The 70,101-nt window shown below is 36.0% G+C and overlaps 7 protein-coding genes, 1 long non-coding RNA gene and 1 pseudogene across 10 annotated transcripts; 3 read left to right on the forward strand and 6 right to left on the reverse strand.

Annotated features, from left to right (window-relative positions):
• The first annotated feature begins 5,617 nt into the window (after nucleotides 1-5,617).
• LOC143574385 (F-actin-capping protein subunit alpha-like) lies at nucleotides 5,618-11,950 on the forward strand. Its single transcript, XM_077059024.1, has 10 exons — nucleotides 5,618-5,751; nucleotides 5,854-5,969; nucleotides 9,041-9,130; nucleotides 9,714-9,778; nucleotides 9,860-10,021; nucleotides 10,361-10,439; nucleotides 10,521-10,598; nucleotides 10,699-10,773; nucleotides 10,854-10,889; nucleotides 11,486-11,950. Exons 1-10 carry the CDS (start codon nucleotides 5,637-5,639, stop codon nucleotides 11,591-11,593), a joined length of 924 nt encoding a protein of 307 aa, XP_076915139.1. The 5' UTR covers nucleotides 5,618-5,636; the 3' UTR covers nucleotides 11,594-11,950.
• Nucleotides 11,951-13,610: 1,660 nt separating this feature from the next.
• On the forward strand, nucleotides 13,611-18,189 carry LOC143574371 (glycine-rich domain-containing protein 1-like). Its single transcript, XM_077059013.1, has 7 exons — nucleotides 13,611-13,996; nucleotides 14,084-14,201; nucleotides 14,744-15,139; nucleotides 15,224-15,472; nucleotides 15,646-16,166; nucleotides 16,258-16,382; nucleotides 17,594-18,189. The coding sequence occupies exons 1-7, from the start codon at nucleotides 13,806-13,808 to the stop codon at nucleotides 18,187-18,189; spliced, it is 2,196 nt and encodes a 731-aa protein (XP_076915128.1). The 5' UTR covers nucleotides 13,611-13,805.
• Nucleotides 18,190-19,918: 1,729 nt separating this feature from the next.
• On the reverse strand, nucleotides 19,919-21,664 carry LOC143574376 (bidirectional sugar transporter SWEET16-like). Its single transcript, XM_077059018.1, has 6 exons — nucleotides 21,482-21,664; nucleotides 21,354-21,390; nucleotides 21,059-21,272; nucleotides 20,524-20,718; nucleotides 20,339-20,458; nucleotides 19,919-20,236 (listed from the first exon to the last, which is right to left on the reverse strand). The coding sequence occupies exons 1-6, from the start codon at nucleotides 21,513-21,515 to the stop codon at nucleotides 19,958-19,960; spliced, it is 879 nt and encodes a 292-aa protein (XP_076915133.1). The 5' UTR covers nucleotides 21,516-21,664; the 3' UTR covers nucleotides 19,919-19,957.
• Nucleotides 21,665-23,451: 1,787 nt separating this feature from the next.
• Nucleotides 23,452-33,492, reverse strand: LOC143574377 (kinesin-like protein KIN-14G). Its single transcript, XM_077059019.1, has 19 exons — nucleotides 33,342-33,492; nucleotides 31,832-31,998; nucleotides 31,593-31,736; nucleotides 31,313-31,501; nucleotides 31,170-31,229; nucleotides 30,990-31,064; nucleotides 30,273-30,335; nucleotides 30,119-30,193; nucleotides 29,533-29,580; nucleotides 29,247-29,459; nucleotides 28,470-29,138; nucleotides 28,312-28,393; nucleotides 27,569-27,838; nucleotides 27,365-27,471; nucleotides 26,484-26,662; nucleotides 26,230-26,391; nucleotides 25,083-25,336; nucleotides 24,658-25,003; nucleotides 23,452-23,799 (listed from the first exon to the last, which is right to left on the reverse strand). The coding sequence occupies exons 1-19, from the start codon at nucleotides 33,490-33,492 to the stop codon at nucleotides 23,721-23,723; spliced, it is 3,333 nt and encodes a 1,110-aa protein (XP_076915134.1). The 3' UTR covers nucleotides 23,452-23,720.
• Nucleotides 33,493-34,998: 1,506 nt separating this feature from the next.
• Nucleotides 34,999-38,871, forward strand: LOC143574372 (importin subunit alpha-1a-like; annotated as a pseudogene). The gene is made up of 10 exons (XR_013142580.1): nucleotides 34,999-35,286; nucleotides 35,478-35,574; nucleotides 36,208-36,299; nucleotides 36,374-36,505; nucleotides 36,610-36,795; nucleotides 36,884-37,047; nucleotides 37,152-37,241; nucleotides 37,286-37,430; nucleotides 37,550-37,677; nucleotides 38,508-38,871. The product of XR_013142580.1 is annotated as an importin subunit alpha-1a-like (transcript).
• A 1,699-nt stretch (nucleotides 38,872-40,570) lies between these two features.
• LOC143574386 (heat shock cognate 70 kDa protein-like) lies at nucleotides 40,571-41,962 on the reverse strand. Its single transcript, XM_077059025.1, has one exon. It carries the CDS (start codon nucleotides 41,858-41,860, stop codon nucleotides 40,571-40,573), a length of 1,290 nt encoding a protein of 429 aa, XP_076915140.1. The 5' UTR covers nucleotides 41,861-41,962.
• Nucleotides 41,963-48,168: 6,206 nt separating this feature from the next.
• Nucleotides 48,169-54,154, reverse strand: LOC143574387 (putative protein disulfide-isomerase A6). 2 transcript variants are annotated; one of them, XM_077059028.1, is made up of 11 exons: nucleotides 53,765-54,154; nucleotides 52,961-53,045; nucleotides 52,769-52,866; nucleotides 52,629-52,684; nucleotides 51,902-52,019; nucleotides 51,767-51,794; nucleotides 51,599-51,690; nucleotides 50,857-51,013; nucleotides 50,690-50,767; nucleotides 50,459-50,527; nucleotides 48,169-48,362 (listed from the first exon to the last, which is right to left on the reverse strand). In XM_077059028.1, the coding sequence occupies exons 1-11, from the start codon at nucleotides 53,905-53,907 to the stop codon at nucleotides 48,297-48,299; spliced, it is 990 nt and encodes a 329-aa protein (XP_076915143.1). In that variant the 5' UTR covers nucleotides 53,908-54,154; the 3' UTR covers nucleotides 48,169-48,296. The 2 variants fall into 2 exon arrangements, with proteins under 2 accessions (XP_076915143.1, XP_076915142.1); XM_077059027.1 differs by having other exon boundaries at nucleotides 50,459-50,558; nucleotides 50,643-50,767.
• Nucleotides 54,155-59,291: 5,137 nt separating this feature from the next.
• LOC143574369 (uncharacterized) lies at nucleotides 59,292-60,293 on the reverse strand. Its single transcript, XR_013142579.1, has 3 exons — nucleotides 60,240-60,293; nucleotides 60,076-60,147; nucleotides 59,292-59,653 (listed from the first exon to the last, which is right to left on the reverse strand). It is a non-coding gene; the product is annotated as an uncharacterized LOC143574369 (long non-coding RNA).
• A 119-nt stretch (nucleotides 60,294-60,412) lies between these two features.
• Nucleotides 60,413-62,348, reverse strand: LOC143574378 (dihydrolipoyl dehydrogenase 2, chloroplastic-like). The gene is made up of 8 exons (XM_077059020.1): nucleotides 62,175-62,348; nucleotides 61,485-61,565; nucleotides 61,331-61,393; nucleotides 61,182-61,256; nucleotides 61,025-61,103; nucleotides 60,829-60,929; nucleotides 60,641-60,754; nucleotides 60,413-60,508 (listed from the first exon to the last, which is right to left on the reverse strand). The coding sequence occupies exons 1-8, from the start codon at nucleotides 62,268-62,270 to the stop codon at nucleotides 60,413-60,415; spliced, it is 705 nt and encodes a 234-aa protein (XP_076915135.1). The 5' UTR covers nucleotides 62,271-62,348.
• Between the last annotated feature and the right edge of the window lie 7,753 nt (nucleotides 62,349-70,101).

Consider the following 70,101-nt stretch of genomic DNA (forward strand, 5'->3'; position numbering starts at 1 on the left):
GTACTAGATTATAATGTTACGCGACAGCGCGACACCATATCATGTATCAACATTACATTTGCGTAACATCAATAAATATATCAGTTATCAAAAGACATATCACAACCTAATTTTCAGGCTGTTAAACTCGCTTGTCGATTTAAGACAAATCCATAGAATACCAAACTTAATTAAGTAGCGTATCACTAAATCGCCATTTGCTATTTAAGATTACAGAGTTGTAACACCGAGCATACATAACTGAAACAAAATATGTAATACATGTTTGTGATGAAACTAAGGCGCTGTTTGCTTTTTCAGAGGTAAATTGTCTGAAGTCTGCGGACCACATCTGCCAATATCTGTAGCAGAAGAGGTGGACCAAAACTCTGCAGTCTGCAACAAGAAGACTGTTTGTTTTTTAACATCTGCAGACTGCTAAAATAAGCTGAAATTTAAATAAACTGAAATATAAATAAAAAAGGTCTTCAACATCCAAATTTAAATAATAGTCAACAACACTGAAAGAATATTCATAATATCATAAACATTTTTAAATCATTTATTCCATACTTTGCATTAACTGCTCAGCAATTTCATCTCGTAACTGAGTCATATATTCCCGATCTGATGCGGTGTCAAGTGCTTCAACCTCGTCTTCATCAGCATCAATTTGCCCACGACTATTTCCAAGCGACACATTGGGTTGATCGTATTGTGTAAACAACTCATCGTCCAAACCCTGCTTCCTAATAAAATTGTGTAGCGCGAAACATGCAATTGTAACGTTCCTTTGTGTTTCCAATGGAAATGGTGCCATCCTTTCAATATAGGGAATCTTGCTTTCAAGACACAAAAGGCACGCTCAACGACGTTTCGAAGTTTTGCATGTGCATGATTAAATTTTTCTTTATTGGTTAACGCACGTCTCCGACGAAAATCTCCAAGCCAATACCTCACATTACGATATGTAGGGGTGTCAAGCGTGTCGGGTTGGTGGGTTGACGGGCTGATGAGTTTCGGGTTGGCGGGTTAGCGTGTTGAAATTCTTCAACCCTAACCCAACCCATATATTTATTCGTGTCGTGTCGGGTCGACCCATTTAGATTCGTGTCGTGTTCGGGTTGTGTTTCGGGTCAACCCATTTTACTTTCATATACGTATACGGGTAATACTTATTGACTTAGTAATAAATTAAACAATTAATTTCTATTAATTATATAAAACTTGTTAATAATTTGTGATAAATCTAATTGTTTTTGTGTATTAATCTCTAATTCTCAATTAACAAACTTAGGTTCACATATTTAGCCTAAGATAAGAACAAACAACAGAAATAACCATAGAATAGATAGTTAGACTTAATAATGTAAAAATATTTGAAGTAAAAAGAAGATAAAAGTTGTATAAAAAAAGTTTTACTTTTAAAAACTGATATATGAAAAATTAAAAATCTAAGTATTTAACTTTAAAATTTAACACTTATTATCTCTATAATCAAAATATTAACTTCTCTAAAGTTGTTAAACGAGTTAACAGGTCAACCCACTTTTTAACGGGTCGGGTTCGGGTTGACCTGTTTAAGAAAACGGGTCGTGTCAGCCGACCCAAAACCTATATTTTTTCGTGTCAGGTTCGTGTTGGGTTTCGGGTCGTGTCAGGAGTTGACACCCCTAACGATATGGAGCCATAAATCCTCGTATGTGTTCATACGCGGCGTCACAAAGATAGTATTTCTCTATAAATATTTCTCTGTAATCCTTGGGGTCAAGCTCCAAGCCTCCAAGAACTCCTTCACTAACATACCAGTGTAACAAACTAAACATGACTGGGTCATCCTTGACATTGCAATTGGGCTTGGGCTAGAAGGTCATGATTCGTATCAATGCTCCCTCCTACAGAAACGACATTGTCCTAAAGGTCGACGATCTTAACCCCAGAAGGAATGGTGTTGTAACATCGTGAAAATTTCGAGTTCAAATTGCAACTTTCCAAAGTATAGGGACTAAAATTGCCAAATTCCAAACTTGAGGGTTAAATTTGAAAATTCTGTTTTTCTGACTCATCGCGCTACGCGATGGATCAGAAGAGAGACCCATCGCGTACCGCGATGGGGTGTCTGACAACGAGATGCGTGACAAGCCACGTGTCCACACGTGGCACACCAGTCGCCACGTGGCCACACGTGGCACGTCGTCCGCCACGTGTCAACACGTGACACACCGTCTGCCACGTGGCAGACCTACTGTCTGACTCACCAAGGCTACGTCGCGGTACGCGACGGGTGCCTTGAAGGCGGTCGCGTACCGCGATGGGACACCAGAAAATGTCTATAAATAGCAAGGTCCGGGATCTCATTTGATGCACACCAAAATCAGTTTCCTTCTCTTTATCTAACATCTCTCTAAATCCCGACAAACGTATACTCAATCCACCTCGATAAATGTGCTATTATTCCTCGTTAAACGTGTCCCGATCCTCGATTTTCGTGTCAACGTTTCCTCGAAATTTGTGCCACCCTCCACCCACACTCAATCAAGAAGGCGTTGTTGTAATGGCGATAAGTCTCGAAAAACGTGCCGACGAGTGTTGAAGTTGGCATACCAAAGTTGATCAAAAAGTAAAGCGGCGTTGGAGTGCTGCTCAATTTCGTAGGGTTTCCAATACGCCAATAAGGTTAGGCGTAACAACGAATTCAATATAATATAATATTATATTAAAGGCTTAAGCCTTGAGTCGAGATTATACTCGATACCTCGATAAAAGAAAAGAGAAACATAACAAAGAAATAAATGAAAGATAAGATATTGAATATTGATACGTATATATGTGTGTAAGTATATATGTATGCTCTTTGTTATGAAAATATTATTTAATGAATAATGAGTATTCTTAAATAATAAAAGAAATGATTACGTTTCTTGGAGAAGAAGAAATGTCGGGTTTCTATATAAACTAAAGGTTTATAAATTACTTTTAAACTAAAGGTTTTCAAGTAAAAAGAAAATGAACTAAAGGTTAATCGAGGTTGAGATATAAAATAAGACTAAAGGTCTTAAGCCGGATCGTGTATCCGACTAACAAATGTTTATACTCGTACTATAGGTGCGAGATAAAAAGGGAAAGACCCTCGGACGGTGAGTGAAGCCGATCCCAAAGCGATAAGGTGAATACGCCCCCATACTTTTTATAAACTTGTTTTCAAATGAGTCAAACATGTTATGTGAAATTGTTTACAAGGAACTACGTGTTCCTAAAATCGTTGTAAATAAGGGTATAAACCTAGCCCTCAGGCTGTGGTATACGTATGTCTGGATCCTTACATAGGTGGTACTACGCGATGAATGGGCACATCGCACCACCTTTGGTCGTAGGACGCTCTCCTACAGGGAGTACGACCTTATGTGTATATTTACGGGTACTTAACTAAGTTGAACGCTGCGGTGTTTGCTGAGATGACCTAGAGTAGAGGCTCGAGTTTATAATGTGTTATTTGACTTTGTTATTCCTAAGCCACGATGGGCCGAGGCAGACGTAGTCACGAGGGGTAACAAAGTAAAATAAATTATTTTTGCGTTAGCGTGTTCACCAGCATTCGTTGTTGACGTATTTTATTTACATTTTGCAGGTGACCAAGTTTAGCGCTTGGAGTGTCGAAGTGCTACCAAAATATCCGATGGCTCGGATTTATTTTATAAACTTAACTATGAAAATGGTGATTTGTAATTATAAACAAGTAATGTTTTGTTAACAACTCTAACGGGTATTTTATAATCCCGTCTTTTGAATATATGTATAAATGTTACATTTTGATCCTTAAAGTTTTATAAGACTTCCGCAAACTAAAGCAACTCTGATCTATTTACAGTTATGGTACCAACATATGTGTCATACTCCTAGGCCATGTTTTGGGGTGTGACAGGTGTAGGCGGTCGGTTGGAGTCATTTCAACCTGATGACAATATTCTTGTAACGGAATGTGAGTGACGCGACAAAGAAGTGATAATCGGTCCCAAGGAACGCAACCAAGCAAAACCCAAGATGAGGTCACTGAAAGCCAACAAGAACAATAGAACCTAAAATGAATAAATCCGATTGATGATTATTTAAAAATGGTTTGATCCAAGAATTAGCGTGCTCTTATATGGACCAACTTGATATGAGTAAAATGAGCTGAAATAGCCAAAACTTAAAAAGGCCATAACTTGGGCTACATGTTGAATTGCGAGGCTCGTTACCAGTCAAGGTCTCGATGAGCCGAACCTTGTGGCAAATGCCGTAGGCGGTTTGGCGAGCTGTCAAACACAAAATCCCTTATTTAAGACTCCAATTTCACCCAAGAAGACTTTTCGTTCAAAATTCACAGCATTCAAAACTTTCCATAAATAAATTGACCTGTTTTTTGACTGTCACCGGTCATTTAGGTTGTCATTTAATATTTCTATTTTTGTTACTAAGTTTTTTTTTTTTTTTTTTTTTTTTTTTTTTTTTTGTAATTTTGGAATATCTGTCAAAATTATAAATCCTTATATATGTAAATGGTCCTCTTGTAATGTTTTTTTTCAGGAGTTTAACAAAAAAAAAATTTAAGGGTCACTTCCTCAATTTATCTTATTGTTTTCGCCCTGTATCATTCTCACATGTTGATGGACCGAAACATAGTTCAATGACTTGCGAGAACTCGGACAAGTGCTCAAATCCTAAGAAAGTAAAAATAAACCAGGGAGATACCGTACGTTGCCGAAGTGGGAGAAAGTAGAACTCAAAATAGTTTAAAAAAATAACATATTAAAATATATTAATTAATTAGTCATTATATACATACGATAAATACTGTATGTTGATGTCACAACATATTGAAGCTATAACTACTAACTAGCTTAGGCAATTCAGTTGATGTGGCTTAATGGCTAATGTATTTTTAAGCATTATTTACTTTCATATGCATGCTCGAATCCCGTATAATGATATGCTATTTTTTATTTGTTTTTATTTTTGACGAGTCTAGACTGTCTAGTAGATGTTAGGCCGTAGTGCATGTGTGTTGTACACAATTTTTTTTTTCAATATTGCAATGGATTTTCTCTCTTTTTTTCCTTTTAATATGTAACTTTACTTTTTGTTTTTTAGTTCTAGTATCATAACAAAAGTAAACAAAGTACGTCAAGCACCCTCGCAACACCTAGCTTTTACCAACCAAATAAATGTAGTTTTTCATGTGTTGTAACCGAGACCGACCGAATTCGTGTCGAGTCACCACCGTGCCACAACGTCCAAGTTTTATCAACCAAATAAATGTCCTTTGAATGTGACCGGATTTGTGTCGAGTCGCCACTGCAACATCCAGGGTTTACTTTTTCGACCGTATAAACGTCATTTTAAACATGCTATTATTTGAATCATAAGCTATACGAGTTTTTTTTAGTTTTTGTACTGTAATGAATATAACCAAACCCGACAAAATTCACGAAAGATGTATAACCAGGTTTCTGCTGCCCGGCGCAACGCAGAAAGAGAAAAACTTGTTTTAAATTTTAATTAATAAGAGTGGAGTAATTTGCATCTTAAGAAACCTCTTTCTTTCTTTCTTCATTACATGATTCCATCTATCTGGTCTCTTCTTTCCCAAATTAATTTTCAAATCCCAACCACCATTCATGGCGGATGGCGAAGAGAATGAAGAAATAGTGCTCACTGATGAACAGAAATTCGACATTGCCAAGTGGTTCCTTCTAAACTCTCCACCCGGTGAAATCCAATACGTTGCCAAAGGTCACCATTTTTCTCTTCATTCTTTCATAATAATAATAATAATAATAATATTCATACTACTGTTGTTATTGATATCTAATAATTATAGGGATGATTTTACAGACCTGACTTTGGTTCTAAATGATGAGAATGTGTATATACGAGCGGCTAAGGAAGCCTTCCCCATTTACAACAAATCTCACATTGTTTGTCTCCAGCTTCCCAACCGAAGCGGCGAGGTACGATTTATCGTATTAATAGTCTTCTTACAATTAAAAATGTATGATGTTTATGAAGGATTAATCTTGAATTATTAGTAAAGTTAAGGGTTTATACTGTTAAGTTATAATTTAGTTATTTGAATTTTAGTAGGTTTAGGAAAGATATGTCTTGGAGAGCAAGTTTAGTAAGTCTATAAATAGGGTCTAGATTATTAGTTTTATAAGTGTGAGAAGTTGAGAGAGAGTCAAGAGAGAGTTAGGAGTCTCATCTCCATGTTCGTTTGATAAGTTCGTGAAGTTCGTTTGGTATGTTCGTTTGATTATATGAAAAGAGTCGAGGGTTGTCACCCCAATATCTCGTGTCAGTTTGTTTGATAAGTTCGTTTGATTTGATTGTTTGATCCGTCTAGGCCAACAGTTGGTATCAAAGCTTAGGCTCGTTGAAGTCACGGTTCGTTGCACGGGAGACGAGTCGCAAAGGAGTTTTGGAAGTCGGTTGGGTTTTGTTCTTTTGGTCAGTTGTAGATCATAAAAAACACCCTCTTGGGAGCCGTGTTGAGAAGTATCGTGGAATTTGGTATGCCTTTTCTATTTATCTCGCATCAATCGTAAAGTGTGGATTAAAAATAACACAACTATCGTGTTTGATATATCAGCCGCCACTTGCAAAATTAGTTTTGCAATTGAAATCAGGTGTTTCGCCTTATGTGAATTAATATTGCAATAATTGTTAGTAGGAGAGAATATTATTCTCGTGAGATTGCAATATATATTGTTTTGTTTCATCAAAAATCAATATAGCAACTTGTGTCAATTGCTTTGTTCGAGAGACATTTAATAGGAGGCTGTTATTTTGTGGGCACTGGAAACAAAGTGGAAGGTTTTACAATTAATTCACATTGTGGTAATTTTTGAATTGGGTTTGTAAGTAAGGTCGGTGGAAGATTCATTAACAAAGGCTAGGCTAGTTAAGCAAAAGAAAAAAATAAGCAAGTTGTTTCTTGCTCGAGTGAAAAGAGAAGTCGAATTAAAGAAAAGTTTGTAGCGTTTGTTTAGTTATTAGAGATTGGTTTTCGGATCGGGTATCAATTCCAACTAAAATAGCAAACCGGAGAAGAAAGTAAAGATAGGAAAGAAACGATAATGATTGGAGGACTTCCAGCATTGACGAAATCGAATTACGAAGTATGGTCGATCAAGATGGAGGGATTTTGAAAGAGTTGGTTTTTGGGAAGTTATTGAACCTACAGTCGGCGTAGCTGTAGATGAAAGGAAGATGTATACAGCGTTAGGGTTCATATGTCAAACCCTACCGGAAGATATCTTGGTACAAGTTGGCATACTTTTGAATGCTAGGGAAGTATGGCGTGCTTTGAAGATTCGATATCTTGGAATTGATTATGTACGAAAGGTAGAAGATGAAAAAGCAGCTCAAGAAGCCGCTAAGAAAGAAAGATTGGATAAGATCGTTGAGAAGGAAAGATTGGATGCTATTGTTCAAGAAGAACAAGCACGTCATAATGAAGCTCAGGAAGCTACTGAGAATGAAGAAGCACAAGCTGTTTTGAGAAGTGAGGGAAAAGAAAGGTTGAATGAAGAAAAAGAAAGAATTTCTTCTTCAGAAGAAGAGAAGATGGAGAATCTTAAGGTATGTTTTTATGACTCAAACAACCTTGAAGATGAGAAAATTGATAAGATAAGTGAGAAAGGAAGCAAGAAATTTTCTAGTGATGATGATGAGAGAAAGGTTATGGAATTGAATGAAAGGAATGATGCAGCTAAATGGTCTGCAGATTTAGAAGTGTGTGTGAAAGTCAACAATCGAGCATTCGTTGATGAGAAGTCAGAACCGAATGAAAGGTTGAGAAGAATTGTTAGAATGAAAGGCCTAGTAGGGTCTGATAAAGAAGGAATGCATAGCCCATCTGCAAGTTTTGATGAACAAAGAATGAAGAGAAAAGTGAAAAAGAAGAATGTGGAGAATGAATAGGTATGTGAGATCAATGTGGATGGTATGAATTATGAACGTGAAGAACTTGTTAAACAAGTTTGTTACAAACAACTGAGAAGAAAGGGTAAAGATGAACCAATGATTAAAGTTGAAGAGTTGAGAGTGCTATTGGGAATTCAAGACCTTGGTGGTACAAAATAGATGAACAATTCAAGATTAAGGGGGTGAATGAAGGATTAATCTTGAATTATTAGTAAAGTTAAGGGTTTATATTGTTAAGTTATAATTTAGTTATTTGAATTTTAGTAGGTTTAGGAAAGATATGTCTTGTAGAGCAAGTTTAGTAAGTCTATAAATAGGGTCTAGATTATTAGTTTTATGAGTGTGAGAAGTTGAGAGAGAGTCAAGAGAGAGTTAGGAGTCTCATCTCCATGTTCGTTTGATAAGTTCGTGAAGTTCGTTTGGTATGTTCGTTTGATTATATGAAAAGAGTCGAGGGTTGTCACCCCAATATCTTATGTTAGTTTGTTTGATAAGTTCGTTTGATTTGATTGTTTGATCCGTCTGGGCCAACAGTTTACATGTTTTCGAGTTGTCGTTTACATTTTGATTGCTCATATTTTAATGAGAGGAGTTGTTAGGTTTCTAGGGCTTAACATTATTGTTATTGTATTGATATTAAATTATTAATCGATCAGTGTTGTAGAACTCGCTAGTCGGATCAGAGTTTTTGTTTGTAAATTTTCAAAATTTTGAATAGTTATATATAAGTGTTCACATAAATACAACGTAAACATAACAAAACAATGAGAAAACCGAGGTCCGATTGCCTTTCAAAAAATTAAGAAAAAAAAGTTAAAACTTTTTTAGAAAAAGGTTCAATTTTTGACCAATTTTGGTCAGAAACGAGTTTGACCGACTACCAACTAGGTGCTGACTAATCACTAATTTTTTCTGATTTTTACAGAATCTTCTATTGTTTTAAAACACTGCAAAGTCAGTTTTATTACTCTGGGTTCTTTTATTGTTTATTTTTTTGTGGCTGCAACATATTGCATTAGCAAATATGTGCTTCCTTTGTGTTTGCATGATTTCCTGTATCGGATTTATGTTTATATTGAGTCTTTTATATCTGCAGGTGCTGTTATCATCATACAGTGAGATTAGTGAGAATGAGTATCTTGATCCGAGGACTGCACAAGTGGGAAAGGTTGACCATGTCAGACAAGTAAGTTCAATAAGATAGTGATTCGTGATTTGGTCTATCTTTTTAGCCTTATTTATATGAACATAATAGTGGCGATCTGCATGATAGGATGCCTAATAGTTCAACAGTTTGAAACTCATAACTGCACTTATCAAACAAACCAAGTTCTGACTACTCCCGATAACTGCATGTGGATACTAGAAGGAAACATTAAGTCCTTATATTAAGCAGGCTTTAGAGGATCCCTTCCTAAATTTAACACAAATGTGAGATAGTTTTATCAGTCAAAACTAAGTGTATGAGTGTATGACCAACATTACTATTTTCCATATGAATCATAGTGAATGAGATCTAAAGATGAAGGCATTTTGAGAAACTCATCATGCAATGAGGAGTTCAGTAAGATTTTGCCTTATTGGTTACTTTGATCAGAATTTACACTTAGCTTAGCTCTAATGTTTGAAGATATTATTTTTAAGATAAAAGTGTTGACTTTAATTGTACCCGAATCCTTTGATTCAGCATCATATGTTTTAATCTAAGTATAAGCTATTAGTTTATAAATGTTTATTGCGTTTTTATATGACATGCTAAATTGGTTCAGGTTTGTACACAAATGAGACCAGCTAAAGACGAGGAGCTTCCATCCCATTACATAGAAGAGTACCGGTAACCTTATTGTTAAATCTTTAACCATCTTTGAAAAATGTGAACTCCATAACTAACTTACAGTTGTGTGATTAACTACAGATCTGCCCTAGATATTGAAATCTCTAAGTATGTTGGAGAAACTTATCCAAAAGGTGTATCCTCGGTTTACTGTACAAGTGGCAAAGATGTTGAAGATTATGGTTCAGATTTTGAGCTTGTTGCAGTCATTACAGCCACTCGACACAGCCCACAAAATTTTTGGTTAGTGAGCTTCGTTTAATTGTTTTCGTTACCACTTTATACCTTATCATATTATATTAAGTAAATTACGCTTTTGGTCCCTGTGGTCTGTTTAACTCTTTCAGTCCAAAAAGGAAGTTTTTGACATATCATGGCCTGAGGTTTATTATTACCCATTCAGTCCCTGGTGCAATCTCGTCCTAAATAGTAATTGAATTGTCTTTCTATTTAACATAAAAAATGGTTAGGTTAGCATGATGGACTGAAAGGGTTAAACAAGCCAAACCACAGGGAACAAAAGTATTATTTACTCTGTTATATTTGTCATGTCACAAAATTGTGTATTTTGATGTTTATCAGTAATGGAAGTTGGTGCTCAATATGGAACATTGAGTTCAAGGATGAGTTACAAACTGTGGAAGTTAGAGGAAAAATGCAGGCACTTTCTGAAACTTAACGATTATTTTTGAATTGGTTGTATAGTAAAGATATCAACTTATTGCTTATCTTGAATGTTTAGGTGGGTGCTCATTATTTTGAAGAAGGGAATGTTCAGCTAGATGCAAAGCATGAATGCAGAGATTCAACTATGTTTCAGGTTACTTACCTTATTCCACTAAATTCTCTAGTATTTTATATTTGTTTAGTGAAATCATGTGCCGTGGGCCACGTGGCTGATCTGATTTACATACGTCCAGTCACCAGAGGATTCTGCTGAGTCGTTGATGAATATTATTCGCCACCATGAGACAGAGTACTCTACTTCATTGCAGGTTTGATGTTTTATTCTCCATTTTCTTATTCATAAAATGTTTTAATGTTGAGTCATTTGCTAACATTTGTGCAATGACAGGCGTCTTATTCCAATTTACCAGATTCTACATTCAAGGTACTTTGTTTCGTCACTCAAATGAATATTGGTACAAAGATTCAATTTAGGTTATATTTTTATTTAGAGTCAACTACACGGATTATCCTGTGTTATGTCTATATTGTGGTTTTGGTCATTTGTTTTCAGAAGTTATGGACTTGACCCTCGTTGTTTACTAAATCATAATACGACTGGTTTTTTTTCACTAACCGATTAAATTTTTTTTTGTTAATTTCATGTTAAACGACATTTTTTTAACAGATTTTAACATCAGTTAGTGAAAAGGACGGTATGGCAAACAATGGGGACTAATTGTGTCATTTCTGAAAAGAAAGGACCAAAATAGCTAAGTGGACGTATCAAAGGGACCATCCATATAATTAACTCTTTTATTTATAACAAATCATATGCGTTAAGCTTAAAAACTCAACGGGTTGAAAATGTATATGTATGATATATGACACCGGTTTATTTAAAAAAACTGAAAAAGCAGTCTTCATAATATGGTTTTTGCAATCAAGATAGATTTTGAGTAGAAGAACCTTGATTCAGTTTTTTTTAAATTAAATTAAAATGAATACAAAGGTTGATGGATGTGCGGGTTGTGAATGCAGGAGCTGCGAAGAAAGCTTCCGGTTACGCGTACGTTGTTCCCGTGGCAAAACACCGTGCAATTTAGCCTCACAAAAGATCTTACAAAAGAACTTGGAATTGAAAAATAGATCTATGTATAGGAAATGGAAATGGTCCTTTAAAATTCACATTCTTTTAACCCGAATCCAGCAGTGTGGCTGATTGGTCCAGATTATACACCTTTTGTTATATGTTATTGATCATTTGCCTTTAGTCATATTCTTTGTTCTACCCTTTTTGGTATATTAAAGTATTGGGTGAGAATGATATGTGGCATGGCTCATGGGTTTGTTTATAAACTGGAAACTGTCTAAACCAAAGCACATCGAGTGGTTTAGCTAGTTTGGGGTTATATGGCTCGACCCATGTTTACGGTAATACAATTCAGGTTTAACCGTGGTTGACGATTTAGGTCTGTAGCTGCACATGTTAACCTTTTTCATATATTCTTTTTTCTCAATATCGTTTGAAGATGCAGTTTATTCCTTTATCAGTTATTTATCGTCTTGGAAAGAAATTTAGAGCGCCAACTTGGGCAGGTGCGCTGAACGACCTATAAGCTAATGCATCTAAAACTTCTGAACTGACCAAGTGCAAATTATCTATGCTGACCAGCTTTTGGTTAGTAGTTTATAGATGTCGTAAAATGCATGTCTCCACACTAAACGACTCTACGACGAGTAAGTGAAAGATGGCAATAGTCAGTTTATACAAAGATGTCTTCACTTAGTGTATATGCTGACTGGAATGCGATTAACATATGACTATTTCTAAGTACTGAGATTATATTTGTTATTGTATAAATATTTTGTAAGTACTGGCGTATTTTGTCGTACTTACAAAACCTAGGGTATTTGAGTTAGTTTTCTTCTAGTTTAGTCAAATAAGGTCATAAGGGTTCTTATTGATTTAGGACTGAATGGTTTACAAATAGGGTTTTCTAAACACAATCGATTTTCACAAAACTGGTAAATTAGATTTCAGTTTCAAGTTTAAATCTCGTTTACAATTGAGCAGTTTGGACATTCGTGGATAGTACCCTTTCAAATTAGTTTCACCGACACGAATAGCCTCATGACTAAGTTGAAATGCTTCCATAACACATGCTCAAATGTTCAAAAAAATATATATTTAAATTGAATAGTTTTAAATGAAAGTGCGTCAAGAGTTTTAAATGAAAGCACGTCAAGAGATTGAGTGAGGACTTGTCCCACATAGAAGGATGTATAATTGTTGGAGTGGTTTTTAAGTAAGGACATAAAGAGTACATTAACTACATCAAAATACTTTAACATCTTTAGTAGCGTTTTTGTGCTCGAAAATCAAGTTAATTCACTAGTGTTGTCCGAGTGTATTAAGGTGAATGGGGGTGGATACAAAGTAATAATGTTTGTTACAATGAATCTCATAAAATCCTTTAACCTTTGATCCATCATTTAAAGTTTAAAGTTAAATTACTTTATAACTTACAATGCCCTATTAAGTGTTTAGACACATACGTGCCATATAGTTAGAGGTGCGGTTTTTTGAGTTTTTGAAGCCGTTCGGTTTCGGTTTTTAGGCCAAACAAAAATTGGCTAAAAATAATGAATTTAAGTATAAATAATTTTGTTAATTGTATAATCATAGATTATTATACATTTGATCAAAAATATTGGAGTTACATATTTAATCAAATTCTTATAACTTTCTTAATATATGAAAAAACAAAAATTTAGGAATTTGGTTCGGTTCGGTTTTTTTGGTTTTTTTTACATGCAAAACAAAACCAAAACCGAACCATTAGCGCGGTTTTTACAAAAACATAAAACCAAACCGTCTGTTTTTGTTTCGGTTCGGTTTTTACGGTTTAGGATAAGTTTTTTCGTTTTCTTGCACAACCCTACGTATAATCATGATTAATGAACAAGTAACATTGCAAGACTCGAGCTTGTTATCCCAATAGAGGCCATGACTCGAGCTTGGCATTAAACGAGGCGTTTTAATGCAATTAGACCGTGTGTGTAAGTTGCCGTTTTAAAAAGAAAAAAATAGAATAAAATAAAAACAATATTAAAGTGTGCAATTGCGTGCGGGTAGTGCGATTTGGTGGCTTTCGTTGTCTGTGAGCATCAGCAATGTTGGCTTGTTACGACCATTATTGAAACTTCACTATCGCACTTCCTCAAAACACATGACACATATCATACTTTGCCACCTTTTACTTTAATTTAATACTTAACAAACACTATTATTTATATATTCTATCTGAATTAATCTTTCTTAAATCCAATGAACACGACCACTCTTGTTGAATAAAACATGTCTGGTTCCGATCACCCATCGCCGTCAACGAGAAGCCTTAGCGAGGCGGCTGAGGAGGAGGAGGAGGAGCTTACGCGGCTGACGATAGATTTGGCTGCGGCCGCAAGACAAAACATTAGTTTCTTGAGAGACGTTGCAGAATCACATTGGCTCCACCATACACATGTTCTTGTAGAAGCTATTCGTAGGTAATTAATTATTATGTAACCAATAAAACAACAACCTTAATTAATATTCGTGCATTTTTTTTTTTAAATTGGTCAAACCAATCATAGATATGATGAACTATGGATGCCGATGATGTCTGATCTTATGTCGGATTCTGGCAAGCCACCGATGATCCTTCCTCCTATTGATATCGAATGGGTTTGGTTCTGTCACACTCTAAATCCGGTATGTCCGGTCTTTCTGTTATTCATCGATATTCGAAACTCAAACTAGTGCCAAAACCGAGCTTGAATGGGTTTTGGTTTTTCGGTTTTCATAATTGGTTCGGTTTCAGTTTTATTATTTTGGCTTGAAACTTTTGTGTCGAGAAAAATTGGTCCTAAGTCTGAAACTTTGTGCCAAAACTTTTTTGTTAGTTGATGATTAGTTGATTATTATAAAATTTGGGTCAAGTTTTTGATACACAATTTATTAACTTTTTTACTATGTATGAGATTTACTGGGTATGATTGCTGTTTTTTTTTTTAAATTTATTAACTTTTTAAAATAAAAGTTATAATACATAAGTTAATATCGAAATTTGACTTTTTCAGCTTTATAGATTTGGTTCATTTTTCCGGTAAAAAAAATCCAAAACCAAAACCGAACCGTAAACTTAATTTTTTAAAAGACAAAAAAGCAAACAGTCGGTTTTGGGTTGGGTCCAGTTATCTCAGTTCATTTATTTCGGCTACGGCCTTATATCGGTTTCATGCACGCCACTACAGGTATCTTACACGCAATACTGTCATTCAAGATTCTCGAAACTCATTGGAAAACCGACCATTTTTAACCAAGAAAACAAGGATTATGCTTTGGAAAGATGTGAAGATATATGGGTTTCCAAATACCCATGTGAATCATTTGAAAATGAAGCCGATTTAGGCGATCTTCATCTTCACAACAAGATCGACACTCCACAAATGGATTATCTAATGGAAGAAGTGTCAACGCAAAGACGTCTAGTTCATGAATTCTCCAAACCGTATATGCTAGAACTCGTGTACTTAATCGCTGCCAGAAATCGATACAAAGGGTTTCTTTTCTTGTTGCAAAGATTCGCCGATAGCTGCAAAACATTTGTTCCCACATCAGATATTCTACTAATGTGGATTACACATAAGGTAATCATAAACATACACACACACAACATTACAATATTCTAAATGTATAAATTTGTTACGGTTTTCGTGGTTTTGATAAATCAGAGTTACCCGATTGCGTATGCTGTTGATGTAAAGGAAATGAGGGACGGATTGGAAAAGGTAACCGTGAAGGGGGATGATTTGGAGATGATTAAGAAGCTTTGGGAGAGAGCGTTTGATCAACCGTACGAGAAAGCTGGCTGTCATGTGATCGGTGGCTCTGACAATGTAAGATCGTCGATTCACTGGGAAGTTACGGATACAGATGTTAATGTCAAGTACCGGCCATTGCTGCCTCGATTCTTGCTTGAGGTCAGTAATCGATTAGGCAAATCACACGTCGCCATGTTCTGTCATACTAGACCATAATAAATGTCACACCTTAGATATCACTAACACGTTTTGGGCTTAATAGTTATAGACGAGAGGGGAACTCATCCATAGTTAATTCTTGATGACGTTTAATGTTGTTTGTTAAAAAACAGGTTAACGTATTGGTAAAGCGAATCCCAACGACGAAAACACCACAAACGGATGAATCAAATGAGTTTCTACGTTTTCGGTTTCTCAGATGTCACCGTGAGGTAAAAATAAACAACCCCGTATCCACCATTCGTTCAGATTCATGGCAAAAGGTGGTGAATCTTCATTGTGAATTCGGGACGAAAGGAATGGTGGTAGAACGAAGACGAAAAGGGGGTGTTCGTGTCAATGGAAGTAAACTACTCGAATCCAACACGTTTATGTGGAACGAGTTGCTTCGAGCACCATCTATCACTTTATATGGAGTGGTTGGTCAAAGATTTAGAGTATTTGTCTCGATCACACCGCCTGCACAGGCCCCGTACTTGTTCAAATCTGTTCCGGACCGAGTGACTGACGATTCAGGAGCTATGGTGTCGGAAGTGATCCTGAAAATGAACCAGTATCGACCTCAAGAAGGTCGGTGGTTGTCTCGTACGGTTCTTGATCACGCCAGAAGAGAATGTTTCGTTATTCGAATGAGGTTACATTTGTTATTTTTTTTAGTATAACCATGAGAACCCGTTACTGAAATACTAAAATCAATAACATTGCTTGTTATATTTCAATGACAGGGTGGGAGGAGGGGTTTGGAGAAGAGGCAGTAATAAGCCGACCGTCTTAAAATGGGAGGATCGCTGCATAGAAATATGCGAAGGCTCGTGGTCTTATGTCGCGGGTTCCATAGGCAAATCCCCGGGTATGCGTTTTCCCCATTATCATCTTTCAATCTTCATTCACAACAACCTGACAGTTGATGGTACCAGCTATCTTAGGGATGTTCACGGTCTGGTTTGACCAATTTTGATAAAAATAAAAGAATAAAAAAATTGTCCCGAGTCTTAAATTATGGTTTTGAAAAAAAGAAAAACTAAACCGGCCGGTTTTCACTGTTTGACGAGTCAGTTTTGATGGTTTAATGAAACAATTACCTTTTTCAAAAGCATAACTTTGTATTAAGTATTAATAAATGTTAACGATTGTTCATTAAAAAAAAATATGTAAATTTATGCTCATGAAATTAAAAGTAATAATAATAAGACAAATTGGATTTTAATAATTCAGCTATTTAGCCGATAATAATGTCAACTTAGTTTATTCTCACCAGTGATCCCAAATTTAAAAAATTGGCTTTCAATGGTCTCCTGTTAAAAAAAAAAACTAAGGCCGCTAAATTTTCCCGAATTTCAAACTGATTTTTTATGGTTTTGATCAGAAGGATGATACGAGTCGATTGGCATAAAACTTAGCTCGAAACGATACTCCAAACACCTTATTTTTTGTTAATTTGAAGTTCAAACACCCGATTTGAAGCACTAATCAAGCAGTCTGGAGCATCCTTTCAAGCTAAATTTACATCAGTCGACTCGTATCCCCCTTCCGATCAAAAACCCTAAAAATCAGTTTGAAATTCACAAAAAACTTAACGCCGTTAGGTTTTTTTTAACATATGACTAGAGAACCAACTTTTTAAAATTTGGAGACCATTGGAAGGAATCAACTAATTTGAGATTATTATCGGCCAATAACATATAGTTGAATTGTTAGAATCCAATTTGCCTAATAATAATAATAAGGGGGTGTTTGGGATTCCTTATTTTGCCTCCTTATAACTTTTCATTAAGTTAATAAGTTACAAAAGTGTAACTTATGGAACTTTTTCTCTCACAATATAAGCAATCTCAAACACCTTATTACTTTTCAAAAAGTTTATAAGTTATAAGTTGGTGAAAACAAGCAATTCCAAACATCCCCTAAATGTCAAGTTTGGTTTACACGACCGGTTTCAAGTTCCAAACCATGGACCGTTGAAATCAAGTCGTATGTATTTCAAACCGATCAACTTTTATTATTTTATAAGGTTCAGTCAGTTTCAACGGTTTATGAACACCTTTATCTGCTCTACTACAGAGAAAGTAATAGCAACCGCAACACCAAAGCCACCATCCCAAAACTGGCAAGCTTCGTGGTCCTTTTCAACCGGACACGACTTGTTTATATCACGCGACATGAGCTTCGACCTCAAGACCACCACCTCAACCGGTTCACCCATTCGGTTGGTAAAAGGTCGACAACTACAATACAAAAACGAGGAAAACAAAGACGAAGAAGATGAGTTCGTGACCATTGTTCGGTTCACTCACGAAAACCCAAGTGGGAGAGCCACAGGGCTAGTAAACTGGAAACTATCAGCCGTGGAATTGTCGCCTGAAGAAGACGTAGCGTTTGTGCTGCTTTTGAGTACGTCGATACTGAGAAGTGTGACGGAGATGAGGAAGGAGGACGTTGGAAGTTTGTTGGTTCGACGAAGGCTTAAGGAAGCGAAACATGGGGACGGTGACTGGGGGTCGGTGATCGTGATGGGGTCTTCGTGGAAATCGGTTTATGTGAAGCCGTGGTATTGGAATGCTAAGGTTGTGATGGCACGAGAAGCTGAAGAGTATGCTACTAAGTATACTGCTGAGGAGTGTGGTGATGAGTTTTATAAGGAAGCTTTGTTTGGTTGAAATGTTATTCTAAAATGTATTGTTTGTTTTCTCTAAGTTTTGTTTGAGATAATATTATTTAGGGAATCCTTGTAAATATATGTAAATTGTTCAACTCAGCATACAATCCTAATATGATCTGCAACAATGCTAGGATCTGCCATTTTAATTAGTAAAGCTTCTAGAAACCAAAACAGTTTAATCTCTACGTGAATTATTACTATAGTATAATTAACAAGTTTGGTGCCACAAAAGTTTTTTTAAAATATTTTATTAATTTTGTTTTGTTTTTATGTAATTCATTTTGATGTTTAAACAAATATGATGTGTTGGTGTGTTGGTTGGTGTGTTATTTGTTAATGCAAATGAAAATAATGAATGTTGTTTGATGCAGGTTCGAGCAGCTTTATGGCACTAAGTATAAATCAATTTTGGCATTTGGTTTTTGACCATTTTTCTTATGTAGAGGCATGATTAATTCTTGAACATGTTTATTTTGTTTGTTTCTTTTATTTATTTTATGTGTTTTTTTTGTTTAAATAATAAATAAGAGTTTTGGTGCTGTAAGTCCATTATTGAATAATTGGTATCATATGTTAATATAAATAGGAGTTCGGCGGCACCTTATTGTTAAGGATATTTTTTCACTATGTTTTAGCTTCGATTTGTAACAAACGTAACAAATTTGTTTTGTATAATTTTTATTGTTTTGTTTTAGTTCCAACACTGTAATGAACGTGACGAAAAACGGCCGAAATCGCGTAGCCTCACGCCTTTTGTATTAGTTCCGGCACCGTAACGAACGTGCTGAAAACCGATCAAATTTACATAGACTCGGCGCCTCATCTCCCGAGATTGACAATGGTCGAGTTTTACCAACCGACGCCATCTCATCAGCCCACCTCAATTTTCATATTTTTTTTGTTTTAGTTTCGGCACAATAACACACGTAATCGAAACCGACCTAATTCACGTTGACTTACCGCCTTAATGCTTGGGTTTTACCAACCTGCCCCGGCGCAACGCGCCGGGTAAATACCTAGTTATATAGTAAAAGAGAAGTTTGGTGCCGCTAAGCCCTTATCGGGCCAAGTGGAGTGGCGGCACCAAACTTGTCCACACCATTTTGATTTTCATTTATAGTATTGGTATCGTAACTAACGTAACGAAAACCAATCAACCGTCAATTTTGTTTCTTACGTGATGGAAACAGATTGAATTCATGTAAACTCACTGCATCAACGCCCGGGACTGACAAGGATCGGGCAACGTACGGGACCGACAAGGCTCGGTTTTGACACCATTTGTTTTTTTTAGTTCCGGTACCATAACGAACATAGCAAAAACCGATTGGATGCCAATTTTGTTTTGTTTTTTTTTTTGTTTTAGTTCCGGCACCGTAACGAACATGAAGGAAATCGACTAAATTCGCATAGAGTCACCGACTCACCGCATTTTGTTTAGTTCTAGTACCGTAAAGAAAACCGACCGACAACCAATTTTGTTTTTAGTTCCAGTATCGTAACGAAACCGACCGAATTCGTGTCGATCTACCATCTCAACGTTCGAGACCTACAACGCTTAAATTTTACCATCACCCGGATTTTACCGACCTGTCCTAACACAACAAGCCGGGTAAAATCCTAGTTTTCAATAACAATTCTTGATAATTTCGTCCAGAAGTTTTTACATTATGTATACCCTATAAATAATAATAATTTTTTACAAAATATAATAACTTTTTACATTATGAAAGAAAAACACTACATCTTCAAATCACATCACCATGTCAATTTTCATCTTCATGTTGTAGATTAAAGTTTGCTCGGTTCGGGCTAAGAGATGGTGACCTTATTATCGGGAAGGCGTCTAGTCGAGTCAAGGTACGCTTTTGGTTACTTACATTATTCGGTTTCACGTCCGAATCTTGAATATCAATGTCTCTAAATTCTATTTGCTTTTCATAAGAAGCGTTCTCTAAATCGTTCTCCATAGGCGTCGAATTTTTGAATTTCAAGTAAAATATAAATTGTATGGTTCCTAGTAATATCCCTAATGCATTTGGCACCTGCAATAATGTTTACATAAGAGATATCAGTAAATATCTTTGTTCATATCACTTTATAATTTTTTATAAATACACAAAGGAGATGATAACAAGAAAACTTACAATAACAAATATATCTGTAACCAACAAAGCAAAAGTTAACCAAACACATCCATTAAGGAAAAGAGCGAAAACAAGGAGAATCGGCATATACTCCACGCTCTTGGTCTTAATTGTGGTTCTCTGCATACAATTATTTCTTACTTAGGTTCACAACCTCTAAAATGCACTCAAAAGTTATGAACAACCACGATACGATCAACGAGAATAATATAAAAGCGTACCAGTGCAGCGAGTGGTGCAACGTACATCATTGTCGTGAAAGTTGCACACAAGACTCCTGTGAATGTACGTCGTGAGCTTTCTCCGAATGCAACAAGTGTGAAAGCCAAGACGATTCCAAAGAACACAATGTCCAGAATCACAAATCCGAAGTATTGAACCTAAAAATATTTAAGACCATTTTCGACTGTCAATTAGAACTTATTTTAGTTAAAAAATTAAAATACTTTTGTAACTGATTATGACAATATTTCGACGATTAAAATATTTACGACCATTCGACCATGTTCTTTAGTAAGGAAACCTTGAGTGATGTTTATTTATATGGGTTCTAACAAGAACATATTGTAATCATATTCGACACACTAATTATTTACTGGAAACCTATAATTTTTGGACGAATAATTTCAGCTCAACCCGAACCTCACTAAAGATTATATATCCTTTTTAATCCAAAACCAATATATGTCATTTCTAGCAAAAACATATAATTTGTGTTACCCTTTTTTCCTTGGTGGAATAGATGAATAATATAACAAGGTAGAGCGCTTGCATTGCCGCCCCAGCCGCATTAGTTGTGAAAATAAGGAGACCATCATCAGGGTCAAGTAAGCCATACAAGATCCACAAAGAACAACTCAACAAGGTTGCTACATATGGTGTCCCATTGTAGTTTTCAGCAGATTTTCTCTTCACTATCTGCCTAAACTGCGCTCTGAAATATTAACCGATCGGCATATTAGTTAACCTGAAACTTCATTTTGATTTTTTTTATAATAATCAAAGTTAGACTCACATGGGAGAGAAAAAGGTCAGTATAGAGATGATATTTCCTGCATGAAAAAACAAACAAGTCAATTAATATTAATTACTTTTGTCACAAGAAAATGTTTCTTGCGCTTAACGCAAGCTATTTAGGCTCACCTAAGATACCAACCACAACGTCGGGTGCAGCCATTGTATGATCACGCGATAAGATGTGTAGATTAGATAAGAAATGAAATGAATGTGTGATTTGTGATGGTTTTATGGGTTCCAAAATAATGCCAATTGTTGGATTTTAGCTTAGATTCCTTTTCTTATTCTTTTTGTATGTTTGACCATAATTTTTTTGGTTGTTACAAGAAGTCATAAGAAAGATTCTTGGCTTCAATTTACATGGGTATTGATATATTTTGGTAATTGATACTAATTAAAGATAAGATTTTGGATACTATCATCACATGTCTTTAACATCAAACTGACTTGTTATGACCTAAGTGATCAAAATGGCTTGTTAATATGGTTTAGTGTGACTTTATGTAATCTAAACCAACTAACACACACAATTACAAGGCTCATTAGTGTATTAATCATTACAAATATGTCTAATAATACCGAATGACTTCTTATGACTTGGTGTGACTTCATGTAAGCTAAGTCAACTACTAGCACATTATAAGGACAATTATGGCTCATTAGTATAGCATAGGATAAAGACGTAGTTTTCTCTCAAAAATAACTAAGTTTCATGATATTCGTTTAAGAAATTCAATCGGCGTTTATGAGACATGCATAAATGGTTTGAAGAAACACGAATCTAATCCTTTTGGAGTTAGATCAATGAGGACACAGGGTATGGGTCAAACAATTACCAAACTAACGATACGAGTCCGATCTCCCAAGTCCAATGACGAAAAACCTGCAAAACAACCACCGTGACCTCGTTACGGGAAGGACAAGAGGGGGAGGGGGGTCTTCCCGTAACCACCATCCAGCGTGAGAATAAGTACAGTTCTGATTGAGAGAAAGTATTTAAGTATTTAGAGTAGATAGTGGGGAGTGAATGAATACCTCATGAAGATGATGATGGTATTTATAGCCGAAGGGGAAGGGAATGTGATTGGTCCAGCTGTCTCTTTCCAAAAGATCCTTTCGTAACCACCTGGACACGTGTCCACATATGATAGGACGATCTATTTCAGCCATGTGCATGGTTATAACAACCTGGACACGTGTCTGCCTACGATAGGACGAGCTAAATGGGCATGTGTATGGTTGTAACAACTTGGCCAGCTGTCCTCTTTCTATTAGCTGTGGTGTCTCGTGTTCCCCAAGAAAGGATCTTGGTAAATCTTCTAGAAAGGAGTTGGTTAATTACAGTTGTCCCTCTGACGTCACCTTCTGGTCATTTTTGCGGATGGGAATAGTACCCTGCGGATGACTTCTGAGGGCGTTTGGATCCTCCCGCATATGGTCTGTAGAGCTTGTTATTGCTCTTCCTCTATCTTGAGTTATGCGGGTGATTTATATGCTCCGCGGGTGATTTATGAAGGAGTCCTCTTTCACCCGCGGGCGGTCCTTAAGGGTATTTGGGTCTTTTTGGTACCCTACCTCTATAGTAAATTAACGACTATTTCTTCTAAAAACCTTACTGAATACATAATTGTTTCTATATGATTTGAGGTGCATGTCTTATTATCTTCATGAGTGAGTATATTAAGTTTCTCAACAAAAAAAGATAAATAAACACACACACACATATGCACAAGTCTGTTATATCATATTTCTCAAACAAAAGTATATTCTCTATATCTACTTGCTTTGTGAATTGCCAAAACTAGAAGAAGTGATCATGCCTGTTGCTCTCTAACAACATGAAATTCAATACCGCCATTTGTAACTAGGTGCCCGATTTGAGACCCACCAGTATGGGGAACGAGACGCATATCTTGATTCTTGCACATGCAAAACCAATTACCAAGTAAAAATTAAACGCATATTGTTTGATCCTTAAATGTATCAAAGTATTTTCTTTTATACTATTTCAATGTCTCTTCATATGATATAAGATACCGTCAAATTTTTTGTATGTTTATTGTTTATTGATAGTACAGCAAACAAAATGAAAAGAATGTAAGAAACATGATCCAACCATGTGATCTATTACAGAATCAACTTCTCTGTACATTAAACTGATTCTCAGTATCACCATGTTACATAATCAATAACTGTTTCTCTATGTATGAACAATATAAACTATAGACCAATAATCACTCATGTAAAATCAAAAAGTCAAAACACCCCTCATCTCTCTCTGCATGTCCTTCCAGTGAAAGATTTTAAGAGATAAATATGCCACAAACTTCCTCCTTGCAGCCACCATAAAACTAAAAAAATATACTTATTTTCCTTTTTTCTTAGGATCAGCCGCAGGTTTTTTTGCAGCTGCAGCCGCAGGTTTTTTAGCCGGTGCTGCTGCCCTGTTAATGCACAAATACTACGAGGTTAGTTGTATATTCTTCCACGTACGAAAAGAAGTTTAAAATCAAAGAAAAAATTGGTTAGACTTCAAGACAGGTTAAAATTAGGGGTGTAAACGGGCCGAGCCATTCATCAGCTACTTGAGATTAGCTCGAATCGAGCTGAGCTTAAACGAGGCCGGCCCTAAATATAATTTTATTTAATAAACAAGCTTGAGCCTAAGTTCGAGCTTCATTTATTGAGCTCGAGTTGGCTCGCAAGCCTAAAAGAACCTATTATTTATATATTTTTCATCTAATATGTTAACTATATATTTATTAACTTTATATATAAAATTATGATAAAAAGTAACTAAATAATATATATAATTTTATATATAAAAAGTATTATTAAAATATAGTTAATTGTATGTAAATAAGTTAGCAAACAATGAATGAGCATGAGCCTGATCTTCACTTAATTTATCAAGCTCCAACCCTATCCTTTATATAATATTTATTTAAAATATCAAATGTATATTTAGATAATAGTAAATTTTATATATAAAATTATGATAAAAATAACTATAATATATATATATATACATATATTATATACAACAATTATAATTAAAATATAAATAAATGTATAAATTAATTAATAAATAATAAACGAACCGATCTTGAGCTTTAGAAATAAAGTTTGAAACGAGCTGAGCTTGAGTCTAGTCGAACTCAGGCTCAGATCGGGTCCGTTTACACCCCAAAAAAATGCATGTTAGAACACATAAACCGACATGGACTCCATTGCATCTTTTACTTTATCCATAGCGGGTCAAATATCCACAATAATATTAACCAAAAGACAAAGAATCTTACTTGCTTGGCGCACTCTTTGCTGCAGCAGGCTTCTTCGCAGCAGCAGCACCATTAGCTGCCTTCTGAGGCTGTGTGTCAGCATCAGAGCACTCACTGGATGCCCCATCCTGAACATCATCTTCCTCATCACCGCCATCTGCATTACCACCATCTCGGGCCAACGCCGCCTTAAGAAACGCTATCTGTTCTTTCAACTGCTTCAGATCCGTGTCCTCATTATTAGATTTGGCCGCCCCAAGCTCCACCGTTGACACCCGTTCAGCAAACTTTAGCGTGCTAATCGTTTCCCCAACCGTATCCGGATCAGGACTTACATGGATAAACATAAGTGTCTTGGCCTGTCCTCCTAGTAAATTCACAGTCACACGCTTAGTGAAAAAAAATTAAAAGTATATATATAATTTTCAAAAAAGGGAGTTGTTTACCGAGAGCATCTTGGAGTAAGAGGGTGAGTTTACTGTTCCTATAAGGAACATGTGAGCTTTTTTGGGCAAGAGAAGCGATAACGTCTCCTAAAGCAGAAAGTGATTTATTAATGAATGTTGCTTCCTTTAATCGATCACCCGTGGCTTCGGTTTTGTCAGCTCGTTCACTTCCTGCAAGATCGACCAGATGCATACAACCTCTAACCGTTGAGCCGGATGTCAAGTCCTTTCCACTAACGTGAACCGTGAGGCAACTGCAATGATATAATAACAAGCATAAGCTATTGTCATTGTTCACATACCCAAAATTCACTAAACAAAAGGTTGCATGCATTAAATATAGACATTAGGAGACTTTTCCCTTTTAGCTATAGTTTGTCCAAGTCAACCCATTTATAACTAAATGAGTTAGATTGCCACCTTCATTAGGCTTGTAAACGAGCTGAACGAACATGAACGGAGCATGTTTGTGTTTGTTCACTTAACTTTAACCAAAAAAGCAATCGACCATGAACAATTAAACATTTAAACGAGTGGGGTTTTCTTGTTAGTGTTCATTTGTTAAGAAAATGAACATGTTCGTGTTCGTTTATGTTCATTCGTTAACAGTACAAACAAACAGTTCACGAACGTAAACGAATGAACATAACTTGACATAGATGAGCAAGCATAACTGAGCTAAAATCAATTAAAAATAATTGTCAACTACACCGAATTATAATGAGCTAAAAACTTTAAAGAATATGTTAATGAATGTAAACAAACGAAAATAAATTAATCTAACGAACGAAAGCAAACGAACTTCAGAACATTAATAAATGAACGAGACATGTGTTCATGTTCATTTGTTTATCAAGTAAATGAACTTCCTGCTGAATGTTAAGAGTCATTTACAGGTCTATCAGTAAACACTTTTATCCATTATTTACAAACAGAAATGTGTTAACTATGACTGCAATAATCATAACAGCAATAATCCAAATATTTGAACAAAAACAATTTAGAAGGTTGCATGTATTAAAAATACACATCAATAGACTTTCAACAAGTTTGACTCGTTTCCCTTTTAACTAAAGTTTGACCAAGTCAATCCATGGGTTAAAGTTTCCACTTTTATAGATAACTATGAATAAGGATGAGGTGGCACCTGTGAGAACGACTACTACGTTGGTTCATTGCAGTAGAACCGACAGCACGGTTTTTGTGACCGAGGTTCATCAAACGTATAACATCTTCCGTTTTTGAAACAGGTATAAGAGCCGCCTCTGGTACGTTTATTCCGTCTGCAGTACCGAGTCGTATTTCTAATGTGGTCAGTGGTTAAGAACACAAACTAGACAACACGTGGTGATAAGTGAATAATATTAAACAAAAAACTAAAAGCGTATGGAAAAAGGATATTTCTTGGTAGCACCGTCTGTACTAAGGAGATCCCGGACCATTTCATTGTAAATTTCAAGCATCTGAACACAAACTGTATAGGCAATCATGTCCTTCCTAGCTTGTTGGATTTCAAACAGATCGTTTAGTGACCGGTAGTTTACTCCCATAGTTTCTGTTGTGAAGACATCAGGTCCAGTCTGCAAAACAAAGGCATAGTTGGTTGTCAGATATGGTTTAAGGATTAATACCATAAAAACCACTATACTTTCCTATTTTTCACAAGAAAAAGTCCCTTAATTTTGCTGTATTAAAGTTCTCAATGTGTAGAAAATACATGAAATGCCACTAAATTATTTTGTGTATATTGAAGCCCCTAAACTTGTCAAAAATGCATGTACTATTGATTTTTTTTTAAATAATGACTTGCTGACTCTCAAACAGGTCAAAATTTGATAAAGCGCATTCATCATTTTTACGCAATACACCATCAATTTTAGCGTAATAAGTCATTATCTTTAAAAAAAAATACGGGACTTTGATACATAAAAACTAGTTTAGTAACTTTTTCATGTGTTTTTTAGAAATTGAGGGACATGAAAAGAACAAACATACCCAATATAATCCCACTAATGACAGTATAGCCATTTGTATGTGTCAGGGGGAGGGGGGGTGCAATGAGGGCAAAAGCCTCGCTACGACCCCCGATCCAAAAATCTTACTTGTACAATACAGAGTACATAACCTAGATAACATAAAATGTGGCTAAAGGAATCAGAGTTGAGGGACTTTAATAAACCAAAATTAGGTTTTGGGACTTTTTTAGAAAAATAAGAAAATATGTTGGTTTTTATAAAGAATGTGCATTATTTTCATCCCCGTTGTAGTGAACTAATTGTTACCATTGTGAAAGTTTTCCCTGATCCTGTTTGACCATATGCAAATATGCAAACGTTGTATCCATCAAGGACGGAACGGATCAATGGTTGTGTATCGACATACACCAAAGCTACAAGAACAACATGGAAACATAAAAGATGTATATAGAAAGAGAATGTAATAATGAAAAGAATCGGAGATTGACTTTTGAGACATTAGTGACCTACATTGAGTTGCACTTGGACCAAAAACTCTATTAAAAGTGAAAATTTTGCGAGTGTCTTTTCCACCTTTTACAGGTGTGATAACTGCCATAGTTGCATCATCAATGCAATCACAACAGCTCGGTTTTTTTACAGTTCCAAAAGCTGGCCTCAATCTAAGGAAAACCCTGATACTTCCTTTCAGGTCTTGTACTAGATTATATAACTTCCGGTTTTCATCTACAACTTTACGGTACCCTGATGCCAATTGAGCCAAATTCAACAAGTGTTTACCTGATCAAAAGAAACCATGTTATCAATTGTCGCGGCAAGATGGTGGGTCGGGTGGGTTGGGTAACGGGTCAAAATGGCCCAGTCCATAAACAATTTTTGCTCATTTCCATAAACAGTTAATAATAACAAAAACATAATTATTACAGAAGTTACCTAGATTCTTGAATAGCACATTTTAGGAACGGCATGCAAAAGATGTACTTAGGGCTAGGGGTGTAAACGAGATGAACTGCTCGTGAGCTACTCAAGATAAGCTCGCGAAGAGCTCAAATCAGGTTAAGCTTAAACGAGCCGAGCTCGAGCTTGGGATCAGCTCATTTACACCCCTACATAGGGAAGCTTTCAAGCCCCATTAGCTAAACATTTAAATCATCAGATATAACACAACCCAGATCGACCAATTCATAAATAAATGAGTCAAAAATAGCCACCTCTACAGTTGTTGAATTTGAACAAAAATGTGAAGATTGTACCTAAATTGTTGACCTCCTCTTGATAGTTTGTTCTCAGTAACTGTATATCTGCTTTTGCAGTAGAAAAGATGTTTTTCAATGCCTGTGTGGTATCAAAATCTTCATTAGAGTTATGCTGAAAAGGATAAAACTTTATTTTCATATGGTAGAGAATATACTTGTAACTCTTTATGTTGGTGTTGAACCATACTTTGCTGCTTTGCAAAACTTTGTTTTAATCTATCATTTTCATTACGAACCCAAGTGTAGTATTTCTCTTCCTTCTCATCTTGAGCCGCTTTCTTGTCCATTACTAATTTCCTTTCCATGTCTCTCTTCCTTTTAGCTTCTCTCTTCGTTTCCATTTCGGCTTCTCTTTCCATTTGTTTCTGCTTTTCAGTTTCTCTTACCTTTTCAATCTCTTTATCCTTTAGTTCTAGTTTTTTTTCCATCTTTTTCTTCCTTTCCAGCTCACCATATACATCACCATTCACAACTTCCGCAGCCGCGATTGCTTCTTCTTCTTCTTCATTTTCTTCCTCACTAACGGGATCCTCTCCCATCTCAGCAAGTACCTCAGCCCTAATGGAATCCATGTCTATATCATCTTCCACCTCATCATCAGCAATGGGTTCATCGTCTTCCGTCTCATCCTCAATAGGCGATTCCTCAGCTTCATCTTCTTCCGACTCATCTTTAACGGAATCCCCGGTTATCTTCTTTGCAATCTCTTTACTTACATCACTAGTGGTGGAAATCACGGCTTTTGTGGTTGCTTTCTCTTTTGTCTTGTTATCTACACCACTAGTAGGCTTCACGGCGTCTACAGTTACATTCTTTTTTATCTCCTTTGTATCACTTGTGGGCTTTATGGTCTCTACGGTTACATTCTTCTTGATCTCGCTCTTTATATCACTAGCGGGCTTCATGGTATCTATGCTTACATTCTTCTTGGCCTCGCTTATATCACTAGTTGGCTTCATGGTATCTGCAGTTACATTCTTCTTGATCTCAGTTTTTGTATCACTAGTGGGCTTTACGGTATCCACAGTTACATTCTTCTTGATCTCGGTGTTTGTATCACCGGTGGGCTTCGTGGTATCTGCGGTTGCATTCTTTTCAAATATGTTTGATTTCTTTCTCATCTCACTCATTATGTTGCTTAAGGACTGTCATGCAGGTGAACCAATCAAAATATTGTTGAATCGGTAGGTGAGCCTACTGGAAGTTAGTTATTCATACCTTTGTTTCTTCCTTTCCTTTGGTCTCTGAGTTCGGATCCTCTTCTTTCTCGTCATTTTTAGTTTGTGGCTGTCAAGAAGGTGAATCAAGTACTTTTATCTTGCTAAACGGTAAAGTGAAAAGGTTGAAAGCTTTAAAGGAAACGGGTCAAATGGTTCCAGCTAGCCAAAAGGTCAAAAGTCCCCCAAAATGTATCCTTAATGAAAAGTCTCTTAAATATTTTTTTTAATTATACTATTACTAAAGTCATATAACACCACATTATACTATATTAAATTGTACACATAAAAAACAATTTTTAGAGTTCAGGGTCTCACCATCTATTTGTTGGGATAGAAGAAAGGTTTGTCTCGTCTCACCCTCCCAGACCCTACAAATAGCTACTAGGTACGTTTAGTTTGTTTGTTTGTTTAATCATATTTGACGCTAATTATTTATAAAAAGTTACTTGTGTTCGACCCGTGCAACCTGAACCCTCTAAACTAACCATTTTGACCCCTACCTGCAACCCACACATTTTGCCACATGTAATAGAGTGCATGAAATGCTATAGTTGAGAAAACTTAGAGCTTGGCCATAGCCATACCTTTACAAACTCCTCTTTCTTGAGCATTGCTCTTGCTTTGTTTTCCATCTCGCTAATTATATTCCTGGGGGATGCCTGCCATGTCATGAACAAAGGATCAAAAAGTGTGAAAAAAGTGTGGAAATTGGATGCTAGTCACAAGTCACAACTATACCTTTACGTCAGGAACAGGCTTTTTCACATCCTTCTTTACGGGAGGAGCGGTTTCAAGAGCAACCTGTCAAACCGCCACCACTATAAGTTAATCACATTTGATGCAGTAGCATGGTCATGGTATTTGGCATTTCATGTAAAGCATCCCCTCCGTATGAACCACAAAGCTTTTAGTTATTTTAGTCACTAGATTTGCTTTGCCCTCAGACCTGAGACCACAAGCCACATTGGACACAAGATCCCAAGTAGAGGTGGCAAAATGGAGTTGGTTGGGTTAAAACTTACTAGACCCAAACAACACCCTGCTAATAAATGGAATCGAGTAAAACGCAGCTTGCGCTAGGCATGCCACATGTGACCTTCAAGGAAGGGAAGAGAAAACCAGTGGAAGTGGAATTTGAACCTGAGACCTCTTCTAGAGGGACTCAAGCACTTACCACTGCCTCACCACTTTGAAAGTTGGAAAACACGTCTAGAGATTTTCAATTCATTTGACTCGTTTCCAGTTTTACAGAGCTTCAAAACTTTACCCATTGACCGGTTGGAGATAAATACAACTCAAAACCAACAGTTTTGTAGGTATATGTGTCTATATTGCCACCTCTAGTCCTAAGAGATTGAGTGTAATTTGCACATGTATAAATACACACACAAACACGTATATATGTGTGTGTGTGTGTGTGAGCGCGCAGTTTTGTTCAGTTTCAATGGTATGCACCTTTATCTTGTCTTTGTGGATGGCTAATCTCAGTTCATAATCCTCCGCGAGTTTGATTAACACAAATTCAACAATCTAGTGGCACAAGCAGAAAGATAGTTAGCTACACGTGTACCTAAGATTATAGCCAATTCAGCACGGTACACATAATATAGAATTTCCCAGTCGTAGAATACTCACCAAAGGAATGTCTCGTGGCTTATGACCCGAAATAAGATCACGTGCACGCACATGAAGAGGCTTACGAGTACAAGAATCACTTGATTATCAAATGGTTTTACTCATTGCATAATTTTCTAAACAAGAAACGAAAACGCACTAACCTTTTCACATTTCCTCCACAAATTACCACATTTGTTCATATCCAATGAGTTACAAACCATTTGCTTCCTTTTTGAAGTCGGTTTTCGGTTCCCTAAATACTTAAACTTTCCAATTGCGCCTGCCTTTTTCCATTCACCATAAGCTTTCAACGCTAGCACACAGTTCACAACTTTAGGTAACCTCCCTCCCTGAAAATTACAATCAAAATAACCGAATAAACAAAACAACATTTAAATTTTAAAATTCTGCAAATGATTCTCGTTTCTTGATAACTTTCACCTGTTCTAAATCAGAACCTTCAAAAGTTGGAAGCCCTCTTTCTGCAACCGCTGACAAAAAATTTGTGATATTTTCATAATACGGAGATGATGATAGAGCTGGTCCATCAGGTATAGTAACCGAATCAGCAGGCACTCCCACAAGCTGAGAAACCAAATCACATAACTCAATACGTTCATCATCACAAGATATGGTTATAAACAGAATCAAGAAACCAATAAGCAAGTAAAGACGGTTACTTTCGGAACAGCACCGGCCTCGGTCTTGTTAAGAGCACTGCAAAGAATAAGCCCACTTCTTAATCCCATTCTAAAGTTTTGTTCTGAAGGTTCAGCTGGCAGATCTTTTGCAGCCACCACACCAACACACTTTCTCAGCCATCTTGTAGCCTCATTCCTTTTTATTGCTGAGAGTTTCAAACACCCACAAGATTAGATCTTTATTAACACAAATCAATCCCACAATTAATCCCAATTTACATAACACATAACCACCAAATTTCCTCCTCAAAAACACAACGTAAAAGTCGAATTCTTGTTCTTACATTTCATCAATCAAGCAGGTTATGTGCCATTTGTAGCCAAAGGCGGACCCAGTATATAACTAGGGGTAGCTTCCGCTACCCCTCAACTTTTCGCCGATAGTACAAATTTTTATATATTTTGGTCGGTTTTCATATTTCGTTACCCCTAAAAAAATATAACGTTACCCCTGTTTGTTTAAAGCCCAACCAAATTAAAAGCCGAAACCAATTAAAGCCCAACCAAATTTAAGCACAAACTAAATAAAACCATCTGTTTGTTTTACCCTTATGCTTATAAAACGCTTGGTTTATGTTGGACATCATCATTCAACAAAACAAAGTTCCATTCAATGGTGGCTTACACCCCACACTGTCTCGACCCCCTGCATGCTGCAACCGAGTAGCCAACGTTCAGTGCTCCTTCAGTCCCTCACTCCCTCGTCCACAGTTTGAATTCTACTTGTTCAATTTAGGTATTCTTCTATTTCTACTTAAAATTGTAACTGTTTATTTGTTTATATAAATTGTTGATTTGGAATTGTTTATGGGCAATTAAATAAATTTTTTTTAATAGATAACTTCTTTTAGTTTTTGTTGTCTATAAGATTTGAACCCAAGACCTACCCCTCCAAACCTAGGTGTTTTTAAGGTTTTGCCTTTGGCAATGGAGCATCACCCCATTGGTAGCAATTGAATTATTGATTATGGCTTGTTGGATATTCGGATAATATAAATTGGAAATTGTAATTGATTACGGATTTAAGGTTTATGTGTAAATTGAAATTATTTATAGATTTATGGTTTAAATTTGTCCTCTCAAATATTAGGGAACTTGGAAGATGAAACAACAAAGTCTTATTAGCTATATTTTTAGAACGAAAATTACAAGAAATGGATGATATCGGTCCAAAGGCAAGTTAAACAAAAAACAAAAAAAAACTATTGTATGAAATATCTGTAAAAAAAGTTCGGTTATTGTATGAAAAAACGGTAAAAAAAATTAGTTTACATTGTATAAAATACGATAAAAAATTTTTTTGAACGTTACCCCTGAGATTATAGTCTAGATCTGCCACTGTAATTGTAGCTTCATTTCTTTTAATTACAGAGAACTTATAATTAGCCCCAAATTATCTCATCAACAACACAATGTAAAAGGTTGATTTTTTTGAATTGGCACTACATCGAACAGGTGGTGTGCATGAAAGAAAAACAAACAAACATACCAATTTTCGAATCACTTTTGGACGACGTATGAAGATCAGTCAATTTACGCCAATGCTCCTTAAGGACTTGTTCAATCATTGAAGCTACAGAAAACTCCAATGCATCAAGATCAGAAAGCTCCATTGCCGATTGGTCTTCGGGTTCAGCCATTGTTAATTAATCAATCAAATTGAAATCGGAATGATGCCCAGAAATCTTAACACCCTTCTGGGTGGTGTTTGACGATGATGATTGAAGGTTGTAATTGAAGTTTGTGATTTCTTCTTGTTCCGTGGTTGTCGCCATGGAAAGAAGCTCCCATCGGTTCATAATTTACATGCATGCCTATTTTATTGGAGGTTATTATTATTGTTTTTCAATTATAGTCAACTAGAGTTTATATAGCATGCATATATGTTATTTTTTAAGAATAGGTATAAATGCTAGAAAAGTATTTATTTGTGTAAAAATCAAGTATTTTAACATGTTCATCTGTTGTTGTTTTTTTATGATGATTGATGGCCATATTAATGGAGGTGGTTTTGGCGGAGACAGTGGTGAAGGCAACTACAAGGTAGTGAGTGTGTTGGTTGGAGCGACAGTGACGGAGACCGGACAATGTGATGGGGTGGTGGTTATAGTGGTGCAGGCGATCTCGAGTAAGTGATGGAGACATCGATGGCAACATGTTGTGGTGTTAAGCATTTGGGCCTTTTCTGTTATTAAGTTCTATAATTATCGTTTTTTTTAACCATTTATCGGAATTGAATAGACTTGAATTGATTTGTTGTATCAGTTACTATAAGTTATAACCAATAATATTTTGTAAACTCATATTTTGAAATTTTGTTTAATGTTTCGGCTTTGCTTTGAAAAAAGTATTTATATAATGAACCAAAAGCTTATTGTGATTCGCGAAAACATTATTTAATACTTATTTTTCATTATTTATTTATTTATTTTGTCAAAAACACAAAGTGGACAAAATACAAAGTTGAATGATGGTGCCACCACATTGGCATACTTTATACCCGTAAGAGTATATACTAATTTCATAACATTACCCGCATAACCAGTTTATGTCAACAAGTGAAACGTGCTATAAGCGAATGAATATATGGGCCATAACTCATAAATAAGCCTATGGCTGTAATAAGCGGGTCATAAACTAGTTGACAGATTAGCATTAACAATTTAAACAAATCAAACATTTTACCGTATAAAAAGTATATCAATCTATGTCTCTTTTAACAAAAGAGTTAAAAATATTGATCCAAATTTTAAAATTCAAATTTACATATTTTTGTTAGAATTTGTTTCCAAAAGCGGGAAAAATAAATAAATAATAATATTGGTTCAATGGTATGGTATCACGCCTTACAAATACGAGTTCAAATTTTTACAAGGGTCAAGGTGGAACCTTGTACCATACCGATACCATTACTGAAAATGCTCCATTTTGTACAAGTATCGGTATCTCAATCCCAATTTTCTTAAAAGCTTGGTATCAATACTGTACTATACGATGACTTTCGGTATCCAGTATCATTTGCTCGTCCCTCGAAATTTAGCTTTTACAAAAAACAAATAAAAACTTCGATTTTGAATTTGACCCGCCCATCATCTTCCTAAAGTAACACTCACTCACATCAGTACATCACTCACTCTGCAACTGACGAATTTAATCAACCGTCACTCGATCTTGACCTCTAGGGTTTTGTTTCAGCCAAAATGTCGTTGAGGCCGAGCGCCAGGACGGAGGTTCGCCGGAACCGCTACAAGGTGGCCGTCGACGCCGACGAAGGTCGCCGGAGGAGAGAAGACACGATGGTTGAGATCCGTAAGAGTCGGAGAGAAGAGAGTGTACAGAAGAAACGACGTGAAGCAGTTGCCGGTAGCAATCACTTCTCTACGCCTCTTCTTCAATCTAATAATAATAATAATAATAATAGTAATAATAATAAGGTAAACCTAATCCTAATATCTTACATTACGATTTTATCGTATGCGATTGCGAGTTAATTATCATGTATCCGGATATCTAGGGTTTTGAAAATTGAATTTATTTGAATTTTGAAATTTAGATGCCTAGACTATATGAAGCACTGTTGTTTGATTACATTATATTATTATTATTATTATTGTGTTGATTGCAGCTAGATAACCTACCAGCAATGGTTGCCGGAGTTTTTTCAGATGAAAATAATATGCAGCTTGAAGCAGTAACTCATTTTCGCAAACTGTTATCGACAGGTATACCGGTTTATTTTTAGCTTTTTCTAGTTAACTGTTGTGTTACTTACATGTAGTGAATGATGTAAGGCTGTAAATGAACCGAACTCGGCCTTGTTTATGTTCGTTTGTTAACTACTTATCGGACAAGTGAATGGTTAATGAACACCTAACCGGACGGAATTACTTGTTCGTGTTTGTTCATGAAAATGAACTTGTTTTTGAACGGTTCATGCACACAAACACGCGAGCATAATTGAACACAGACAATGTTTTATTTCATTTGGCTAACCGAGAGTGTTCGGTGTCACTGGTTCTGTCCGGGTAGGTGTTTTTTTTAGCATATTCGTATGTTATTTTACATATAACTTAATCACATAATACTTGTGTATATTTTTGTTTCATAGTTAAAAACCTTAATGAAAAAACATAAGCAAACAAACCTTAACGAACATAAACAAACACATTATGTTCATGAACACAGTTAATCGTTTATTTGGTTAACCGAAAAAAATTTCTTTTCATGTTCTTCATTTAATAAACGAGAACAAATAAATAATTGAACTTCCCACCTAACAGTTTGCCGAACGCTCAGTTTGTTTACAGTCTTAATTACATGTTTAATTAACAGTCTTTTTTATTTTTTTTTATCAGAACGCAACCCTCCAATTGAAGAAGTTATTTAATCTGGTGTTGTTCCTCGCTTTGTTGAGTTTCTTGTAAGGGAAGATTTTCCCCAATTACAGGTGGAGATAAAATATTATGTTAAGTAATTTTCTTTATGTTAGTATAATAATATGTATTTTTGTATATGTTATAGTTTGAGGCAGCTTGGGCTTTGACTAACATTGCTTCTGGTACATCTGAGGACACAAAAGTGGTGATTGATCATGGTGCTGTCCCAATTTTTGTCAAACTTCTTTCATCTCCTAGTGATGAAGTCCGAGAACAAGTATGTTCTTTTGAATTATGTGATTGGTTATTTTTATATTCATTTGTTTTAACAGTTTGAATAAGTTTAATGTTACTTTTGTTTGTTTACTTAATTACTTGTAGGCTGTATAGGCACTAGGTAATGTTGCTGGTGACTCGCCTAAGTGTCGTGACCTTGTACTCGCTCAAGGTGCTTTGGTTGCATTGCTGGCACAGATTAATGAACGCACTAAATTATCCATGTTGAGAATTGCCACCTGGACACTTTCCAATTTGTGTAGAGGCAAGCCTCAACCGTCTTTTGATCAGGTTGGTCTCTAAAAATAGTCATTTATTTTTTATATTTATTTATAGTTGACAACTGTTGCCAATATTATTTTTTTATTTGTTTTGGCAGACAAGACCGGCTCTACCAGCTCTTCAACAACTTATACATTCAACGGATGAAGAAGTTTTGATTGATGTGTGTTGGGCAATGTACCATCTTTCAGATGGTACGAATGATAAGATTCAGGCTGTAATTGAAGAAAATGTGTGTCCCGGATTGATTGAGTTACTGAAGTAAGTTTACTGAATTGCTTGTATTAAGTTATGAACTTATGTTATCTTTTTAATCATGTTTAAATTTCTATTTATATGTGATTTGGATTGTGTGGTGGTTTTAGTCACCCGTCGCCTTCAGTTATCATTCCCGCTCTTCGTACAGTTGGCAATATTGTTACCGGTGATGATTTGCAAACTCAGGTACATGTTTAGTACTACTTTTTTATTGTTTGTTATTTATATGGAGTTGTTTTAGATGACCAATTGTTTTGTATGTGATCAATCATCAAGCTCTACCTTGTCTTCTGAATCTGCTGACCAGTAATTACAAAAATAGCATCAAGAAGGAAGCTTGTTGGACCATATCTAACATCACAGCTGGCAACAAGGAGCAGATTCAAGTAACACTTGACAACTGTCATTAATTTTTATTTCAACTATACTAGATTAAAATATTAACATTGCTGGTTTTAAACCTTTAATCTATTTGATGGTTTTAATCTATTTGGGGGTTTTGCAGACGGTGATAGAAGCAAATATCATTGGACCCCTAGTTCAACTGGTTCAAAATGCTGAGTTTGACATCAAGAAAGAGGTTGCATGGGCTATTTCAAATGCCACTTCTGGTGGGACCCATGACCAGATTAAGTAAGACAGTTTTTTTTTTCTAATCCTTTTATGGGTATTGAATAGGGGTGTAAATGAGACAAGCCAAGTCTGAGCTTGACTAGGCTCGAGCTCAGCTCGTTTTGACTTACTTTAGCTTAGCTCATTCATTATTTATTAATTAATTTATGTCCATTTTCAATTATTTTTATATATCTTGAGAAAAACCTTAAACGGGCCTAAGCTCGCAGTATCTTAAATGAGCCAAAGCTTGGCCCGAGCTTGGCTTGTTTGCTATATTTGTATGCATTTTCAGTTACTTCTATATATTTTGAGAAAAAAAACCTTAATTGAGCCTTGGCTTCTCTTGAGCTTGAGTGCAGTTTCTTAAACAAGCCAAAGTATAGCTCGAGCTTGGCTTGTATATTATTTGTTAGTTAATATATATACATTTCGTTTATTCTTATATATTTTGAGAAAACCTTAAACGAGTCTAAGCTTGTCTCGAGCTCGTGGGTAGCACCTTAAACGAGCCAAACTGCTCGAGCTCAGCTATGCAGTGTGAAATTAATACATATATGTCCAAAAGGACCAAAACAGTTAAAACTTGTGACTTATTCACATAAAGGTACACACGGCTCGATAAGGCTTGAGCCTTAACGAGCCTAATTGATCGTCCCATGCCACGCTCGAGCTCAGGCTAGATAGCTAAACAAGTTTTAGTTGAGGCTTGGGCTCGATGAGGCTCGGCTCAGCTCGTTTCAAGTTTTTTATTAATCCGATCTCGAGTAACCTGCGAGTGGCTCGGCTTGTCTGCACCCTTAAATAATTTACACTTGAACCACTGATCACTTTAAATAATATAATTGCAGGTACCTTGCTAGTCAAGGATGTATCAAAGCGTTATGCGATCTTCTTGTGTGTCCCGAACCTAAAGTTGTGACAGTTTGTTTAGAGGGGCTTGAGAATATACTGAAGGAGGGTGCGGCTGAGAAGAATTTGGGGCAATCGGGTGATGTTAATCTGTATGCACAAATGATTGATGATGCTGAAGGGTTGGAGAAAATTGAGAATTTGCAGAGTCATGATAATAATGAGATATATGAAATGGCGGTGAGGCTTCTAGAAACATATTGGTAAAAATGAAGAGGAGGATGATGCAATGGCGAGTGGTCAGTCCGGTTTCAATCTTGGTGATGCTTCGGTTCCCTGTGGTGGCTTTAACTTCAGCTGATTTAAGGTATCTACATACAATTTATAAACATATACACATACATATTATGTTATTATGGATTTTCACTTTGGCAGGTTTTTCTTCGTGAAGCCGGGGGGGCTGTTTACAGGGCGGGGATCATGTGGTTGAAGTTTCTTATGGAGTGGTACAGGTTTTGTTTACATTCAATAGCAGTGCAAATGTTGATGAATTGTGTAAAAGTGGGATTTTATTTTTCGTTTTGGAGGATTTAAATTGGGATTTATCGCAATCCCATCGTTTTGCACTATTAAACAGGTTTCTGAAAAATTTTCTTACAACCGGTTCTATTTCCATACATGACACAATTTAGTGGTTTTATATTCTAGAAAATCTAGGAATTGATGTTTTAAAAAACAGTTAATGGTATTTGTATGCTAATAAGGAATAACTGAAGAATGTCTTATGTGAAGTGTGACAGTCATTTTAGTATTTGAATGATGATGGTGTTGATTTTCGGAATGGGGGTGCCCATTGTCCACACTCCATCGTGTGGGACAACTCACTTTTTGGAATATTTTATTGTTTTTTAATATATTTTTGTATTATTTTTGAATGCTTTTTTTTTTTGTTTTAAATATGTATAATTTATGTTTGTTTTTTAAATGCTAACTACAAATTTATTATTTGAGTTCAATCAGATATTGTGACGAGCCTAAATGTCGTTTTTAATATATTATTTTTTGTATCATAAATCAGTGCCGCCACTATTCTAGGCCTTTACTAATTTATTTTTGAGTTTAGTGTCGGTACGTTATGAACCTATCAGATACCGATCGAATTTTATCGCTTTGATCATAGTTTTTGTGTGTCAATACTGTTTTGGGTGCTTATAAATCTATTGATTTGATGATTTGATCTAATGTGGGTTTTGTAACAAACATATTCGATACTAACGCCGCCTGGAGGGTTTTGTTACGTAGTTATTATTAGAAATGTTGGATCAAACACCATAACTTTTTCTGATTTCTAATTTATTTTTATGATTTAGAATAAAATCTATGGCTTTAACATTATTATAATTATTTAAATTTTAAAACTTTTTTAACAAATTATAGTTGCATTAGTATATATTACTGCATTTATAATAGCGTTTTGAGGATGAATATAACATGAAAGAGAGAAAGTGAGCATGGTGGGAATTCTAATGAAAAACGTTCAAGAAGGGGTTTTGTGAGTGAACTGGGAGAGATGATGTGTTTTTGGGCGTTCTTCGAGCTACCTTTAGTGGTGAAATAATTACATGGAGTTGGTTTGAAACCACCTATTTTAACGGTCTTATGACGTTTAACTCGAAACACTAATGATTTTATGAGAAGCTCATTAATTCATTTATTTACTAAACTTTGATATGGTACCCTTATTAATAGAATTCAAAATTTTATATATAAAAAAAAAATTAAAGTTACCCAATCTATCAGATGCCATTGGACATCAACATGCCTAATGTTTCATATGGATATGAAGAGAACTTGGTGCATTCTGCACAAGTCAGTAATTCTGCAGTTTTCTCTATAAATGTAGACAAAATACAAACATAATAATAGATAGTGGTTCGACACATTCCAAATCAACACATAATACTTGGAACTTACCAAAAAAAACTTGTTCAGTTTTACATACGGATGTCACATTTCATATCAAAAGCAGACACCCCCAAAAATAAAAAGGAAACTCTAATTTTTAAAAATTTAACGCCTTCGCAATTGTTATTGGTTTTCTTTGACCGGTAGACGTTTCCTGCGCAGAGACTTGAAGGATTCCATTGGCATTGATACTGAAGCAAAGCTCTAGCTGTGAAGTCCCATCGGAACCTAGTCCATGAAGGTCGAACCTACCAAGCAATACGTTGTCCTCAACTTTGTTGCTCTCACCTTGATACACCAAGATAGCTACGTATGTTTGGTTAATGCGTGAATAATATATGTTTTTCTTGCTTGTGGGTATGGATGTGTTTCTGGGTATAACCATAGACATGCAATCTTCAACTCCATTTGTCATAGCTGATATTCCTAATGAAATAGGAGTGACATCCTGTAATACTGTATCCCACGTCAAATTGTTGTTTCCGCTTAACTTTGCAGCCAATACTGCAGCACCGAAAGCAACAGCCTCCTCACCGATCATGTTCTTGCAAAGTGTCTTCCCATCGAAAAACTCCACCAACAATCGTTGAACCTTAGGAATCCTAGTGGACCCCCCAACGACAACAACCTCATCCACATCTGCCTTCTTTATCTCCCCATCAAACAAACATTTTTCCACCAGTTTAATGCATTTCTCAAAATAACTTGAATTCAGTTCCTCGAATTTGGCTCGACTAATTTTGATGGAAAAGTCAATCCCTTCATACAAGCAGTCCATTTCAATTGAAGCGAATATACAGCACGATAAATCCCTCTTTGCTTTCTCACAAGCAACTTTCAACCTCCCCATTGCTCTTGGATTTCCTTTTATATCCTCCCCGTGTTTTTTCTTAAATTCTTGTGCGCAGTAATTAACGAGTGTCATATCAAAATCCTCACCGCCTAAATGAGTGTCACCCCCAACCGCTTTCACATCTACGACACCAGTCTTATTGATTTTCAAAAGAGATACATCAAAGGTTCCACCACCCAAATCAAAAACCAAAACATTCTTATCATTATGCCATGTTCCGTCAGCCATATGGTCCAAACCATAAGCAATTGCAGCAGCGGTAGGCTCGTTTATCAACTGCATCACATTAACGCCTGTGAGTGTTGCTGTTTCCTTCGTTGCCTTTCTTTGATTGTTATTAAAATAAGCAGGAACGGTGATCACAGCATCTGTTACCTCTCTTCCAATAAACGCTTCTGCAGACTCTTTCATCTTCTTGAGAACCATAGCAGATAACTCTTCTGGCATATATTCCTTCTTTCCACCTTTCAACTGAACTACAACAGTTGGCTTCTCTCCCGACCCTTCGACAATCTTGTAAGGCCACGACTCCATGTCCTTCTGCACTTGAGGATCATGGAATCTGCATCCAATCAAACGCTTCACATCTGTGATTTAAAAACCATATTTAAGCCCAATATCAACTTTCACGCTTAACCAGTATTGTGCGCGTCTATTTCAAAATAAGATGTAGAATAAGAAGTAAAAAAGACTTGCCAAAGACTGTTGGTAGGGTTCCTTGCAATCTGGTTTTTCGCTCCCTCGCCTACCAATACCTCTGAATCATTAAAAGCTACAAAAGAAGGGGTGATATTGCTTCCCTGCTCGTTAAGTATGACCTCCACTCGCTTTTTTCTGTCAAACCAGACAGCAGCACACGAGTACGTCGTTCCAAGATCAATACAAATTGCAGCTCCCTTAACTTTTTGAGTCATTTTTTAACCTGAAAGAAAACGAAATGAAGAATTACAACCACCCCCAATACTCGGGTGAGTCTTCCTGAGACGGGATGTCAAACGTCCATACTGATTTTGACGTTCCAGGAACACCATCAACCATCAAGGAGGAAACCCACTACTGTGAGACAGCTCCAATGAGTCAGGTTTTGAACTTGAGAGTCCATAAAATCCCAAGCCGTAACCATCACCCCATGCAATTAATGCAGTAAACTCTTAGCTACCATCCACGTAAGTTGTAGACAATACCATAAACTAAACTGATGATTCACTGCTGCGTTCATATACTATATAAGTTGCCTATGTATAAGACTGTAAGTAAGTACTAAATAACATTTTTTTTTTACATTTAGGCATTGGTGTTTGGTTGATATTGACCACTGACCAGTATATGAAACCACAACCTTTGGTTTATATAAAACCCACCAACACAATAACAAGTGAAGTACTTAATTACCTGCAACGCTGAAAGCTCCAAAGAAAACAAAGTTGATCGTTCTGGAATGGAACCTTGAAGTCTCACACTGATTAAAGGCAAATGGTTAGGGTTTTGAATTTTGTTATTTGAAATATGACCGAAGGTAACCCAAACGTTTATCAACGTATCGGTTTTCAAATTTTTTATTTTTCTTTCCAAGATATTATTCTTATTTTATGATCTCATTTTTCATCACATTTGAATTAGTAAAAGCAGGTAGAAATGAATTCGGTTACGACTATAGGTGATCAAATTGGGTTGGTCAAAGGAACCGGAACCGGTTCAGAACCGGTTCCATTAGTCAACATCACTGTTTAAACCGATTCCATGTTCGAACCGGTTAGGGAACCGAACCGGTTCCCCAACCCTCGGACCCGGAACCGGTGGAACCGGTTCTGACCGGTTCCTAAACCGGTTCTTACACTGTAACCGGTTCCAACCGGTTACAGTGTAAAAAATAATTTTTTTTTTCGTTTTTCGTTTCCGCTGCTCGTATTTGTATAACATGTTAAATAAAAAAAACAATTAACATAAAATTCATTTTATTTACTTTAAGAAGTTCAAAAAAAAAAGGTTACATGTTTTAAAATATTCAAAAACAAACTAACAAAACATTAAACTTATAAATATAAAGTTGTGACATATTATTTCTATAAAAGCCTTCTTGTTCGTCGTAATTATTGAGTGGCGACTTATTCATCAGAATTACTTGTAGAAACGCCTTCTTGTTCGTCGTGCACTCGAACATCAAGTGGTGTTTCGTCTTCCAGAGTGGTTACGTGTTGAACACGATCGATTGAGTCCAAGTGATCCTTCAAGCAAATGCACATCTCCACCGACTCCGAATTCAGTCTTGTTCTTCTCACCGATATTACCCTGCCACTAAGAGAAAAAGCAGATTCCGAAGCTACCGTAGAAGCTTGGGCGGTTAGTAAATCACGGGCCATGGTGGCAAGAATCGGAAACTCGGTTTCCTTTACCTTCCACCAAGCCAAAACATCAAAAGTGCCATATTCCTCTTCGGATAAACCGGTAGAGAAATCATATGCACTATACCTTCCTAGTTCGCTTGAAGGGGTGTTACCCCTTTGTTTTTTAGCCGTTACGTTGCGAACGGTGTTCATAAGGCTAATCATGGGGTCTCGTACTCTAGGAGCACTTGAACTTGATGAAGACCCCCCCGGCGTAGGCATGTGTATGTTTGACCCATATTTATTTATATAAAAGTCATACATAAATTTAAAATTCAAGTTAAAATCATTTTGTGCCTCTGTTGAAAAGTTTGGGTCAACTTCATGCATATCTAAGGCTGAAAAAATTTCGTCTATCACACATTCAACCCCCGTAACATTTAACATTGGGTTTAAAGCGGCGGCGCAAGTAAAAATCGGTGGCAATTCAAGAAAGTATTTTTTTAATTTAAACTTCATTGGTAATATGATGTTTGAAAACATTGGACTTTTATTTTCAAATTCTTTAAGATTGTTAACGATTAAAAATAACTCCGAAAGAACCAAGGGACTTGTCGGATAATACGTTCCCGATAGTTTCGTAGTTGATGTTTTAAAAACTTCAAGAAAAGTCGATAAGTCATTGATAATTTCCCATTTCTCATTTGAAAAGGGGATTGCCAAATCATTCTCGGCAAGACTAGAATGAAACATTTGTAAAGTGTCTCTTTGTTTCAAAGCACTTTGAAACATTATGCAAGTGGAATTCCATCGATGAGGTACATCCCAATTAGCTCCCAAAGCTTTTCTTCCCGTATCTTTACAAAATTTTCTATAATCCATTTGTCTTTTTTTACTTTTCTTAAAAACTTCATGTAGCATTACTCTAAAATCGTTTATAACCGATGTAACCTCATCCGAAGCAAGTCCGTCTTGCACGATTAAATTAATGATATGTGCAACACACCTTGAGTGAAAAAATACACCATTGCAAATCGGCGTATATTTTAATTTTAATTTATCAACCGCCGATGTATTATTCGACGCGTTATCAAATGCAATTGAAAATATTTTATTTTCTAGTTTATAAGTTTTTATAACATAATCTAAAATTTCAAACAAATTATCTCCCGTATGTGGATACTCAAAGAGTTCGAAAGCAATGGTGCGTTTCATCATTTCCCACGATGACGGGTCTACCCAATGAGCGGTGACACAAAGATAAGATTCGGGTAGACCATGTGGAGCCGACCAAACATCAGTAGTTAAGTTTATTCCCGTATTTATATTTTCAAAATATGCAATTAGTACCTCTTTGGCCTTCTTCCACAATTTTAAACAATAACGTTTAAGAGTATGACGACTTACGTGAGTGTATTGTGGTTGAAGCGTATCTCGAATCATGGCGGTTAAGCGAGGGTTGTCGAAGTGGCTAAACGGCAAAGCTTCTTGAATCACAAACTTCGCCATACGATCTTGAACTCGATCAATTTGGTATGTAAATATTCCGCCTTCACTATCCATTTGCGTTTGTTGCGACTCGACGTTCTGTTTCAACGCCCTGCAATACGGTCTTTCGATGTGTTTCTTCAAATTTGAATTCGAAAGTGGGTTTAAATAAATCCCACAAAACTTGCACCGAGCCTTCAATGAATGGTCACTCAATTCAACCAAATCCCAATTGCACCAAATCTCTTGATTACGATTATGAGGTACAATACGAACGAAACTTGGTCCGGCGGTGGAACCTTGACCAACCGATGATTGTGAGGCAGCCATAACAACAAATATGAATATAGAAGAAGAGAAAACAAGAGATTAGAGAACTCAGAACGTTGTAATAGCGTTTTTTTGTATTTTTTTGCGTTCGGGTTTGCGTTTTGAGTGTTGTGATGAACCCATTACACCAAATACCTATTTATACTAGTAGTGGGGTGTTTGGGGAGCCAAAAAACGGCCATTTTTGACCCCAACGGTCAAAAAACGGCCATAAAACCGTTTCCCAACGGCTAGAACCACTCCAACGGCTATAACCGGTTCCGAACCGGTTCCGGTCGAACCGGTTCCAGAACCGGTTCCGGTTCGGTTCCGGTTCCTACCCGGTCCACCTCCAAACATGTCAAACCGGTTCCGGATCGTCGGGTTGAAACGGAACCGAACCGGTTCCTACGAAAAACGGGTAGGAACCGGTTCGGTTCCGGTTCGGTTCCGTCGAACCGGTTCCAGGAACCGGTTTTGTTGTCCACCTCTAGTTACGACCACTAGTTTGGTTTTGTGACAAATGCGTGTGATTTACAATCAAATAGTTGTGAGCTCAAGTCTCACTTGAGACAAATAAATAGGTGGAAAAAAACTTTAGTTTAAAAAAAACGAATTTGGTTGTTAAAGAAAGATACTTATATTTTTTTTAATTAATAGACGTCCATTATAGTAGTGACACTGTATGATCTATGATAAAAAAAATTAAAGCAATGTTTATTCGGTCGGTAAAACGTAGGCGTTGCAGCGGCCAGTCCACTCGAATATGATCGGTATCAATTACGTTTGTTATTGTACCAAGACTACATCCAAAAAATATTAGTTTCGTCAAGTTATAGTGTTTAAAACATAAACACATCGTTGCGATTGCATTGGCATGCCAACACGAATTCTGTTGGTATCAGTTACGTTCATTAAAGATGAGGGAACTAAGCCTAAAATATAATTATGTTAGGTATATCATATTTAAAATGGAAAAAACAAATAAAAGATACATAAAATACTAATAACTAAAGAAAAAAACATAAAAACAACAATTAACCCCTATAATGAAAACTCACCCAAAAAAAATACGACTGTGAAGGGAGTTTTCTTTTTAATCAAAATAGGGTGTGGGGAAAAACTATTTACCTAAATAGGCGATTCAAAAAATATTTACCAAAATGAGTTTTTTCTATTTATTTCTTCTTTTCTAAAACTATTACGATTCATTTTTCTTTTATGTAAATTTAATCAACGTATTATCATTTTTTTTAAAACAACACATTATAGTTTTTTTTATTTTTTAAATAAATATAAAAATTATTATTATTTATTTAGTTTTCAATAAAAGCATGTTAAATACAACTGAAAAAAAATCATCTAAATAATAAGATAATAAACATAAAAACACAAAGCAAAAAGGGTTCGAAAGCTGCATATTTAACGAATAATAAATAAAACACCTACTGATAAATCATTCTTGTAAAACACAGGAGTATTCATCGGTTTCGATTTTCGGGCTTGTCGATTGGAGATGTATTCGGATGTAACCGAAATTGTACCGAACCAAAATCATTAAGGTTAAACTGAACTAAATAATCGAATACGTAGATTAGAAACTACAATGTTTCAGTTGTAGCTAAGGACCGAAAGTTCGACAAGTTTAATCCGAGTTTGGTTGTTGGTGTGGTTTTAATCGGTAGGACCGGTTCGATTTTTTGTTTAAATTGGTTTCGAACCAAATTATGCAGGATTGCATGTTACATATCCCTGCTATTGACAAATTATTGGAATAGTAAAGAGTAATGAGTGAATCGTAGTTGTGGGATTGAAGAACCTATTGTTTCAGTATTTTTTTTCTTTAAATGTTCAAGTTAAGAAACAAGTATATAGAAATCCTTATTTTGATAAATAACTTATCCCCTCACCCCATTTTGGTAAAAAAACTCATGTGAAGGAGATTTAGGCTCGCACAGATCCCGCTTTTGTGTGTTAGAAATGCAACTTCAAACCATCACCATCAGACCAACTTAAAGATTGATTAATTAATGAAATTATTAGTTATATAAAAGATCAAAATATGGTCATAAAAAGTTGAGATACCGGCCAATTTTTTTTTATCTAAATCTATATCTATACTATATTAAAAAATAACATTTTAGTTTAGGTGTTAAACCACATTCATTCTCATCATATTTTTACCCATTTTTGGAATATGGTTAATTGACTAATTCTAATGGGTTTGGCGCTAGTTTAACCCAACCCGAATAATTCAAACGGGTTATATTATATAACCTCAAATAACCCGTGTTTCCATCATGATATTACCATTCTGCACCGATTTATAAACTCTGATTCTTCAAGTCATCATCATTTGCCTCGTATTCATCTTCAAGGGTTCGTTTCAATGCTTTCAAAACCTAAATCAACATGTTCCGCTACAGCCGTTTTCTATACGACTCATATGTTGTTCATCAATGTATATCCTAAGTAATCGGCAGGCAGCTGAAGAAAAACGTGTTAAGTAAAGCTCTAATGGCTAGAAGTGAAGCAACGCGCAAGTTGATTGCAACTAGTTTAAAAGTTACAGTCTAAGACAATAATTAAAAAGACATATTTACAAAATAACAACAAATAGATTTTCAAAGTAATCTATAAAAAACGTTATTCTGAATCACTTTGGAACACGACGATGATAGAAAATTGACAAAACTATGTTTATTGACAAAACTTTATAATAAAACAAGCATTCCTCAAAAATTAGCATGTTCCAAAATCCAAAAAACAAAGTACCTATCTAACTATGGACGAGATCAAACATAAATGTCGACTCATTTTAATTAACCACCGATTGATCTTGTCATTCATCATGCAAAGGCGGATAAGACGTTCATCTTGACAGTGAACTCGTCTGCTTTCGAAGAGCTAATCGACTGCAAAAGAAGACAAGACCATATATTCTTACAATCTAAATATGTTTCTTTTCATATATATATATATGTAGGTTCTATCACCTACACATAGGGGTGGCAACCTTGACCCAAACCATTTCAAATGGGTCAATTTGGGTTGTTTTAAAATTCAAATGGGTTGATTTGGGTCATAGGTTTTAATTAAATGGGTCAAAATGGGTCACTTGAAATTCCACATTCTTATTTTTGGGTCAAAATGGGTTGACAAATTTAACTACATGGGTCGATGTGGGTTAGTGTCTTAAGGAAAAGTGACATGTTTGGGTTAAAACGGGTTTTAGATTGGAACGATATCGGTTTAGGTTTCAGCTCGGATCAGCTTTCGTGCCGACGCGAGTTTTAGCACTAGACGGGTTGGGTTTCGGTTTCTTTCGAGTTTTCGCACTAGACGGGTCGATTAAGGTTTTTGATTCGTTTTCGTCGACATTTCGGTTTCGGTTAATTTGTCGGTTTTTTTTTTTGATGAACGAGGATAACGACGAAAGTATTTTAGTTTTTTTACTTTTTCGTTATTCGTTTATATTTTGAGTTATGATTTTTTATTTGTTTTTTTTTGAATTTTTTTTGAGGGATTTTGATCTTAATAGAAACCATCAAAAAATATTCAAAAAAATTAATAAAAAAATCATAGCTCAAAAAATAAAACAAAAACAAAAAATGTAAAAAAACTAAAACTTTTCGTCCGTCGTCCTCGTTCAAAAAAAATCGACAAATTAACCGAAACTGAAAAGTCGACAACAACAAAACAAAAACATGCTGAAACAAGCTGTTAAGTGATGAAAGGAACTGAAAAATCGCTAAAGCAAGCTGTTAAGTGATGAAAGGAACAGAAAAATCGCTTAAACGAGCTATTAGATGCTGAAACGAACTGAAAAATCGCTTAAACGAGCTGTTACGTGCTGAAACGAACTGAAAAATCGCTTAAACGAGCTGTTACGTGCTGAAACGAACTGAAAAATCGCTTAAACGAGCTGTTACGTGCTGAAACGAACTGAAAAATCGCTTAAACGAGCTGTTACGCGGTGAAACGAACTGAAAAATCGCTTAAACGAGCTGTTACGCGGTGAAACGAACTGAAAAATCGCTTAAACGAGCTGTTACGCGGTGAAACGAACTGAAAAATCGCTTAAACGAGCTGTTACGCGCTGAAACGAACTGAAAAATCGCTTAAACGAGCTGTTACGCGCTGAAACGAACTGAAAAATCGCTTAAACGAGCTGTTACGCGCTGAAACGAACTGAAAAATCGCTTTAACGAGCTGTTACGCGATGAAACGAACTGAAAAATCGCTTTAACGAGCTGTTACGCGATGAAACAAACTGAAAAATCGCTTAAACGAGCTGTTACGCGCTGAAACGAACTGAAAAATCTCTTAAACGAGCTGTTACGTGCTGAAACGAACTGAAAAATCGCTTAAACGTGTTTTGACCCAAACCCGTTTTGACCCATTCCAACCTTGACCCGTTCTAACCCGAACCTGTTGACCCTAACCCGTTCCGACCCGAACCAAAACAACCATTTTTTAAGTGACCCGTTCCGACCCATGACCGGTTTCGACCCAACCCAACCCTTTTGCCACCTCTACCTACACATGTGTAACTAAAGATAAACTGATTATAATCAAAAATATATATATTCAAGTCCCAGATCGATAATCAACACACAAACTAAACGAATAACCCTCGTTTATATTAATCAGAAAATATAACTCTAAAAACTGATTACAAACTATCAAATCCTAACTCGGTTTGACTCTTGATGAACCCAAACTCGGTTACATCTTGTTCACCTTCTATAATGTCTAACCATAACTCAGTTTATATAGACTAACCTGACTTGTTAGTCAAGACATTACCAAATATAATAAACCCTAATTTTTGGGCCAAACAACAATTGACCCAACATATATGAGCAAATCACTTTATTGGTTTTGTATGTACATATAACATACATCAAATTTTTAAATGATTTAGGTTTGTTCACGCAATAACTTAGTGTTATAGCAACGGGTTGAAAGTCACCCAAAGTGTATTATCGAGAAGTATCATTATAATTACCTTGGCAAGCATACGTTCTAGGCGTTGGATCTCGTTCTTTGGATAATCATCACCTTTGCTCAAACTACTCTTGGCAGCTTTCACATATACTTTACCATATCTAAAATTCACAATAAAACCACCCAAGTGTGAAAACCACATAATTTACGCATTATGCATACCAGAAGCAGAATTAAAAAATAACCTAGCAGCAGAACCCGAGAGCTTTTCAACTTCATCCTCAATCTTAGCATATACATCTTTCTTTTCATCATCACCGGCACTTGCAAACTCCTTCACTAAGCCATCTAATTCTTCAACTATGCCTGCCTACGTTGATCAACCATGAAATAGAAATATTAGATGTATAATAAATGATTTTATGGTAAAATTAAGCTCAATTTCTATGGGGTACTAACTTTGGGTTTGAGTTGGCCTTTGGTGTCCCGAATAGTACCACACTTCTCGTTGATAAAGTTTACAAAACTATCGAGCTCTCGCTCATGTTCATAGTCTTCACCATTTTTGTTGTTTTTTGGGAAGAACTTTATTGTTGGATAGATGCTCAAACCGTACCTACATAACCGAATCTATTGATAAGTGACAAAAATACATCTAAATTAAATAAACACTCAAATTTCCTTTCCTGGATTCGGGTATATAAATTTTTTTAACCTAGAATACTAAGCAAAAATGATATTTATACATCAACATTATAAATTATATGGGAAGAGGATTCTATGTAGATGGCATTTGTTTGCGGAAACAGAAAGAACAAAATAAATCATTTATTTTTCAATTTTAACAAAATTTTAAAATACAAGAAAATTGTTGAAATACGTAGCATGTATGTGTAAATCACGTGTTGGTATATTTGCTACACATGCGTATGTAAATGTTTGAAAATGAAACATACATATAAACAAGCTAGCTTAATGTTTTTGATGTACATAACATTGACATTAATTTGTATATAAGTAACAGTTTTAAAAAAATGAACCATTGACGAACAAAAAGTGGTCGTAACATGAAACCGAACCATCCTTTCGATTATGGTTCAGACGTTTAAAACAATAACCAAACCGACAAATGTTCACCCCTAGTTTCTTATATGCATAAAATTCAATGTCTATAAAGAGCCATTACTATCCTATTACTTACTTTTCACCAATATCCTTATGCTTATCGGCATCAAGTTTCGCAATAACCACATCTTCCTCGTTTCTGAATGCAGTCGCAACACTTTCATAAATCTGTCACGCACACAAACGATACTTTGTACAATTAGGCTCCAGTTTGCAAATTAATACTAAGAGATTAGATACATACAGGAGCAAGGCTCTGGCAATGGCCACACCTGTCAACAATAATCAACACCTTATTAACTTATAACTTATGAATACAAATTGATTTGACTATGGTTTTAAGGAATATAAAACTGTAACTAAACTAAACATGACTGACCAGGGTGCATAGAACTCAACCAACACATCCTTTTTGCTATCCATTACAATTTCATTGAAGTTGTCAGAATTTAGCACCACCACACTTGAGGGAATTGGAGCTATCTTCACATTGGTCCCTGAAAATGAAATATATTTGGGCTCAACATAAACTTTTGTTAAAAGTTATGTTACATTTTATAAAATGATAATATTACGCTGTTATGATAGTTTGCATAAATAGTCATTGTACTTAATTTGTAGCATTATATTTAGGGTCTACAAAATAATTAAATTTTTTTTACCGTTGCACCCAACATTAATTTAATTTTTAGTTCTAATTTATTTAACTTAACATATGAATTTTTTTAAATTAATATATATTTTAATAAATGTGACAATTTCGAGAAATGCATTAAAATTTCTATTTAATGTTTTATAAAAAAATATTGATGTTTTGTCTCAAAAGAGTCACATGTATGAACACACATTAATTTAAAAAATAAATTTCGTTGTAAGATGAGTAAACATCATCAAAAAACTAATTTTCGGTTACAAAACGGTCGAAAAACAAATTAAAAACAACAGTTTATTAATCACACAAATAGTGTTAGACTGAACAAAGAATGAGGACTATTTATGTAATCAATTAAAAATATAAAATTGGTCATTTTGTAAAACCTAACAAAATTTATAACAAAAGTTAGTGTTGGAAGCCGAATATGTGTGAGAACTAGCAATCTCATTACCTCCTTCATGGTTTATAAACTCAGCAAATGCTTCAGCAGTGCGATCACCTTTATACCTAAAGAAAGATTCAAAAAACAGATGCTTGTTTTAGTAAACAAAACAAATGACATTTTATAATGTAAAAGTGTATAACACTTACGTTTTGGGTTCCAATGATCCTTTAGGAAACCATTGGATGGTGGGATAACTAGTAATCTTATATTTGAGACAAACATCTTTATACTCATCACAGTCCACCTGGCAAAACATATATATATATATATATATATAGATAGTTAAAGCTAGTATATTGACAAACATATATATTCAAGAACCTCAAATTTATATATACCTTTGCAATCACAACAGAATTTACTTTCTTGAAGTTATCAGCAAGCTTTTCATATTCAGGGATAAGCTTTTTACAGTATCCACACCTGCCGGATTAGATTAGACGATCAATGTTCATGTTATTCACATATCATGATATGTAAAGCCTAGCATATTAAAGAAGAAAATTAATATTATGCACAAACAGCTTTTGTCTACATTAAGGTAAGTGAGAATCTTTTAGAGGTTTCTATGCATGGCTCGGTTTTTGGTTAAAACAGAACTAAAATCTGAAATTCGGTTTTGTTAGTTTTGGAAATCATTCGATTTCAGTTTTTATGGTTTTGATTTTTTTCGGTTTTTGGATTGGGTTCGGTTATGTTGCCCTTTGAGCTTGAAAGTTTTGGACCGAAAAAAAATTGATCCAAAATATTTGGTCCTAATTCTTGTTTTTTAACTAATAACTAATTGATTATTAATTATTATACACTTGGGTTAAAGTATTTGGATTACACTATTTATTAAATTCCTTTAAATTACATAAAATTTAAAAACAAAAAAAATGAAGATTTATAAATTCTGTTCGACCTTTTCAGTTTTTATTACATACAAACCATAACTGGATCAAAAGTTCGGTTTTCAAAAAAAAAAAAAAACCAAACCGTCGATTTTTGTTTCGTTTCAGTTTTTGGGTAATTTTTTCGGTTTTTGTTGAAAACTATAACATATATTGCAAGTAACATGAGACCGGCTAAATTACCATGCATATATATCTAGATCAAAACTATAACATATATTGCAAGTAACATGAGACCGGCTAAATTACCAAGGAGCGTAGAACTCGACTAGTGCACCGCGATCTTGGCCGACTTCCTTCTCAAAAGTGTCTTCGGTTAGGACAACGACATCAGCGAAGGCCGGCGAGAACAAGCCGAGAGCTAACGTGAAACAGATTAATGACCTCAACATTTTCTGTTGGAATTTAGAGAAGACGGTTAGTGATGAAAAGTGTTACTACTCACACTTTTTTATATATAGCTAGCTATAAATAATATTCTTGATTCTTGACTATTTCTTTTTCGTTATATTATTTATAGTAATAAATCGAGACATAACAGCATGTACTCCGCACACATTTTTATAAATATTCTTGACTGTTTCTTTTTCATTTAAGTTATTTATAATGATATTGATCAAGACACAATGGCATGACAAAATACTAGGTTTGGTAGAACAGCATATTTATTTAAACTAAGGTCGAAGTGGTAAAAATCAAAACTATAGAATATGAAGAAATACGGATCTACTTCTTTTAACGGGTCTTAGATCCAATAAGTCTACAGGGTAGGATACGATTAACTGCCAATACGATATGAACTCAATTCCCAAAGTCCAGTGACGTGAACCTGCAAAACAAACACCGTGAGCTCGTTACGGGAAGGACAAGAGGGGGGGGGGGGTCTTCCCGTAACCACGTACCCTCCGGCGTGAGAATAAGTACAATTCCGATGAAGATAAAGTACTTAAGTAAATTGAGAGAGTACAGCGGGAGTGAGTATAAATACCTCATGATGATTGAGAAGGTATTTATAGCCGAAGGGTGTGGGAAGGTGATTGGGTCAGCTGTCTCTTTAGAAGATGCTCTTATAACCACCTGGATACGTGTCCTCCTATGACAGGTTCAATTTATACGTTGCATGTGCATGTATAACAACTTGGACACGTGTCCTCATCTGATAGGGTGGTATACAATCCTGGCCATGTGCATGGTTATAACGGCCTTGCCAGGTATCCTTTTCTGGTTGGTTGAGGGATCACGTATTGCTCAAGAAAGCATCTTGGTAGATCTTCTAGAATGTTACCGGTTAATGACAACTGTCCCGGGGCATTACCTCATAGTTATTTATGCGGACGAATGTTCCGTATTGCGGATGACTTATGAGGGTCCCAAATTTTTCGGTATGGTACGAGTACGGGTACGGGTATTTTGGTACAATACTCGTTTTTGTACCACTTTGCTTTTTGTTTCCAAATTTTTGACGATCTTGAAACCGGTACCGGTACAAGTAACAAACAACCTGAATTAGTCCGGGCATCGGTACTTACACTGGTACGTTATGGGTACCAAATTAGTACGGGTACCAAATTGGCCATCAATTTAATGAGAAGATAGTATTGAAGAACCTTAACTCGGTCGCCGACTTTAACTGATTTTTTAGTCGCTTCTTGGATGTTATATTATCTAATTTTGAAGAAATGTTTGGTAGTTGTTCAATAATAACATGGTTGGAGAATTTATTTTATATATTAAATATGAAGAATCTCAATTAAACCTTTATATAATCCAAACAGGTACAAAATACCAAATGTACCCGTACCGTACCCGTACATGTACTCGATTGTACCTGTACCCAAATTCAACAAAAATGAATACCAATACCCGTACTGAATATGCTAAATCGGTACGGGCACGAGTACGTGTACGTGTACGAGTACAAGTACGGGTATTTGGGACAAAATACTCATCCCTAGCCAGGATGCTTCCGCATGCCCTGTGAGGGTGTTTCCTCCGCCAATAATTATGCGGGTGGTCCATATGTCCCGCGGGTGCCTTACGAAGGACTTCTGGTTGACCCACGGGTAATACTTAAGGGTGTTTGAGTCTTTTTGATACCCTACCTCTATAGAATACAAACAATTACTGGGAATTGTAGGAGGAATAATTCATAGTAGCTTTCAAATAGCCTAGTTAGTGTTTAGAACAACATAGCAAATATGTTATGAAGCATGGTTAGTTAAAAACTAAGTTATGGAGTATGGTTAGTTAAAAAGCGTTGTCACGATACCATCACCTAGACACGGGGAATTCACTAACTTTTCACTCAAAAATATATAATGTTTTAACCGGAAAGTATTTATTATTAAATCTATATTTTTGTATATATAAAAAGTTGGGTAGTTTAATAGGTAGAAGAAAACCTTATCTCCACCAAAATTGTGTTGGAAATTTTAAGTATAAGTGTGTGTGAATGAAGTCTTAATAAGGAAGTGGTAAAGGTTGTTCCACATCGAATTGTGAACAAAATAATGAGTGGTATATAAGGTGAAACCTTTACCACTCATTTGAATCTTTATGACATGTTTTATCACAAGTCATACGCGCGCAGGGGGTGCAAATTTGGGTTTCTTGACTAAAAATTCATCGAACTCGTGCGTGCCCACACGTCCCGCGTGAGACGATATTTTATGATTATGATTCTTTGATTTCCCGCACTTTTTATGAGAACTCGTGCGTGCACGCATGTCCCGCGTGAGAATATTTTATGATTATGATTCTTTGATTTCCCGCACTTTTTATGATTATGATTTTTTGACGATTTTCTATGATTATGATTCTTTGATTTTTTATGATTATGATTTTTTGATTTCCCACTCGTCCCGCGTGAGACGATTTTTTATGATTCTTTGATTTACGTGAGACGATATTTTATGATTATGATTCTTTGATTACCCGCACTTTTTATGATTATGATTTTTTTGACGATTTTCTATGATTATGATTTTTTATGATTATGATTTTTGATTTCTCACTCGTCCCACGTGACACGATTTTTTATGATTATGATTCTTTAATTTACGTCAGGTTATTTTTTTTTATGATTATGATTCTTGAATTTTTATGTTAATGATTTTTTGATGTCAGGCTATTTTTATGATTGATTCTTGAATTTTTATGATTATGATTTTTTGATTTCCCGCCCGTCTCACGCGTGATGACTTTTTATGATTATGATTCTTTGATTTATGTGTCAGGCTATGTGTACATTTTATGATTATGATTCTTTGATTTACGTGTCAGGCTATGTGTACAGAAATGACTATGTGTACAGGAATGACTATGATTCTTTGATTTGTGTCAGGCTACTTTGATTTGGCTATGTGTATAGGACGAATTGGGATGATAAGAAGTAGATAAAACACACGACGCAAACCACTACGCGTATATTTATGTAGTTAATTTATTTATTTCATTTGCATTCAATATCAGGACTAGTTTGCCATAGTCAAATTTATTTATGTTGTTTTAACATAATATGTATATTTACATTATCTCCCAACGACGTGAAACTCATGTTACATACACATACAAACTCTTAAATCCCCATAAACAACTAGTACACATTAAGCAAAGACAAAACCACACAAAACACTTCACATCATCATTCATTCATCAACTTCAACCTATCCGGTACCCGTAACACCGGGATCCGGCTTATCTTGACGGCCTTGTTCCATCGCTTCAACGGTTTCCGAAACAGCATCACCGAAAATAGGACCACCAAGTCCAGCACAATCCTTAACCTTGTCTTGTATTTTATCAATCTGAACCTTACCCTCGTCTTCTTTTGAGTGGATATCCATTCGACTCTGGTTCTGGCCCCCTTGTACCGAATGGTATGTCGTCGCCGTCGTGCTTCCCGGCGGCAAAGTTCCCTGAGCTCCAGACATTATATAATATTATTTGATGATGTTTTATATTTAGTTCTAGTTATGTTTGTGTTTTTGTTTTGTGCGTGTTAAGGATGCTTATTTATAGTATGATATTGGAATGGATAGGGTTAGATCAAGGGTGTCATATGTTGATCTTTGTTTTGTTTGCCACGTGGTGGTTATGTGTCACAAACCTTGTACACATGGTTAGCTTTCATGATGGAAGGAATTTGACTATTCTATCCTACTTTTTATTTTACTTTTTAATATAAATAAGTGTTTAGTATACATCGTATTTTTCTTTTTAAAAACAAATAAACTCGGGTAACCCAATGATAAAAGCGGTTCTAAATATTTGTAATCACATATAACGTTGTATTGCCTATCCTGTCATCTCCTATTTTTTGGAAACCTATCACCTAAAGATATACTGTAGTAAAACCCAGTAAAAATCAGATAATAAAATAGATATTTATATCACCTAAGTTATTGACATTTATTTAAGGTACATTACAAAATCGCATTACCATAAGAAAATATTTCATTCGTTTAATTAAAAGTGTCAATATTCCCTCTTTAATTTGTCTTATTACAAATGTCCGCAATCAAAATTTATTAGTCAATTTTCATGTTTACCCAAGGCTATGTGTAGTGAAGGGGCTATAGAATGGGATTTGTGACATGTGACGCCCAATCAGCAAATGACGGGTTTTTCTTTTAGGGGTGTAGTGTGTGCGCGCACACACACACATATATATATATGCTACACACAAAAGATTAATATAATAATAACTGAAACAAGAAATGAGGAGACAAAAACTAGTCACCCCGCCCCTAGTCACCCGGGGGCGGTGTTCCATCCTTTTGTCGCCTGGTTTTGTAGTCCACTACGCATACTCTAAAGCACAGACAACTAGCATTAATAAACAATAATGATGGACCCGATTTTCAAGGGTATTATTATCATTTGATAAATAAAAAAATATTCATTCAATCTATCTTAAATTTTGTGTTTTTTAAACCTTGACGCTTGAGAGATGGAGGGAGCAAAAAATAATGCTAAAAACAAATAAATAGGAATGGCAACGGGGCGGGTTTGGGGCGGGTTTTGCTTAACCCGAACCCGAACCCGAAACCAAAAACCATCCCCGTACCCGCCCCATTACCCGTCGGGTTTAATTCGGGGATTCCCCGTTTGGTTTTTTGTACCCCCCCGACCCGCCCCGTCCCCGAACCCGAAAACCCGAAACCGATCCGACCCGACGCGAAATTGACTATTCTGGGTAATTTTGACCAAAACCTTAGTAATATGCTTATGAAGTCTATGGTCAACTGTTCAAGAATCCATCACAAAACTTACATATTGATTATGTAGCAGCGGCAACAACCAGTGGTGGATGTGCGGTATCGGTGCTAGCTGGTGCGATGGCGGGTGGAGGCGGCGACACAAGGTGGTGTGGAGGCAGTGACGCAAGGTGGTGTGGGCGTGTGGCGGTGCTTGGATTGCGGCGGTGCAAGTTATCGCTTCACCATTGGTGTTGGATTTGGTTGACCTCAAGCTATTTTAGTCAAAATTAACATGTAAGAATTAAGATGTCTGGATGTAGGTTTTTAATATATATATATATATATATATATATATATATATATATATTATTTATATTTATATATTATATCGGGGCGGGTCGGGGCGGGGGTACCCGAACCCGAACCCGAACCCGAACCCGAAACAATCCCCGAAACAATCTCCGAAACCCGACCCGAAACCGAAAAAACAAAACCCGACCCGACCCGAAATAAGCCGGTTTTCGGGTTTCCCCGTCGGATTCGGGGATTTTTGCCATCCCTACAAATAAACTGGAAAACCTATTGGTCTATTACATTACATACAAATATTTTCATGTGTATTTAAACAAATAACTTTGACTTCCATAAACAGTCTTAACTGCTTGACAATAAATAACAATTATTCTAATGTTCTGTTTATTTATACTCAAAATAATCAGATTAAGAGACGAATACATGGAAAACCAACACTATAAAATCTTAAAAATCAAAATTTCAATCTCTTGATAGGTAACTAGCAGCATGTGCACCAGAAAAAAAATGTCAGCAAACGCATTGCATATTCGTCACAACAAGCGGTCCATGCTTCTTTTAAATCCGTCAACTGAGCTTAGACTGCAACTGGTTTACCAACCCCCCTAGAAACTTCGTTTTTAACCTGCACGACAATGTGCATGTCAAAACAGGAGCCCAATAATTAATGCATTAAATATGATTAAAATAATATATTGATGAAATAGAACTTTAAGGCTGTTCTTGACATGTTTAACTAGTTTGGCTCGTTTAACCCATTACCAATTCGAGTACACCAGAATTGATTTGTTTAAGAGTTAGGCGTTGAAAAAATTATTTGTTTAGGTTGCGCGGTTTTGTTATACCATTGTAAAAGGATAGAGAATCTCAGTTGAGGAATTAATGAGGCTTACCCCCTTACCTGCAATTCGTACATGAAGTCTCTAATTGTATATAAAACTTTTTTTGCACGAAAATTAAATTATATAAGTGGCGTCTCTAATTGTATATAAAACTTTTTTTGCACGAAAATTAAATTATATAAGTGGCGTAGAATAATCTATTTACCTTGGCTGATTTGAATAGTTCATCGATCACTTCAGACAATGTTGGATGGGCATGAACAGCATACTTGATGTCCTGCATGATTCGAATGTTACCAATCAATTATTGTATTGACCGTTGTCCTTTTAAAAAAATTAATATAATAAGTTTTTTATTTTATTTCGAACCTGTATACGTGTTCCTAAAGCAATTGCGTTTGATGCTTCGTGAATGAGGTCAGCCATTGGCGGATCCAGCTAGTAAATGGGTGGTTCCCCGGAACCACCCGAGTTTCGAAATAATAGTGTACGGATATATAGAAATACTAGAGGAACCACCTTATATATTAAGAGGGAACCACCTAAAAAAAATTCCTGGATCCGCCACTGAGGTCAGCAGCGTGCATGCCAAATATATGAACACCAAGAATCTCCCCATTATCGGGCCTGTAAATCAACTGCAAGCAAAAAAACAAAACTTTACTAATATATTTTGAGTGGAACCAATTACGGCCTGACCCGTTAAAACCCATACACACCCGACCCGACCCAACCCACACTCATACTATAGATGTGTAATTAGTAATTACCTTAGCAAGCCCCTCTCCTTCGTTTTCAGCAAGGGCTTTAGTGTTGGCTTTAAAGCTAGTTTTAGCAATACTGATTTCAAATCCTTCTTTTTCAGCCTTTTCTCTTGCTTGTGGCTGCAAGTTCATAACTAAAAGCTATAATAACAAAAGAAGAATATCTGGAAAGCGTAAAAGAACTAATAACATACCTTGGTTAACCCAACCATACTGATTTCAGGATGAGTAAAGCATGCAGCTGGGATGCTTAGATGATTAAGAACATGGTCTTTCCCGGATACTTGCTCAACAACTATTTTATAAACAATTGCCAAATTAGAAAGGTAATAATAATAATATGGTACTAGATGTTTAAATGACTTATTGAAAAGTAAACAAAATTATCACCTGAAATACCCTGTGCACTTGCTGCGTGTGCAAGCATCATTTTTCCATTAGCATCACCGATGCAATATAAGTGAGGGACCTAATTAATAAACTTATGTTAACATTACATAAAACGTTGAGTGTGAAATACTAAGGTTAGATGGGTATTATCACGTACCAATTCTCCCTTGGAATCAATGACTCGCATTCGTTCATCAACGGGAATGAACCCGCGTTGTGTTTCTACATTTACCTATAATGAAAAAGATATAACAAGTATTCAGTATTCTGTTATCTTTTAGATGTAATACTGATAGGTTGACTTACATTTTCCAAACCGAGCCCTTGTGTAAATGGGGCCTGTCCGGTAGCAATAAGAGCAGCATCTACCTATAACAAAAGGTAAAATGCATAAATATGTGATGCAAATATGAAACTACTTTGACAGTTCAGTTGAACATGATCAAGCACTCAAGCTCACCTCCAATGTATCTTTTGGTTCCTTTGTCTTGGCATCTATAAGCTCGATTGTTACAGGTTTACCATCTTTAGCTGGAGTGATCTGTCAATATGGAAGAACTTAATAAGCATGAACATTGATGAATTGATGTCTACCCTAGTTAGGATTGTAAACGAGCCGAGCCAACCCTGGCTCGGCTCAGCTAGTTCATCTAATGTTGAGCTCGAGCCAACTCGTTTATTTTTTTAATTATTTTATATTTTACACATATTGATGTATATAAAAAGTAAAAGTAAGATTTGTAACAGACACATATAATATACAAACTACAGAGCTCATAAATTATATATTATATTTGAGTTATAAATTTTGGTTATAACATATAAATATCAAAATTTCGCCTTTACTTTCAAATGAGTCACTAGAACTTTCAGTATTAAGAGAATTTTCAATTTTTTTTCATTATTTATATATATTAAATTTGGGTTATAACTTAAAAATATTGAAATTTCATCTTTAGTTTTAAATGAGCCAAATGAGAACTTTCAATATTAAATTTGGGATTTTGTTTAAACGATCCGAGCTTGGCTTGTTTACAGACTGAATTGACTCGGCTCCTTTAGAAACGAGTCAATTTCGAGCGAGTCACCAGCCGTGAGCTTTCTGAACTGCCCAACCCCCGCCCCTAAAAAGAGTTAAAAGTGAAAAAACCTTGGTTGCAAATACACCAGTATGATAGTCAATCTTTCGGGGATTTATAAGCACCCTTTGAGCCAATTTTCCAATTTCTGGGTCAAATCCAGGCATTAACTGATCTAAAGCTTCCACAAATGTCACCTCACTTCCAAGTGCCGTATAAACATCACTGAATTCAAGACCAATGTACCCACTGTTGGAATACCGTATGCCCGAGACACATAATTAAGTTAATGTGGCTAGCCGTGTTTGATCCAAGTCGGGTCATACCCAATAACGAGTTAGACACACACCAATTATGTATTTGTTAAGATAAGATCTATATGACAAATACAGAACACGACACATTCAGAAAATCGGGTTTCTGAATACTTACTTGAAAGTGTTAAATAAATTAATTGGTTAATTTATTTATTCAAATAATTATTATTGGAATGATTATTTAACTATATGTTCTTTTATAAAATGGTTTATAAAAGATGGGGTGTTTATATATTTTATAATGTATAAAATAAATAAAATAAAAAAAAAAAAATAATAATAATAATAATTTTGGGGCCGGTTTTGGGTGGGCCCCACACCCCAAGATTATGGTCAAGTTTTGTCAAGCATTTGGTGAAGGTTGAGTGTACCTTACTTAACCAAAAACCTAACCAAGATATGATATGATTATATATCTTGTATAAAAGAGACTTTCAAGTAAGAGAAGTAACATCATCAAAAAAACACAACTCTTTCTCCTTCTTTCTTCTTGTTTACGGCCAAGGAAGAAAAGGAAGGTTCGGGTCTCGGTTTTTCGTGTTCAAGCTTCCTAACATAGCTCGGTGTGTGTTGGAGGCTCGGGGTATATTCCGTTTGAGGGTTTTCCTTTGAAAGTCTAGCATTCACAACATCATCTTCTTCAACCATCAACTACATCTCTTAAAGGTTTAAGAATGTAAGTTTTACAAGCTTTGATAGTTTAGTTTTCTCGTATTACTTGATCCTTGCCTCGGGTTTCTAATATATAGATTATTGGTAATCTTATAACATGAATAAACTAGGTTGTTCATGAACATATATTATATAGACTTGTAATATATACATATATAAACACATGTGTACATAAGTTTAGTTTGTAAATATCACGCTTCCGCCTTTAGTGTGACTAGTTAAATGGTTAACTATGTTTAAAATATCCATAGAAACCCATCAAATGGCATCAAGAGCCGGGATACGGGAAACTAAGCTTCGGGTTTTCGGTTTTATATTTTCCCCTTGAAAGATTTTATACAAAAAAATTAACATGCATAATTTTTTTTTTTTTTGTATTTAATCTTGTTATATTTTTGGCTTTTTTCAAAAAAAAAAAAAAAATATATAAAACCGATTATATGGGCCAAAGCCCAAATCGGGTGATTTTGGGCCGAAGCCCACTTGGATATGGTTATTGGGCTAACCGGAAATAAAAGGGAAAAAGCTTTATGGGCCGAAGCCCATTTTTGGTTAAATGGGCCGAAGCCCGTGAGTTTTTTTTAATTGGGCCGAAGCCCATGTGTTTTGCACATGTGGGCCGAAGCCCATAATCATGTTATTGGGTCAAGCCCAAATTGGGTTGGGCTAGGCCCGATAAAGTCAAGGGGTTTTTGGAACGGGTTCCTAAAACATAACGGGTTATGTTTGTTAAAACTAGACCGAGCCGTAGACCAAAGTGGATGTTTGTTTGTGGTTGATGTTGTGATTGTAGTTAATTATTCAAGTTTCGGTTTGTAATAATTAATTAGGGGCAATTTTGTAATTTTGTAATTATTTATTCATATGGGTATGTAATAAATAAGTTATTTGTAATATCTTTATTTTATAGAAAAAATGTATTAGGACATTTGATTTTGTAAAATTAAAGAAGATTGCAAAATTGGAAGTTTGGGCCTAATTGGGCCGGGTATGGTGATAATGGGTCTCACAAGCCCATTAAAGGGATTCAAGCCCAAAAAGACCTAAGCCCACCAATTGAGCCCAAATGGAAGCTTATGGAAGCTAAGGCCCAAGTTCAAGCCCAATCGATCACAACGGGGTTGAAGAAGATGCTCGAAGCATTTGGATGCGGGATCGAGTGGGAGCTACAACATCCATGTGTCATGTGTCCCTTAGGATTGGACCTAAGACACACACTTGTTTCGGCTAACAAGTGTGGTCTAAATTAGTGGCTTGTGTCTAGTATAATTATGTATGCTTGTTAATTGATTGTTTGATTGTGTGGTTGTTAGATATTAGGATATCAACTTCGTCACTTAGAATTAATTAACAAAGCATAAAACGGGTTCTAATAATTATCGGTAATTACGTGACACATAGTTTAATAAAATGGATTTATTAACTAGCCGTCTCACGCCCATAATAAAATGGTTTTATTATAAATTAGAATTTTGAAAAATGGTTTCAAAATAATCATGTTACTAAATGCATGTTAGAACATGATTTAAAGTTTTATAACTAGAATTATTAAAACTAAAAATCCCTTTTTGATATTAAGGATAACAAGTTAAACACCATCCTTTTGTATTAACGCTTAACATATTAGTAAGCTCTTAGTGGGAAAAAGGTCACCTAACCGCGTAGAGTAAATTAATATGTTGAGGTAATATTAGCATATAAATGGGAAAAAGGTCACCTAACCGTTTGTATGTTAATATTACAAGTTGATACAAGTAGGACAACTTAAATTAGAACCATGTGAAGAGGGTCACCCAAGCATGGGGTCTAATAGGTGTTGATGGGATAAACATGCCGACACGAAATATGATTTCGAACCGGTCCCATAAACTCTAGAAGTTGCAAAAGGGTTTGCAATTGTTATGAATAACTACCTTGATAAACCGACAATGGGAAAAAGGTCACCTAACCGGAGTCGGGTTTATCGTTGGATTCTAGATTTTAATTATTAATTATATTTGGTATATATATAAAAGGGTATTAATAATTAAAATATGTAAAACACTAAAATGAACTTAATTAAAATTCTGCAGATGGCCGCACACGTCGACGACAACATAATCCCTAACGTCCAAAACGTATCTCTCCGATCTATTCTCGCTAAAGACCGTCTTAACCACAATAACTTTTCGGATTGGTTCCGAAATTTAAGGATTGTTCTAAAACAAGAAAAATTATATCATGTTTTGGAAACACCTATCCCCGAAGAACCGGAAGAGGGAAGTGAGGTCGAATATATGAATTGGGTCAAACTTACGGAAGATTCCATTCAAGTGTCATGCCTCATGTTGGCGACTATGGTTCCCGAAATCCAAAAGGATTTCGAAAACCATAATGCGTACGACATGATTACTCAACTTAAGGAAATGTTCCTTAAGCAATCAAGAGTTGAAAGGTTCGAAACGGTTCGAGCCTTGCATGCATGTAGAATGGATGATAATCAACCAGTTTCAGCTTATGTACTTAAGATGAAAAGTTACATTGATCGCCTCGCTAAGCTCAATTGTCCCATCTCAAAAGAGTTAGCAACGGATTTGATCCTTAACTCTTTGTCGAAAAGGTTCGACACTTTCGTGTTAAATTATAACATGAACGGGTGGGACAAAAACATTGGAGAACTTCACTCAATGCTTAAAACAGCCGAGGCGAGCATGGGTAAAAGGGTTTTACCCGTGTTTGCGATCAATGAAGGTAGATCCAAGAATCGATCTCAACCCAATCCTAAGGCTAAGGTAGCAAAAAGAAAGGGTCCTCCTGTGCATCTTAAGGGTAAGGGCAAATCACCGGTTATGGCAAAGAAACAAAAGGTTATGGAACCGAGGGGTCATAAGGATGATCCTTGTTTTGGTTGTGGGGAGACCGGACATTGGAAACGCAATTGCCCGGTCTACCTAAAAGAGCTAAGAGACAAGAGGAATGCGGCGCATACCTCGGGTAATGTCTTTATGATTAATATTGAGCTAAATCTTATTTCTTCTAACACATGGGTATTGGATACCGGATGTGGAACTCATATTTGCAATTGGTTGCAGGGGTTCAAAAGGAATGAAGACTTAAAGAAGGGCGAAGTGAGTCTTTTCATGGGCAACGGTGCAAGGGTGCACGTGGTCGCTAGAGGAGACTTCACTTTATCGCTTCCAAATGGTTTGGAAGTTGTTTTGAAAAATGTTTTGTATGCTCCTAGTTTGACTAGGAACATTATTTCTGTGCACCTTCTTAGACAATGTAACTTTGACTTTAAATTTATAAGATCAGAAATGCATGTATCATCTAATGGTATCTTTTATTTTAAAGCTGTACCAAACAACGGTATTTATGAATTGGTTCATGATAATACCTCAAATAGCTCATTATATCAAACTTCTACTAAAAGACTCAAAAAGGATTTGAGTGATTCCTACATTTGGCATTGTCGCCTTGGACACATAAACAAGAATCGTATAAATACTCTCCAAAAGAATGGTCTTTTGAAAACAAACGAGTTAGGTTCGTTTGATGAGTGTGAATCTTGTATTCAAGGCAAGATGACCAAAGAGCCTTTCAAAGGTACAAATGAAAGGGCTAAGGACTTGTTAGGTATCATACATACGGATGTATGCGGACCTTTCAAGCCAACTAGTAGGAATAGTGAAAGGTACTTCATTACCTTTACCGACGATTTTAGTCGATATGGGTATGTTTATCTAATGAAACACAAACATGAAGCCTTTGAAATGTTCAAGGAATTTCAAAATGAAGTACAAAATCAGCTCGACCGAACAATCAAGGTACTCCGCTCCGATAGAGGAGGCGAATACCTAAGTGATGCTTTTCAAAGTCATCTTAGAGATTGTGGAATTATTTCACAGCTCACTCCTCCTGGAACTCCTCAACATAACGGAGTATCCGAGAGGAGGAATAGAACACTGTTGGACATGGTTCGATCAATGATGGCACGAAGCTCACTACCGCCATCATTTTGGGGATATGCGCTACTTACAGCGGCTCGTATTTTGAATATGGCCCCGACCAAAAAGGTGGATCGAATACCCTATGAAGTGTGGCATGGAAAGGTTCCATCCTTTTCATATTTAAGGGTATGGGGATGCATAGTTTATGTTAAACGTGACACCCCAAATAAGCTTGAGGCTCGATCCATCAGGTGTATCTTCATAGGATACCCAAAGGATGATATAGGATATATATTCTATGATCCTAGTGAACAAAAAGTGTTTGTTTCACGCAAAGGATACTTCTTAGAAACTAGGTTCCTTATGGAAGGACCTAGTGAAAAGAGAGTGGAACTTGAAGAGGTTCAAGGATCACTGGATGATACACAGTTGGTCGATACTAGCTTTCAACACGAGGATGTTGAAGATGATCAAATGGTTGATCATACACACGTTGCTCGCAGATCTAATAGGATTAGTCGACCTCCCAAGAAATATGGATTTCTTGTGGATGATTGTTACTTGGTCGATTCGGATGAACCGATCTCCTACAAAGATGCTATGTCACAACCTGATTGTGACAAGTGGCTTGAAGCCATGAGCGCCGAGATGCAATCCATGCACGATAACCAAGTTTGGGAATTGGTTGATCGTCCACTTAACTCCAAACTGGTTGGATGTAAGTGGGTCTTCAAAAGGAAGACCGACATGCATGGAAATTTAGATACTTACAAAGCACGACTTGTAGCAAAAGGTTTCACGCAAACTCAAGGGATTGATTATGATGAAACCTTCTCGCCGGTCGCGATGCTTAAGTCGATCAGGATATTATTTGCCATTGCAGCTCATTTTGATTATGAGATATGGCAAATGGATGTCAAGACCGCTTTTCTTAATGGATATCTTGAGGAAGATGTCCATATGGTTCAGCCTGAAGGTTTTGTCGATCCATCTAATCCTGATAAAGTTTGTAAGTTAAGGAAATCAATCTACGGGTTGAAACAAGCATCACGGATGTGGAATCATCGTTTTAATGAAGAAATCAAAGCGTTTGGTTTCGTCCAAAACGGTGATGAGGCGTGTGTGTATAAATGGGCTAGTGGGAGTATAATCATTTTCCTTATTTTGTATGTCGATGATATACTTTTATTTGGAAATGATATACCAAGTATGGAAAACGTTAAAGCGTGGTTAAGTAGTCGTTTCTCAATTAAGGATCTTGGAGAAGCGACATATATCTTGGGAATAAAGGTCTATAGGGATAGACAAAGGAAATTGATCGGACTCAATCAAAGTGCGTACATTGATAAAATCCTGAAAAGGTTCAGGATGGAAAACTCTAAGAAAGGTTTGGTACCTATTCCTAGAGGAACCGTGTTAAGCTCATCCCAAAGTCCTAGCTCTAAGGAAGAGCAGGATAGGATGAAGCATGTTCCTTATGCTTCGGCAATAGGATCTATTATGTATGCAATGATGTGCACTAGACCGGACGTCTCGTATGCTTTAAGCATAACGAGTAGATACCAGCACAACCCAGGTGACAGTCATTGGATGGCTGTCAAGAATATATTAAAATACCTTAGAAGGACTAAGGATATGTTTTTAATATATGGGTCTGGTGAGGAGGAACTCGTCGTAAAGGGTTACGTGGATGCGAGTTTCCAAACTGATCGAGATGATTCTCGGTCACAGTCGGGATATGTCTTCATTTTGAATGGAGGCGCTATCTCTTGGAAGAGTTCGAAGCAGGATGTTGTCGCGTTATCCACTACAGAATCTGAGTACATCGCCGCTTCAATGGCAGCCCAAGAGGCTGCATGGATGAAAAAGTTCATCATGGATCTAGGGATTATCTCTACCATTCAGGAGCCCCTAGAGATATTCTGTGACAATGAGGGTGCTATTGCACAGATCAAGGAGCCTCGTGCTCATCAGAAAACGAGGCACATTGAGCGCAGATTCAACTACATAAGGGATGAAGTTGAAAAGAGAAAGATATGTATTCATAAAGTTCATACCGATCAAAATATTGCGGACCCACTCACGAAGCTCCTCGATAGGCCAAAGCATGAGGGTCATGTTTGTGCATTAGGACTTCGGTATTCTAGTGAGTGGATTTAATCTGTGTTTAGTGTTTGTATAAGAACGAATATAATGGGTATCTCATGAAAATTAATTATGTTTAATTATTCAATGAGTTATGTTCTATATTTGCATGTTTAATCCATGAATGACTTATGTTGTTCTAAACGTCCGTAGTCGATCATGCTTGTGGGAACAGGCATGAAGGTAAGACTATTATGAACTGGGATTGGTTGATATTCATGTGATGAATATAGGGCATAGGTTTGCCACCAAGGTTTATAAATATTTGTGGGATACAAATATTGGACATGATCCGCTCTCAAGGATCACTGCATAGAGTTAGTGCAACTGATCATAAGTAATCCTTGAGTAAAGGCGAGTATTATTGTGTCCTTTGACCTGAGATGCATATTGGATCTGGTTTTTCATCAAGTCTGATAACTTGACTCTCTTCTTTGTTTTTCGGTAACACGATGACGTAAAAGAAAGAGCTCAGATATCATACAAGATGTCAACAAGGATGTATGCAGTCAAGATGGGATTTGTTCCTCTTATGTGTTGAGAGTTTAGATGTCTAAGGCCTGTTAAGTTAAATCGTTGAGAGAATGATCACTCTGTGTCTCTTCGATTTGACAGGACATCTAGTAACAAAGGGATGTAATGATAAGACTTACCTATATCATATCAAGTATGGACTTGAAGGGGATGATGTTATTGAATGGCACTTAGTCAAACACACTAGGGATGGTGACCTGTTGTTAGGCGGTATTCACCATTAGCATTAACTTCTTATGAGTCACGTGCAAGTGGGAGATTGTTGGAATACCGTATGCCCGAGACACATAATTAAGTTAATGTGGCTAGCCGTGTTTGATCCAAGTCGGGTCATACCCAATAACGAGTTAGACACACACCAATTATGTATTTGTTAAGATAAGATCTATATGACAAATACA

This window comes from Bidens hawaiensis, unplaced genomic scaffold (assembly GCF_021521415.1).
Source record: "Bidens hawaiensis isolate Kalapana, Puna unplaced genomic scaffold, B.hawaiensis_p1.1 tig00026901_1, whole genome shotgun sequence".
In the NCBI taxonomy this organism is placed as follows: domain Eukaryota; kingdom Viridiplantae; phylum Streptophyta; class Magnoliopsida; order Asterales; family Asteraceae; genus Bidens; species Bidens hawaiensis.

Coding starts and splice junctions, on each gene's coding strand:
- LOC143574385 (XM_077059024.1), top strand. CDS start 5,637: ATGGCGGATGGCGAAGAGAATGAAGAAATAGTGCTCACTGATGAACAG. Junction 5,752..5,853: donor AATCCAATACGTTGCCAAAG/GTCACCATTTTT, acceptor ATGATTTTACAG/ACCTGACTTTGGTTCTAAAT. Junction 9,131..9,713: donor AGGTTGACCATGTCAGACAA/GTAAGTTCAATA, acceptor AAATTGGTTCAG/GTTTGTACACAAATGAGACC.
- LOC143574371 (XM_077059013.1), top strand. CDS start 13,806: ATGTCTGGTTCCGATCACCCATCGCCGTCAACGAGAAGCCTTAGCGAG. Junction 13,997..14,083: donor CTTGTAGAAGCTATTCGTAG/GTAATTAATTAT, acceptor AACCAATCATAG/ATATGATGAACTATGGATGC. Junction 15,140..15,223: donor TAATGTGGATTACACATAAG/GTAATCATAAAC, acceptor TTGATAAATCAG/AGTTACCCGATTGCGTATGC.
- LOC143574376 (XM_077059018.1), bottom strand. CDS start 21,515: ATGGCTGCACCCGACGTTGTGGTTGGTATCTTAG. Junction 21,391..21,481: donor CGTTGTGGTTGGTATCTTAG/GTGAGCCTAAAT, acceptor TTTTTCATGCAG/GAAATATCATCTCTATACTG. Junction 20,719..21,058: donor ATTCCACCAAGGAAAAAAGG/GTAACACAAATT, acceptor AAATATTTTTAG/GTTCAATACTTCGGATTTGT.
- LOC143574377 (XM_077059019.1), bottom strand. CDS start 33,492: ATGGCTGAACCCGAAGACCAATCGGCAATGGAGCTTTCTGATCTTGAT. Junction 31,999..33,341: donor CAAAAGTGATTCGAAAATTG/GTATGTTTGTTT, acceptor TGAAACTCTCAG/CAATAAAAAGGAATGAGGCT. Junction 23,800..24,657: donor GCAAAGAGTGCGCCAAGCAA/GTAAGATTCTTT, acceptor GTGCATTAACAG/GGCAGCAGCACCGGCTAAAA.
- LOC143574386 (XM_077059025.1), bottom strand. CDS start 41,860: ATGGAGTCGTGGCCTTACAAGATTGTCGAAGGGTCGGGAGAGAAGCCA.
- LOC143574387 (XM_077059027.1), bottom strand. CDS start 53,907: ATGTTGAGGTCATTAATCTGTTTCACGTTAGCTCTCGGCTTGTTCTCG. Junction 52,867..52,960: donor ATTCTGTTGTGATTGCAAAG/GTATATATAAAT, acceptor ATGTTTTGCCAG/GTGGACTGTGATGAGTATAA. Junction 50,768..50,856: donor AAGGCCAACTCAAACCCAAA/GTTAGTACCCCA, acceptor TGATCAACGTAG/GCAGGCATAGTTGAAGAATT.
- LOC143574378 (XM_077059020.1), bottom strand. CDS start 62,270: ATGCCTGGATTTGACCCAGAAATTGGAAAATTGGCTCAAAGGGTGCTT. Junction 61,394..61,484: donor AACCAAAAGATACATTGGAG/GTGAGCTTGAGT, acceptor CTTTTGTTATAG/GTAGATGCTGCTCTTATTGC. Junction 61,104..61,181: donor TTGATTCCAAGGGAGAATTG/GTACGTGATAAT, acceptor TTTATTAATTAG/GTCCCTCACTTATATTGCAT.